The 72089-nt window shown below is 41.4% G+C and overlaps 1 protein-coding gene across 1 annotated transcript; it reads right to left on the minus strand.

Annotated features, from left to right (window-relative positions):
• Positions 1 to 13047: 13047 nt before the first annotated feature.
• MMP20 (matrix metallopeptidase 20) lies at positions 13048 to 54905 on the minus strand. Its single transcript, XM_062198324.1, has 10 exons — positions 54780 to 54905; positions 46313 to 46560; positions 42251 to 42399; positions 40441 to 40566; positions 39478 to 39639; positions 37229 to 37370; positions 28286 to 28422; positions 27129 to 27285; positions 14200 to 14303; positions 13048 to 13148 (listed from the first exon to the last, which is right to left on the minus strand). The coding sequence occupies exons 1-10, from the start codon at positions 54903 to 54905 to the stop codon at positions 13048 to 13050; spliced, it is 1452 nt and encodes a 483-aa protein (XP_062054308.1).
• Between the last annotated feature and the right edge of the window lie 17184 nt (positions 54906 to 72089).

Genomic DNA, 72089 nt, shown 5'->3' on the forward strand with positions numbered 1-72089 from the left:
GCAACCGGGATAGGATCGGTGCCCCGACCAGGACTAGAACCTGGTGTGCCGGCGCCGCAAGGCGGAGGATCAGCTTACTGAGCCACGGTGCCGGCCTATTGTGGTTTTGATTTGCATTTCCCTGATTGCTAGTGATCTTGAACATTTTTTCATGTGTCTGTTGGCCATTTGGATTTCCTCTCTTGCAAAATATCTATTGAGGTCCTTGGCCCATCTCTTAAGTGGGTTGTTTGTTTTGATGTTGTGGAGTTTCTTGTTTCTTTGTAGATTCTGGTTATCAACCCTTTATCTGTAGTATAGTTTGCAAATATTTTTTCCATTCTGTCAGTCGCCTCTTCACTTTTCTGACTATTTCTTTTGAAGTACAGAAACTTCTCAATTTGATGCAATCCCAATAGTTAATTTTTGCTTTTGACTTCCTGTGCTTCTGGGGTCTTTTCCAAGAAGTCTTTGCCAGTACCTATATCTTGCAGGGTTTCTCCAATACTCTCTAATAATTTGATGGTGTCGGGTCATAGATTTAAGTCTTTAATCCATGTTGAGTGGGTTTTTGTGTAAGGTGAAAGGTAGGGGTCTTGCTTCATGATTCTGCACATGGAAATCCAATTTTCCCAGCACCATTTATTGAATAAACTGTCCTTACTCCAGGGATTGGTTTTGGATCTTTGGTCAAATATAAGTTGGCTGTAGATGTTTGGATTGATTTCTGGTGTTTCTATTATGTTCCATTGGTCTATCCATCTGTCTCTGTACCAGTACCATGCTGTTTTGATAACAACTGCCCTGTAGTATGTCCTGAAATCTGGTATTGTGATGCCTTCGGCTTTGTTTTTGTTGTACAAGATTGCTTTGGCTATTCGAGGTCTCCTGTGTCTCCATAAGAATTTCAGCATCATTTTTTCCAGATCTGAGAAGAAGGTCTTTGGTATCTTGATTGGTATTGCATTGAATCTATAAATTGCTTTTGGGAGAATGGACATTTTGATGATATTGATTCTTCCAATCCATGAGCATGGAAGATTTCTCCATTTTTTGGTATCCTCTTCTATTTCTTTCTGTAAGGTTTTGTAGTTTTTGTCGTAGAGATCTTTAACATCTTTGGTTAAGTTTATTCCAAGGTATTTGATTGTTTCTGTAGCTATTGTGAATGGGATTGATCTTAGAAGTTCTTCCTCAGCTGTGGCATTGCCTGTGTATACAAAGGATGTTGAGTTTTGTGCATTGATTTTATATCCTGCTACTTTGCCAAACTCTTCGATGAGTTCCAATAGTCTCTTAGTAGAGTTCTTCAGATCTCCTAAATAAAGAATCATATCGTCTGCAAAGAGAGATAGTTTGACTTCTTCCTTCCCAATTTGTATCCCTTTAATTTCTTTTTCTTGCCTAATAGCTCTGGCTAATACTTCCAGTACTATATTGAAGAGCAGTGGTGAGAGTGGGCATCCCTGTTTGGTACCCGATCTCAGTGGAAATGCTTCTAACTTTTCCCCATTCAATAAGATATTGGTCGTGGGTTTTTCATAAATTGCTTTGATTGTATTGAGGAATGTTCATTCCATACCCAGTTTGCTTAGAGTTTTCATCATGAAAGGGTGTTGTATTTTATCAAATGCTTTCTCTGCGTCTATTGAGAGAATCATATGGTTTTTCTTCTGCAGTCTGTTAATGTGGTGTATCACATTGATTGTTTTGCAAACATTGAACCATCCCTGCATACCAGGGATAAATCCCACTTGGTCTGGGTGGATGATCTTTCTGATGTGTTGTTGCATTCTACTGGCCAGAATTTTATTGAGGATTTTTGCATCTATGTTCATCAAGGATATTGGTCTGTAATTCTCTTTCAATGCTGCATCTTTTTCCGGCTTAGGAATTAAGGTGATGCTGGCTTCATAAAAAGAATTTGGGCCCAGGCGGAGCCAAGATGGCGGATAGTGAGGACGTGCGCCGTAGTTTGGGAAAATAAAGTTTCATAAAAGTGGAATTACTGTAGCCTCAGGAAAAGATTCAAGAAAAAAACTGCAGAGGAAACGCTTCCGGATCTAGTGGATGTGACACAGAGGACCTACAGGGAGCCCACAGCATGGAAACCCAACCGCGGGAGACCAGCCTCAGAATCTCCCCAGCGCGGGAACCAACGGGAGCCTCAGGAAAAGATTCAAGAAAAAAACTGCAAAGGAAACCCTTCCGGATCTAGTGGATGTGACACAGAGAACCTACAAGGAGCCCACCGCGTGGAAATCCAACCGCGGGACCCGAGCCGCAGAATCTCCCCAGCGCGGAACGAATGGGAGGTAAGACAAAAGCCTCAGAAATGCGAGACATTAGTGGGGAAAGGCAGAGGCCCCTCCCTCCACTTGAGCAAAACAAAGAGCAGGCACCATTTTACATATGTAAAGCGGCAATGAGTACACAAACACAGTAACTTTGGGTCTAAGGTGAAACTTGAGAACACATTGAGGGCTGCATAAACTCTGTGTGTGGTCCCAGGGGTAGTTCAAACGAATACTCACAGAGGCCAGATTTCAACTACCCTCAATTCCATTCAGCCATTCGGAATTACTTCCCAACTGAGTAAAAAAAAAAAAAAAAAAAAAAAAGAGAGAGAGAGAGATCCAGCAAGGAGCAAGGTGAGTCACTTTTTGCACAGCCTTAAACCTGAAGAATCAAGCAGAGCTCTCTGGCCACACCCATCACAGCCTCTAAGGATCCATCAAAGCAGACAGCCCACTTAGAGGCATAGTATAACGAGAAAAAATCACCACAGCAAAACAAAAAACAAAAAACATAAATTATCTCCAACATGCCAAACAACAAACGTAGAAGCCGAGGTAACAAGAGCAAGGAAGACACTATGATGCCCCCAAATGAACAAGACACCCCAATCCAAGATTATGAAGATGAAGAGATAGAGGAAATGCAAGAAGCGGATCTCAAAAAACTGATAAGAACGTTAAGAAGTTCTCAAAAACAAATTCTTGAACTGCAGAAATCCTTAATGGACAAGATAGAAAATCTCTCTCGTGAAAATGAAATATTAAGGAGGAATCAAAATGAAATGAAACAACCAGTAGAACATGAAACTGTGATAGTGACAAGAAACCATAATGAAATGAAGAACTTAATAGATCAAACGACAAACACATTAGAAAGCCTTAAAAACAGAATGGGTGAAGCAGAAGAGAGAATATCGGAATTAGAAGACAGAGAACAGGAAAGGAAACAATCAAATCAAAGAAAAGAAGAAGAAATCAGAAATCTAAAAAATACTGTCAGTATTCTACAGGATACTATTAAAAAACCCAACATTCGGGTTCTAGGAGTTCCTGAAGGCATGGAGAGGGAGAAAGGATTAGAAGGCCTTTTTAGTGAGATACTAGCAGAAAATTTCCCAAGTTTGGAGAAGGACAGAGACATCCTAGTACAGGAAGCTCATAGAACCCCTAATAAACATGACCAAAAGAGATCCTCACCACGACACGTCGTAATCAAACTCACCACAGTGAAACATAAAGAAAAGATCCTAAAATGTGCAAGAGAGAAACGCCAGATTACTTTCAGAGGATCTCCAATTAGACTCACAGCTGACTTCTCTTCAGAAACCCTACAAGCTAGGAGAGAATGGCGAGATATAGCCCAGGTACTAAGAGAGAAAAACTGCCAGCCCAGAATATTATATCCTGCAAAGCTCTCATTTGTGAATGAAGGTGAAATAAAGACCTTTCACAGCAAACAGAAATTGAAAGACTTTGTCACCACTCGTCCAGCCCTGCAAAAGATGCTTAAAGATGTGTTACATACAGAAACGCAGAAACACGGTCACCAATATGAAAGAAGGTAAAGGAAGGAAACCTCACAGCAAAAGATCACAGGAATCTCAAACCATATATTAGAAAATATCATTGGCAAATGGCAAAGACTTCTTGGAAAATACTCCAGCAGCACAGGCAGTCAAAAACAAAATTAACATTTGGGATTGCATCAAATTGAGAAGTTTCTGTACTTCAAAAGAAACAGTCAGGAAAGTGAAGAGGCAACCGACAGAATGGGAAAAAATATTTGCAAACTATACTACAGATAAAGGGTTGATAACCAGAATCTACAAAGAAATCAAGAAAATCCACAACAACAAAACAAACAACCCACTTAAGAGATGGGCCAAGGACCTCAATAGACATTTTTCGAAAGAAGAAATCCAAATGGCCAACAGACACATGAAAAAATGTTCAAGATGACTAGCAATCAGAGAAATGCAAATCAAAACCACAATGAGGTTTCACCTCACCCCGGTGAGAATGGCTCACATTCAGAAATCTACCAACAATAGATGCTGGAGAGGATGTGGGGAAAAAGGGACACTAACCCACTGTTGGTGGGAATGCAAACTGGTTAAGCCACTATGGAAGTCTGTCTGGAGATTCCTCAGAAACCTGAACATAACCCTACCATACAACCCAGCCATCCCACTCCTTGGAATTTACCCAAAGGAAATTAATTTGGCTAATAAAAAAGCCATCTGCACCTTAATGTTTATTGCAGCTCAATTCACAATAGCTAAGACCTGGAACCAACCCAAATGCCCATCAACAATAAACTGGAAAAAGAAATTATGGGACATGTACTCCATAGAATACTATACAGCAGTAAGGAACAATGAAACCCAGTCATTTGCAACAAGATGGAGGAATCTGGAAAACATCATGCTAAGTGAATTAAGCCAGTCCCAAAGAGACAAATATCATTTGTTTTCCCTGATCGGCGACAACTGAGCACCAAAGGGAAAACCTGTTGAAGTGAAATGGACACTATAAGAAACAATGAACTGATCAGCTCTTGTTCTGACTCTAGATGTACAATGTAATACTTTATCCTTTTTAGTATTTGTTGTTGTTGTTGTTCTAGTACTATTCGTTGAATTCTGTAATTAACACACAATTACTGTTAGGTGTTTAAATTTTAACTGAAAGGTGATCCCTGTTAAATTTAAGAGTGGAAAAAGAGAGGGAAGAGATGTACAATTTGGGACATGCTCAATCAGACTTGCCGCAAATGGTGGAGTTAAAAATGTGCCAGGGGATTCCAATACAATCCCATCAAGGTGGCATGTACCAATGCCATCTCACTAGTCCAAGTGATCAATTTCAGTTCACATTCGATGACTCTGATAGGTCTAAGAGTCAAAGGGATCACACAAACAAGACAAGTGTCTGCTAATACTAACTGATAGAATCAAAAAGGGAGAGAACGATCCAACATGGGAAGTGGGATACACAGCAGACTCATAGAATGGCAGATGTCCTAAATAGCACTCTGGCCTCAGAATCAGCCCTTAAGGCATTTGGATCTGGCTGAAGAGCCCATGAGAGTATTGTAGGCATGGAAAGGCAAGACACTCTGGGGAAAAAAAAAAAAAAAAAAAAAGGAAGACCTAAATGAAAGATCTCTGCGAGTGAGATTCCAGTGGAAAGAACGGGGCCATCAAAGAAGGAGGTACCTTTCTCTGAAGGGAGGAGAGAACTTCCACTTTGACTGTGACCCTATCAGAATAAGATCAAAGTCAGTGAACTCTAAAGGCTTCCATAGCCCTGGCAACTCATGACTAGAGCCTAGGGAGATTACTGACGCCATGAACAGGAGTGTCAAATTGTTCAGTCAGCAACAGGAGTCACTGTGTACTTACATCCCATGTGGGATCTGTCCTTAATGTGTTGTCTAATGTGCAGTGATGCTATAACTAGTACTGAAACAGTATTTTTACACTTTGTGTTTCTGCGTGGGTACAAACTGATGAGATCTTTACTAATTATATACTGAATCAATCTTCTGTATATAAAGATAATTGGAAATGAAAAAAGGAAAAACCTGGTGTTAAATTGGAAATGGCATAGAAAATTAATTAATTTAAAAAATATATATTATGTAAGATCTCTGTCTTTAATGTACTGTACACTCTTATTTAATGCTATAACTAGTACTCCAACTGTATTTTTTTTCACTTTGTGTTACTATATGGGGGCAAACTGTTGAAATCGTTACCTAATATATACTAAACTGATCTTCTGTATATAAAGAGAATTGAAAATGAATCATGATGTGATTGGAAGGGGAGAGGGAGCGGGAAAGGGGAGGGTTGTGGGTGGGAAGGAAATTTTGGAAGGGGGAAGCCATTGTAACCCATAAGCTGTACTTTGGAAATTTATATTCATTAAATAAAAGTTTAATTAAAAAAAAAGAATTTGGGAGGATTCCCTCTTTTTCTATTGTTCTGAATCATTTGAGAAGAATTGGAGTTAGTTCTTCTTTAAATATCTGGTAGAATTCAGCAGTGAATCTATCTGGTCCTGGGTGAAAATAAATCTTGATGTGAATGGAAAGGGAGAGGGAGTGGGAGATGGGAGGGGTGTGGGTGGGAGGGAAGTTATGGGGGGGAAAAAGCCATTGTAATCCATAAGCGGTACTTTGGAAATTTATATTTACTAAATAAAAGTTTTAAAAAAATCATTTTTACCTAAATTTTATATATTCTGAGAGTGGAATCGAAGGGATGTAGATAATAGTATAAGGCCATTATAGATCCCAAATTTCTAAATCTAGTCCCAAACTTTTTCTTGAATCTAAGATATTTATATCTATCCACCTACTTAAACTTTTGGATGTAGGCATTCCCCTTGGGTACACAGTAGGCACCTCAAACTCAACAAATGACAAATTGCAGCTCCCTCAAATCTGCTTTCTCTATTTTTCTTCATTTCCCCATCATTCTTCCATTTGCTTAGGCCAGAAGCCCTGAAGTCATTCTTCTCCTTTTTCTTAAATTCTACGTACAAGTTAGGAACAAATCCTGTTTGTTTTCCTTGGAAAATGTTCCTCAATCTGAGACTCAGCATCTGTACCACTACAGGTTGAGTATCCCTTATCAGAAATGTCTGATCTAGAAGTAATTTTGATTTCAGATTTTTGAATATTTGTATACACATAATAGAATATATTGGGGATGATACCCAAGTCTAAACATGAAATTCATTTGTGTTTCACAATCACCTCATACACAAATTCTGAAGATAATTTTATACAATAGTTTTGGTGCACCAGAATTTTAAATGAGACCCATTACATGAATTCAGAGGTGGAATCTTCCACTTGTGGTATTATGTTAGTGCTCAAAATACTAAAATATTTCAGATTCCAGATCTCATATTAGGGATGCTTGACCTATGCTTCCAAGGCCAGTGCCACCACCATCTCTAGTGTCTGTAGTGTACTCAGGTACATTTTTTTTTTTAAAGAATTATTTTATTTATTTGAAAGAGTTACAGAGAGAAGTAAGTAGAACTGGAGAGAGGTCAGTCTTCCATCCACTGGTTCACTCCCTAAATGACTGCAATGGCCAGAGCTGAGTTGATCTGAAGCCAGGAGCCAGCAGCTTCCTCCGGGTCCCCCTCGTGGGCACAGGAGCCCAAGGACTTGGGCCATCCTCCACCTCTGCAGGTTGGGGCTTTAACCTACTATGCCACAACCCCAGCCCCTCACTCAGGTACTTTTATATCCTGTTTGCTACCTAGCAGTCAGAGACCCTCTCAAGTCAGATCATGTCACTGTACCTGCTCAAAACCCCTATCACATTAGAGTAAAACCTGATCTACTTATTGTCCTGTAGCCTCTGTGACTTCATTGCTTAGGCTTTGCTTTTCCTCCGCTGTCCCCAGCAGCACTGGCCTTCCTGCATGGTCTCAGACAGAGCCCACCTCCTCCAACCCCGAGGCCTTTTACTTACTGCTTCCTCTATCTGAAAGCCCTAAAAAACCCCCACAGCTCCCTCCCTCTCTCCCTTCACTTTGGCTTTTGCATAAATATGCCAAACATGCCTTATATAATGGCACTCTTTATCCTCTTCCCTGCTTTATTTAGGTGTTTTTTTTTTTTTTTTTGACAGGTAAAGTTAGACAGTGAGAGAGAGACAGAAAGGTCTTCTTTCCGTTGGTTCACCCCGCAAATGGCCGCTACGGCCAGTGCTGTGCTGATCAGAAGCCAGGAGCCAGGTGCTTCCTCCTGGTCTCCCATATGGGTGCAGGGGCCCAAGCACTTGGGCCATCCTCCACTGCCCTCCCGGGCCACAGCAGAGAGCTGGACTGGAAGAGGAACAACTGGGACAGAACCAGTGCCCCAACGGGGACTAGAACCCAGAGCGCCGGCGCCGCAGGTGGAGGATTAGCCTAGTGAGCTGCGGCGCCGGCCTCCAATGTGTTTTTACTCTTTCATTATATCTGGATCCCTTAGTAATTTGAGTATTTCACATCTCTCTCCTCAGAACTGTAAGCTCCTTGAGGGCAGAAGTTTGTGCTAGAAAGTGACTGAGCCTGGTTTGGTGCTAACACAAAGTGAATGCTTAGTAAGTATTTCTTTACTGAATTAGGAAAGATAACAAGGGCAGAGATGGTGAACAGCTGGATCCTTTAACAAGGTTGTATTACTATTGGTAAAGATGAACCTGCTTTAGAGAAGACATGAAGTCTTATGAAGAAACTGCTGCAAAGATGACTGAGTTCCTGGGGTGGGCATCTGGTGCAGGGGCTAAGATGATGTCGGAGAGCCTGAATTTATGTGCTGGGTGCACTTTTCATTCCAGCTTCCTGCTAGTGTGCATCCTAGGAGGCAGCAGGTAAGGGCTCAAGTAGCTGGGTCCTTGCCACCCACATGCATTCCTAGCACTTGGCTTTGCCCTGGCCCAGCCACAGCTCCTGCAGGCCTTTGGGGACTGAACCAGTAAATGGGAGATCTCTGATTTTGCCTCTCTGCCTCAAATAAATAAAAAAACGCACTGACTCCGAGATGGCTGATCCATACATGAAAATGTCTAATATTTAGTAGTGTCATTTCAATCATTGGTCTGTGATTCAAGAGGAATATATTCTAACAGAACTTTGACATCCCTTTCATAGAAGCAGCTGTAACACAATTACTACTAACAACAAAGCTCACATTATTCATCATTACATTATAGGGTTGGGATTTTCCTAGAATAAATAAATTGCTAATGATTTATGTAATTTTTTCTCACTGTAAATGATCTGAGATGTATTTGAATGTTATATTTCTTAATCGGTCTTTTGCAATTATTTTCTCATTGACTCCCTGCTATCCTTTACTCTTCTGCTCTGGCCAACTCTTGGAACCATGTGCTGCATTGTGTCTGTGTGTCCCTGCCCCCATGTTAAATTATACACTGAATTTAAGGAGAGCATGCTGGATTAAGAATCATGGAGAAGAGATGAAACTGAGAATACACACATTACAACAATACCCCTTTGGACCTGAAATCATTCACTAATTTTCCCACTACAATTTATTTACTACCAAACTTTCCAATTCTGCTCCTATTTCAATTCTGAGTGTAGGTATTGGGAGTATCTGAGCGTAACAGGATGCTTTTTTGTCTGTTCAGGTTGACAAGCCACTTGAAGGTGGAAAGGAGATCGAAGACTGGTTTGGCAGATGGGAAATAAGCGGAGGACTCTGTTTTTTCCTTTTATCCAGGTTTATTGGGAAGAAACACAGAAACCCTGTTTGCCTGGACTCCATTATGGAGTCTACAAGTCTAACCTGTTGACCAGCATTGTGCATTTCCTCTCAGATGGTACTTCAATGTTTAATTTTAACTAAGAATATTTGCAGAGAGTCTCTGATAACATTGTCTGTAGAAGGAAATGGATGAAAACAAGAATAAAGAGATGATACCTGAGTAATACTGGTATATAATGAGAGCTTCTGAAGACCTTGTGATCATTTACAAATATTACACACAGAATTCGGAAGACAAAACTGATAGCTTACATCTTAATTTGTGAAATGAAAGTCTAAGATGTTCCCAAATAAATGTTTGAAAAGAAATAGAAAAGCCACAAAGTTGAGTCTGCTAGTCCAGCCTCGGCTACATGGAAGGACGTGGTTCCACCCTCAGGAACATTCGGTGTGGGGCTGAGAGGGAAGCTGTGCAGCAGGTCGAATCCACTCATGCTTCAGGGGCCATTGTGGTGTTTCACTGTCATCAAGGGGCCAGCAGGGCCACACACAGAGCTCATCTGAAAGCAACGCTCTTTTCTCTTCATTTCCAAAGTAGTGCTTGAGCCACGCGTTGTTCAAAATTGTTGTTTACATAACACTTTGCATTCAATTACTCTGAAGTGAAGTGGGGAGTACAGTTATCCTAGGTATTCTGGGAAGATGGGTTCCAGGGCTCTCAGTGTCTACCAAAATCTGTGAATGCTCAAGTCCTTTTTTTTTTTTTTTCTATAAAATAGTGCTTTATTTGCATATAACTTATACAGTTCTCCCATATATTTTATTTATTTATATTTATTTATTGTATTTGTTTGACAGGCAGAGAACCAGAGGCAGACAGATAGATAGAAATCTTGCATCTGCTGGCTTACTCCCCAGATGTCCAGAACAGCCAGCTCTGGTCCCAGGTCAAATCAGGAGATGGGAACTCAGTCAGGGTCTCCCTTGTGGGTGACTACTGGAATTCATAGCCTTCATGGATCACACAACTTTGACTTCCTTACTTATGTTTCTAAAATGTAACAGTTTTATTGAGATATAATTCACATAACATACAATTCACCCATTAAAAGTGTACAGTTCAATGGCTTTTAACATATTCACAGAGTTGTACAACCATCGCCATCATTAGTTTTAGAACAATTTCATTATCTCCCAAAGAAACCCCATATCCATAATTAGATACCCCCTTTACTCCCTCCACCCAACTCCTGACAAACTCCAGCCTACTTTGTCTCTGTGGAGTGCCCTATGAGCATCGCATATAAATAAAATCACCCAATATGTGACATTTTGTGTCTGGCTTCTTTCACTTGGCATGATATTTTCAAGCTTCATCCATATTAGAGCATGTATTAATACTTCATTTCTTCTTATTGTCCAATAATATCCTACTGTCTGCATTTCTCATATTTTATTTATCCATTCATCATTTGTTAGATGTGTTTCCACTTTTTGGCTATTACAGACAATGTTGCTATGAATATTTGTGTGCAAGTTCTTATGTGGACTTCTTTTGATTTGTCATAGGTACACATGAGGGTACTTCAAAAAGTTTGTGGAAAATGGAATTCAAAGATAAGTATATTTTGGCACAAAAAATCTGAAATCCGTGTGCAGTTTTTTCATAATATGCATTTCTATGAGCTCTTTGTTTTGCACTAAAATCAATTCTTCTTTTTCAATATTCTTTCTAAAGTTAAGCATTTATTTATTTATTTGAAAGGCAGGGAAGAAGGGAGGAAGAGAGAGAGAGAGCTTTCCTATTTTCTGGATCACTCCCCAAATGTCTGCAGCAACTGGGATTGTGCCAGGCCAAGGCTGGGAGCTGGGAACCCAGAGATACAGGGACCCAGTACTTCAGCCATCATCGTTGCCTCTGCAGGTGTGCATTTGCAGGAATCTAGAGTCAGAAGCAGAGCTGGGTCTTGAAGCCAGGCACACAATAAAGGATGTGGTGTTCCAAGGAGGGTCTTAACTGCTATTCCAAATGCCTACCCCAAAAAACTAATCTTTTAATTGCAGTTTCCAAGAATTTTTTGAAATACCCTCCTTCTTAGGAATGGAGTTGCTGTGCCATGTGCTAAATCTATAATCTTTTTATGAACTGCCTGCTTTCTTCCTTGCTTATTGATAGTCTTCCTTGGCTGGGTGTTTTTTCAAAAGCAGCGTTTCTTCTCTATAGAAGCATCTTCACACTGGGATGCAAGGGCATCAGGCGATGTCTTCAACAAATATTCAATTTCTGGTTGGCTATAAACAGCCACTTCCAGTAACAGAAACCAAGTGGAAAGCATAGAATAACCTGGAACAACTGCCTATTCCTTCTTCATAGCAGGTCTTTTTAGCAAGTTATGTATGACAAATTTAATAAATGTGTGTAATTGCAGCTAACATCTGTTAAATACTGTAGATGGTCCTAGCAGTCTACAAAGTATATTACATGCTTTTTATCTTCAATTTTAGACCCATTAACATATTTTAGAATCCTTACATTCTAGAGGATAAGATTTTAAAAAATCATAAGAATGCTGGACAGTCATAATTCTGTCTGTAGTGATGACTAGGTAGGGACAAAAAGATTTAGCTTGAAGTAGGAAAAATTAATACAAAAAAGATGACCTCTCCTAAATGGAAACTACTCAGAAGAGTCTCACTCAGATGGGCCAAACATAGATATTAACAGGAAGCAAGAAATGGAGTGGGTTATTGTCATTTCTTCTGGGTCTATGTACTCATGATTCTATCTGATGATGAACATTTTCTGTAAACACAGTTTGTTGCCAAAGTCTATGGAAGCTAATAAATATTAACATAAAATGAGGAACTGTTCTAATGGAACATTTTAATTGGGATTTGTTAAAAGTTTTCCTTTTGCAAAGTGCCTATCTGTTGCATAGTATGAAAATTCTTTTGAATGTGTTTATCTACTGTATCCTACTTCAGAGAAAAAAATGAGTCAACCTAGAGTCAAACAAACAGACAAGAAGCAAAACTTATGTATTATTTTGTGGTATGTTTGAAGCAAAAATGGATACATTTATATTCATCATAATAAGTGATGGCCAAATTATGGCCACAAAAGTTATCATTTATAAAAAATTGATAATTTGTATGGTAATGACACTTCCTATGAAAATAATTATAATCTATGCCAAGGAATGTGAAACTAACCTTCTTCCTGGAAATAAAAACCAAATTGATGAATTTGCTTTAGTGTTTGTGTACGAAACAAATGAATGTCTAACTGAAGAGAGCACTGTGTTGATTCCAGTTTTGTTCAAAGTTTGTCATATAGGAAACTTCTCGTTTGAATCAAAATTGCTAAAAAATTTTAAAGCATTGTTATTTTCAATAAACTCTAAATTTTCTTTGAAATTGAAGGCCATGGGAAGAATCCCTATTCTATATCCTGCTTTAGTCCTTAAGATCCAGTTCCCAGCTGTTTGTAATCATCTTCATTCCTCGGGACAGACAAGATCTTTTTATTTAGCAACCGATCCAGGAATTCGATTTCATCACACTAACCACATCTTCCTTCTCTGTATCATACTTGTATGCTTTTGGTCCTGAAAAGAAGTAAATGTAGCCTAAAAGAGACAAAGTTGAAAGCACAGTTACTGAAAATTGCTTGCAAATAGAAAAACATGAGGATTGGTAATTGCAAATTTCTTGAGGTGGCATCAAAGGGGAACTGGGTGTTTTTCAGGTGATAGTTAACTTGTCTTCTGCATTTCTCCACCTGTTCTAGACTCCAGCACCTCCCTTCTTTTAGGCATTTCTCATCTTTTTGTTCCAGCCAGGGTAAGCTCCTCTCTTTGGGGTCATCTAACATGCTGTGCTCAGGTATGCTTGGTACTTCCGCCCAGGCTTTTCTCCTCCAGGAAGTCCCTCTCTTTTCTTTCCCTCTTTAGATCTCCAAGCAGTCTTCAAAACCCAGCTAACATTGCATGATGAAATTTCCAACTACTGCTTCCAAGTTTTCCTTCCAAGTCTCTTCTTTCTGAAATCACCCCTTACAATTATTGTAAAACCTATCATGCAATTCAGTAATAAGTAAGTAAATTGTCTTGTTTTCCACTAACCTCTCCAGAGTTGGTTGGACAGGCATTTCCCCAAAGGTGCTAATCATTCCATTTGACAGAGGCCATGTCTGGAACTGTCTTTGCATTTCTGAACAGTGTCCAGCTCTGTGCTCCATATGCAAAAGTAATGTGTTGGCTGACTGATTCAAAAGATTCAACTAAATTTATTCTGTCAATTTCAGTTAAGCCTTCCCAGCTATATGTTAAATTTCAATAATTGGGTGATGAGGTGGGAAAAGGCAGTTAGGTTAAAACTATGTATATTTTAAAGACAAATAAGGTAATCTTGAACTGAGTGAACTTTATGATCTAGGTGATGAATTGCTTGAGATTATATTTTTAAAAATTTTCATTAATAGAGAACTGCAATGAAAGAACTTTTATAATTCTTCTTTCTAGTGGATAATCTGGTTAGCTAAACTTATAAAAGGACCAAGGACCTAAAACAAAACCAATTGACTTCTGTTTGGAAACCTACTCGCTGTTGTGCAAACGCAGAGTCCAGAATTCTTGCTATAATTTCCACAAAGGAAGCTTTTCTGGTGGGAACACTCACCATTTAATTCCATAGCAGCATCTATTTGGCCATTTACTCCTGAAAATTCTTCTTCAATACTCTTTGGATAGTCCTTTTCCATTTTCCTTTTTCGTTCATCATAGCTGGAAGAAGTATTATTTCATAAATAATAGTAATAAGAGGCTTTATTGGTTGTAGATGACATAGGTATATTTAGCCAGAGCTGACTTATGCTATTCTCTCATTGTCTCTGGGTTTCTTGGCTAACCAAAGCATTGAAAGTCTTTCATAAGGACTTTCATTCACTGGCTTAGTGCTATATACCTATGGAGAAAGGACTGAGCTAATACTAATGAATGGATAAGTGAGTGCATGAATAATCAGTAAATAAAAACCAATAAAATCTTTAATAATTGAACTCCTGTCTTTTAGATCAATTTAATTGAATTCCATTGCTTTTGTTTCCTGGAAAAATTGTACAACTGACTGAATAGTCGATCGAGTTTCTTTTTCTGGATCAGCAACCACCAGTCGATGATTAGCCTGAGACTGCCTAACATCTCTTTGTGGTCTAAATTCTCCTTGTGCATGAGACTGTGACTTGTATAAGTCAGCATGCCTTTCTTGAGTCCAGCAGCAGGCCGTGATGACTCTCACCTCTTCAGTATGACTTCATTTCAAGTACTAGAAAGTCCCTTCTTCATGAGCACAGAACTCCAAACGGGTGCATTCCCAGGTGGACACCACATTCTTTTCCCACCAAAAGATCAGACAATTTCTCCTGGTGCTTGGGCTACAGGGTATTTTCCTGTGGCAGTAGACCATGCCTACCATTGCCTGAGACATGCTGCTTCTGTGGCTCTGAATAGACAGGCCAGGGAACCAATCTCTGATGAGCCTGAACAGGAGTCAAACACTGAGAAAGAGTGTTCAGGCAGAAAATGAGGGGAGGGTTGAATTGCTTTGTGGAGTGTGGGGGATAAGGGTGGAAGTTGGTTTTCCTAACATATGAACTATAATAGATTAATATTTCATTTAGACCTTTAATATGGATATTATTTAGATGGGGCCCACATAACTAACACAAGATTACCTCCTATTCATTTTACCAAGAACACTGCTATCAAATGGTCAAAAACTCACTTAAACTTATTTTCATTATCATTTCACAAAGAAAAGTAACTTTAGCACCAATAAGGGAGATAGAACATAAGCTAAAAATAAAAGACAGTTCTCATCAATAACCTGTTTTTATGCTGACACAGATTACACTTCCAGTATTGACAATACTGTACTATTGTTATTATTTTGCTGTGAACTGGCAAAAACTCTGTGATGATCTAGCTGTCTGTGGATCTGTACTGGGAAATTTATGTTATAGAGCAAAGAGCACAACCTATATAGTCAGATGGCTTTGGGTTTAAACTTTTGATTCTGTTATTTGCTGGCTCTGTGATGAGGAGAATGTACTCTGAGCCTTGTGCCCTGATTTTCATGTCTGGAAAATAGTGGTCATGAGGATAAGAGATAATTTACACACACACACACACACAGAGAGAGAGAGAGAGAGAGAGAGAGATGGAGGGAGAACCTGGCCCATGTAGTACTCAGGGCAGGCCCAAGACGTAATCCTTTGTAGTTTGTTTTGGCCCCAAGAAACATTAGCTCTGACCTCGTAGGAGGTAGAGTGAACTTTGTGATTTGATCTACTATCTCAAGCCATCAGAAGCTTAATCTTTTATCTTAAAAATATTGTCTCTGAATAACACTTTACAGGAACAAGCACGGTGGAGAAGAGGTGGGAAAAAGGAAGGCTAGAAAATGTTGGAAGTAGTCAGTAAAAGGTCTAATGACCCGTTGAAAATTTGGTCAAGAGGATAAAATGACAGGAAATGATACGATAGGATGGGAGCCGGGGGTATCCTGACTGACAAGAACAAAGGGTGAAGAGAACTGAGCAGTGACTCTAAGTGTAGATGGGAAGGCCCTTTGGATTTGGATTCAGAGGACGTGAAATAAATTAACCAAGTAAACTCTCTGCCACTGTTTTTAGCTGTTTAATGGAGATAACAAGTACCAACTTCTCAAGACTGCAAAGAAGGTAGATAGGAGAATGAGAGAATATGAGAAAATACCCATCAGGATTTCCGACACATAGTAAGCCATGAATAAATGTTAGTTGAATTTGAAGAAGAAAATTGTATTGAGAATCTACTAGGTAATAGCTCAAACTATTACATGTGTTTTCTCATCAATGTGAAACCTATGTATCAAATTAAAAATAATAATCTGTAACTTATTACATTTATGGGTGTTTGTCTCATCATTTAATATTGATTGAAGTGTACAGATATTAAACAAATCATTGCTGAGAGTTATACTTTGTGATACTGTATTAGCACAGATATCTGATGTAGTCTTTCAGATAGATCTTATCACATTTGTGAAGACATATTAAAGTGCTTGCATTTCTGTTGAACATAACATGTACACTTAGAGCTTAGATTTTCCAGGCATTCCTTGTGTTTTGACTGGGATGAGTTCTATCAGCTCTCATGGCATAACTGACGCCATTCTATGTCCTTTGAAGTGCTAAGTGAGGTGGTGAGTTGGCTAACAGACGCTTAACAGGAACATGAGGAATGTTGGCCAAAGGGGAACTTCCTGGTGAGGTATCTCAGATGTAAGTTTCCTGAAGCTGACCTTTCCAGTGTGGGTCAGGAGAGACAATGAAAGAGCAATCTAGAATTCCTTTGAAGGTGGTAGCTTTTAGCCAGGAATCACACAGCTTTCATGCAAGAAGGGGCTTTGTGATCTACACTAGAGAAGAGCAGTGGGGAATATGATCAAGAACAAAAAGAGGGCACAAAAGCAAGCAGTTGCCAAGTACCAATCCAGATGAGTCAGAAAACAGGGTTATACCAGAAACATGGCTGTGAGAAGATTCTGGGACTAAGAATTTGTTAACAATATGGAAAAGTATCTATGGTATACTATGAAGTAGAAAAATGTCAGGATACACACTGAACTATTTCAAAATGGACACTCTTCCAAGCGAGAAGGAGAAAGTGTTAAGATGCTGCAAATGATTCATCAGAAGATGCTGCAATTGCCAGTGACTGGAGAGATTTCTTTCCCTTTCATGTTTTCATATGCTGTTCTTGGTGCTTCCTGGACAGTCTCATGCTCTCACGTGGCCTCAGTTACCACTTTATCTCAGTTACCAAATTATCTCTCTAGCCTGAGTTTTCTTTCACTCAAGACCTGTATGTCAGCTCTCTTCTGAACATTTGCATCTTAGGTCTCACCAAGACATACGCCTTGTGGTTTGTTTTGGCCCAAAATAAACCTTAGCTTTGAACTTGTATTAGGTATGTCAAACTACACATGTACAGAATGGACTTCTCTTTTTCTCCTTAATTCTGCTTCACTTCTCAAGCTTACTATTTTGGTAAATGACAAAAAAAAAAAAAAAATGACTCCCAACTAGCCAAGCACCAAGGTCTCAATGTTCTAATGCTTGAAGAACAATCAGATCTTCACCTTTCCTCCAAAGTTATAATCTCTGGAAGGATCACTGCCATGGTTCTGTCTCAGACACACACTCAACACACTCTGTTTAACAATTCAATTATTTTTTAGTATACTCATGGAATTGAATACTATCAGCATAATCAATTTTAGAACATCACCATTGCCCTCAAAAGAAATTTCACATCTTTTAGCTATCAGACCTCAACTCCCCCTCCTCTACTCCACTCAGCGCTATACATTTACAAAGCTACTTTCTGTCTCTATAGAATTACTTTTTCTGGACATTTCATAAAAATGGAATCATATGTGTTAATTTTTGACTTATTTGTTTCATTTAGGAAATGCTTTTGAGATTCATCTATATTGTTGTATATATCAGAACTTCGTTCATCTTCATGGCTAAGTAACATTCCATTGTATGAATTTGTCACATTTTATATATCCACATAATACAATGTAAATTGGGTTGTTGCCACTTTGATATCTTAAATAATGCTTCTATGAATATTTTTGTACAATTTTTGTACAGCCACATATTTTCACTTCTCTTGGGTATCTCTCTAGGTGTAGCACTCTGGATCAAATGGTATTTTTAAGTTTAACTTTCTGAGAAATAAAATCCTGATTTCCAACATGGCTGTACTAATTTATGCTCTCACTGGTAGTGTATAAGAATTCCAACTACTTGATATTCTTGCCAATACTTGTTATTATTTGATTATTTTTTTTATTTTAGCATCCTAGTAAGTATGAAGTTGTATCTCAATGGGGTTTTGATTTGCATGTCCCTTATGACTACTGATGTTGATCATCTTTTCATGTACTTATTGGCCATTAGTATATCTTCCTTGGAGAAGTGTCTGTTCAGGTCCTTTGCCCATATTTTACTTGGGCTATTTGTCTTTTTATGAATGAAGTTGAAAATCTTTTATATATATACCAGATGTAAGTCTTCTGTTACCTGTATGACTTACAAATATTTTCCCTCATTCTTTGGGTTGTCTTCTTACTTTCTTGATAGAGTCCTTTGAAGATGAAAAATTTGTGGTTTGATGAAGTCCAGTTTATCTGATTTTTCTTTTTGGCTTATACTTTTGGTGTCATCTTGAAGCATCCAATGCTAAATCCATGCTTGGAGAGTTCTCTACATTTTCCTCTGAAAGTTTTGTGGCTTGAGCTCTTACACTTAAGATGTTTGATTGATTTTAAGTTTTGTATGTGGTGTGAGGTTCCAACTCCACGGTTTCACATGTGGCTATCTACTTGTTCTAGAACAATTTGTTGAAGAGCTTATTCTTTCTCCACTGAATAGTCCTAGCAACTTGTCAAAAATCAATTAGCCATAGATATATTGGTTTATTTCTGGAATCTACATCTTATTCCATTGATCTATGTGTCTACTCTTATAGCAGTATCACTCCATTTTGATTACTGTTTCTTTTTGAATTTAGGAACTATAAGTATTCCAATCTTGTTCTTTTGTATGAGTATCCATATAGATTTTAAGATCAGCTTGTCAGTTTCTACAAAGAAGGCAACAGTATTCTGATAGGGGCTAAGCTGAATCCATAGATCAATTTGGGGAATATTGCATTCTTAAAAACATTAAGATTTCCGATCCATGAACATGGATACTCTTTTCATTTAGATCTTACTTAATTTCTTACCACGATGTTTTGTAATTTTCAGGCTATAAGTTTCCCATTGTTTTGGTTAAATTTACTAATTTACTCCAAGTGTTTTATACTTTCAGAAACTATTTGAGAAAGGAGGGAGAGAGAGCGAGAGAAAGAGAGAGAGAGAGCGAGAGAGCATGCACGTGAGAGAGAAAGAGAGAGCGAGAGCACGAGAGAGCGCATTCCTATATGTAAATACACTTCTCAAATACCCATAGTGCCTGGGGCTGGGCCAGACTTAAGCTGGGAGCTGAAAAATCAATCCAGGTCTCCCACATGAGTGGCAGCGACCCAGACACTTGAGCCATCCCTGCTGCCTCCCAGGGTACCCATTAGCAAGGAACTGGAATCAAGAGTGCAGCTGGGACTTGAACACAAGCAGATTTTTTTTTTTCATTCCAAACTGCTTTATTTGTTTAAATAATTCCAAGCTTTTATGCTAATGTATTTTCATTTATTTTTTGTATTCTTATAAAATATTTCATTATTTTTGATAACATTTTAAATGTACATTATAGTAAAATGCCTTTTGGCTAAATATAGAGTTCAACAAATAAAAAGTAAAAAGGCCATAGTCCAGCAGGAAAGTAGGCAAGGACTATACATGATAAACAAAGAAAAGAGGTTCAGCTTCACCCACGAATTTTCAAATAGACACAAAATCATTAAAATTATAGTAATATACAATTCCTATCCAATTGTTTGACAAAGATTTAAAATAAAGCTTGACAAAACCCTGTATTTGCAGCAGCAACTATAAGGAAGAACATGTGGTATTTGTCTTTCTGTGTCTAGCTTTGCTGCAAATGATAGAACTTCATTCTTTTATATGGAGAAATAATATTCCATTGTGTCTACATACATATGTATCACATTTTCTTTATTCATCTGTTGATGGACAACTTGGTTGATTCTACATTTTGGCTATTGTGAACAAAAGTGCTATAAACCTGGTGGAGTAAGTACCTCTTTGGTATATAATGAGTTTATATAGGTTTAATCATGAAATGATATTGAATTTTGCCAAATGCTTTCTCTGCATCTACTGAGATGATCATATAGTTTTCATTTTTATTCTATAGGTATGGTACATTACATTGATTTTAGATGTTAAACTGGCCTTACATTCCTTGATAAAAATCCCATTTGGTCCTCTGGATCAAACGGTATTTTAAGTTTAACTTTCTGAGGAATAGAATCCTGGTATCCAATGTGGCTGTAGTAATTTATGTTCTCACGAGTGGTGTATAAGAATTCCAACTACTTGATATTCTTGCCAACACTGTTATTATTTGATTTTTTAAAAAAATTTTAGCATCCTAGTAAGTATGAAGTTGTATCTCATTGGAGTTTTGATTTGCATTTCCCTGATGACTACTGAAGTTGATCATCTTTTCATGTACTTATTGGCCATTAGTTTATCTTCCTTGGAGAAGTGGTCCTGGTGTATTCCTCTTTTTTATATGATGCTAAATTTGGATTGCTGGTAGTTTGGAACATTTTGGTGTGCATATTCCCAAATAGATATTAATCTGAAGTTTTATTTTCTTGTGATGTTTCTCTGCTATCAGATTGATGCTGGCCTCAATCAATGAGTTAGGTAGTGTGCTCTTCTATTTTATGTTTTAGAGGAATTTGTGAAAAATTGGTGTGAATTCTCTTTTAAAAGTATTGGTAGAACTCACCAGTGAAGCCATCTTGGCTTGAGCTTTCCTTTGTGGATTGTTTTTCATTTCTAATTCAATGTTATCGCTTGTCAGACATATTTTCAGACTAGATACAGTTTTACTAGTTTGTATCTTTTCACAAATTTTTCATTGACATTGCCTAATTTATTGAATACAATTGCTCAGGAGTTCCAGTGGCATAATCAGCACGCAGTACTTGTATGATATACAATTGCTCATGGTTTTTCCTTGTAATCCTTTTCTATTTCTGTAAGATCAGTGAGATCAATTACCCTCTTCCATTTCTGAATTCAGTAATTTGAATCCTCTAATTTTCACTTGATCAGTTGAGTAAAAAGTTTGTCATCTTTTTTTTTTTTTTTATCTTTTCAAGAACCAACCTTTGGTATTGTTGATTTTCCAAGTTGCTTATTTATTCTGTTTCACTTTTAGTTCCATTGTAATCTTTATTCTTTCTGCTTGCCTTTGGTTTAATTTCCTCTTGATTTTTCAATGTGTTAAAACATATGATGAAATTTTTGACTTGAGACCTTTTCACTTTTTGAATAAACACATTTACAGCTACAGATTTCCCACCTGAGCAATGCTTTCACTGGATCCCATATGTTTAGGTATATTGTATCTTAATTTTCATTTACTTCTTAGTATTTTCTTTCTTTTTCTTTCTAACTATTTTCTAATTTTTCTTGTGATTTCTTCTTTGCCATATTGGTTGTTTAATGCTCACATTTTGTAAATTTTCCAGTTTTCCTTCTGGTGTTAATTTCTATGTTCATTCATTGTGATCAGAGAAAATAATTAAATTAAATTGTTTTAAGTTAATTTAGACTTTCGTTGCAGCCTATCATAGATCTATTCTGGGGAATGTTTTATATACACTTGAGAAAAATGCATATTCTCTCATTGGGTTGAACATTCTATAGATATCTGCTGGTCTAGTGCTATTCAAGTCTTCTTTTCTTTGTTGACCTGCTTATATATTGTATCTCTTATTGGAAACGAGGTATTGAACTTTCCAACTATTATTCCTCCATTGTTAATTTATCCCTTTATTTCTATCATTTCTTGTTTCATATTTTGAGCTCATACTCCTATAATTGTTATGTTACCATGTACATTGACCCTTTTATAATAAAATGTCATTTTAAAATAACATATTTTACTTGAATGTCTGTTTTGCCTATATTAATAGAGCCACTCAACCATTCTTTTGGCTGCTGTTTGAATGCTATATTTTTCCTTTTATTCAATCTATTTATAACTACTATTTTATTTACAACTTGGAATTTAAAATATGTCTACTACAGCATAGGATATAGTTAGAAGTTGTTTTGTTTTTAAATCCAGTCTGAGAATTTGATGTTCGATTGATTGATCTATTTATTTATTTATTTATTTATTTATTTATTTTTGACAGGCAGAGTGGACAGTGAGAGAGAGAGACAGAGAGAAAGGTCTTCCTTTACCATTGGTTCACCCTCCAATGGCTGCTGCCCTGTGGCCAGCGCACCGCGCTGATCCGAAGGCAGGATCCAGGCGCTTCTCCTGGTCTCCTATGCGGGTGCAGGGCCCAAGCACTTGGGCCATCCTCCACTGCACTCCTGGGCCAGAGCAGAGAGCTGGCCTGGAAGAGGGCAACCGGGACAGAATCCGGCACCCCGACCGGGACTAGAACCCGGTGTGCCGGGGCCGCAAGGCGGAGGATTAGCCTGTTGAGCCACCGTGCTGGCCTGACCTATTTATTTTTAATGTCACTGATTAAGTTGAATTTATGCCAGCCAATTTACTTTTTGCTTTCTGTGTGTCTCACATCTTTTGGTTCCTCTATTCTTCCCTACTGTTTTCTTTTGCACTAGTGAAAATCATCTAATGTAACATTTTAATTTCTTTTATCATTTTTTACCATATTTTCTTAAATTATTTCCTTAGTGGTTTCTATAGGGCTCACCATACACATACTAACAAACAAAAATCTGCTTCAATTTGTAATAACAATTCTAGTAAGATAAATAAACATCATTCCTAAATAGCTCTATTTCCTTTCCCTCCATTTTTGTGGTACTTCTGTTGTATGCATTGCATCTCTTTATTTTACAGGCCTCCAAATAATTATATAATAATTTTATGTAATTCAATGTCTTCTAAATGTCTGAGAAAAGAAAGGAGAACAAGTACATATTTGTACTTTTGTTATATTAAACTTCTTAATGCCAATTTCTGCTCCTTTTCTTTTGTTCTTGGGAGTTACCATTTGGTGTTACTACCTTAACGTAACACAGTTTTTTTTTTTTTTTTTTCCCAGCCACACCCTTTGTGCTGTTGGCAAATATATTTCTACAAGTTATAGGCTCAACAACAGCATTATTTACAAATTGTTTTAATCAGCTTGGTTTTCAACCAGTTAAGAGAAAAAAGGAGAAGAAACATGTACTTACACTGTCTTTTATAATTAAGAAATTACATATACTAATACTCTGTTGTTTCGTATGGGTCTAGGTTTCTATCTGCTTTCAGCCTGAAGAATTTCCTTTAGTATTTCTTGTACAGAAAATCTGCAAGCTACAGTTCTTCACGGTTTTTATTTACTGGAGAATGTCTTTATTTCTCCTTCCTTTTTGAAAGGTATCTTTGCTGGGTATAGGAGTCTTCGTTGAGAGTTTTTTCTTTGAGCACTTTATACTTATGCTGCCTCTGGCCCAACGTGCTGCGCGGGCTTCCATTCTTGGCCCCTTCTAATCCAGTCACCTTGCTGCCAGGGTGATGCTTTATAACACAAAGCCTACTGGGTGAGTCCCTCTCTTCTGCCTAGTAGACACTGGTCTAGTTAGAAAGGCCCCCACCTTCCACGGGCTGTGCCCTCTTTCTCTTAGCCGCATTTCTCATTTTAGCCCCAGTTCTAGTCATACTGACCTGCTTGAGGTTTTCCCCACACTCACAGGCTATTTCATGCATCAGTGCCTTTGCTGTAACTGCTCTCTGTGCCTGGAAGCCACCCACCTCGCCCCACCCCTGGCCGGGAAATTGTCTATGCAGTCTTCAAAGTGCAGCTCAGTCATGACTTCCCTTAAGAACTCTTTCCTGGTACCTCTGCTAGAGTTGGCCATTTTCTCTGGTTTGGTTCACTGATTCCAGTGCAGTCTTCTATCAGAGCATGTTTGGCACTTGAGTTTTTGCTTATTGTTTATCTACAAAACCCACTGAAGGCATACACAGCACCCAACATAAACTGAATGATTAAGTGAGAAGCATTTCACATTTTTCCCATCCAATACCACAAGAGTATAAAGTAGGTTGTATTTCTATCTTTAGTTTGCTTATAATGAATATCTAGAGACTTTTCTTCCCCTGGCGCTTAATTTGTGTGTGAGCCAGTGTAAGGACCCAAAACCTGAGAACTGACACAGGGAGAGCCAGTGTTCTGATGGTGGAGAGCAATCCAATGCAATTACTGAGGCTTGTGGCTTCTGCATTTCTGTGTGGCTGCGCACTTACCTATAAAGCCTCACTTGTCTCCTTTGCCTTTTCCTCCCAGCTTCTCCCTTCTCAACTAGGGCTATAACGACTGAAGCTCCCCTGGCCATCTCAGATTGTGAGATGGGCGCCACGTGTTAAGTATAGCTGGGGTAAAATTCTAGAAGGAAGGTGGGTTGTCACTGACCACAGTCCCACCATACTGGCTCTCAGTCTGCTGAACTTCAGATTCTTCACATACATGAAAAGGGCAAACCCGTATGTGTTTAAGCCACAGTTATTTGGGGATCCCTGTCATTTGCAGCTGAATGTGACATTTAACACAGGGCTTCACATGACACCAGGATGTCATACATGTGAGGCCCTGCAAAGCTGAATGTGCTTATTAATAAGGACGGCATAGTAGCTAAATCTGAGTTTTTAAGCTGTGGGTCAGGGTCATGTTTCTGACTCCTGAGTGCGTAGCCCAGGGAGTGTTACCATGTGTGAAGATGAGATGCCCACTACTGAAAGGATTCTCTATGCTTTGTCCCACACAGTGCTTTCAGTCCCATATTAGGGGCCTCCAGTATTTAAAAAGGAAATTCCCTTTAGCCGGATCTCTGACTGGATTAGTGCGAGGAATATTGAAGAGTAAAAAAACTGTTAATCACCACAATTTTTTAAACATGTCTTTTTAACTATCATATAAATTCCCACTATTACTGAAGAATTCCTTTTTTTTAAGCACCTGCTACATGCCAGGCACAATGCAGGTGCCTGGGTGCTTTCTGTCACTTCACATACGAGTAACCTGGGAAGGCTCAAAGTGCCTCTCATGGTTTCCTTTCCCAACCAGCAAAATGAGCTCATTAGCATTTGATTTAAAGGCCTAGACCAACTTTTTAATAAATCTACTTCATTTGTATTACTAAAAACTTTCCTCAGCACACATGGAGGTCCAGATGGAAGGTAGGGTATTATTCCCTATGCTATCAGGAGTCATTAAAGCTAGAGAACCTCTACTTCCTCAGCCTCAGATTTATGGGGAATTTTAAACCTCTGCTCCCATCAAACCTCTTGTCTTAACTGGTAAGCCTTGGTCCAACCTGGCTGGAGGTGTACACTTTGCTATGGATGGGTTGTAGATTAGTCCAAAGATCAGGTGATAAAAGGTGATGAGAGATAATGGGAGAGTAGACACCCTACCCCATCCCCCAGTGAGAATCAGGCTGTGAATACGCTTCAAAAACTAAAGTGAATAATCTTAACATACATGCTCTCATACTCTACACACTCACACTGATACGTGTGTTTTTCAACCCCATTCCCTGAACAATCCACAACGGGAGGCAGCTTCCTTAGTTCCTATCTTCCTGTACATTTTGTTGATAGCTTCCTTACCCTAAAGAAAGTCATGCTCTGCCCGGCAGATATTAGTAGCCCAATGGATGAATTTCAACACGAAGTTTCAGACAGGAAGGGTTGAGATAAAAACAACCGGCTTAATTGTTTAAGGGCTGGAGTGGAAGCGACACCTTGTGACACCACATGATACTTTGGGCAATGTTTCCAAACTCTTAGTGGCCCCAGAGTCAGCAGGGATCACAAGTGTTTGAAATTATTTTTTTATAAATAAAAAAAAATACTTGTCTTTCTCATTAATCATGTCTGTGTTCCAGTTAAATCACTTTCTCAACTGCAAATTGAGAAAGATGACATCAGTCAGGAGAAAGCAGGTGCCAAATATTTATTTATATATTTCTTTTATGTCATATACATGGTTATTAAAAATAGGTGATATTGGGGTGAGTGCTTAACCTTGCAGAAAAGATGCTGGTTAAGATGCCCATGTCCTGTATCAGAGTACCTGGGTTTAACACCTGGCTCAGCTAATAGAGACTGTGATGCTCAAGGAATTGGATTGCTTCCACTCCTGTGGGAGACCCAGATTGTTTCCAGCTCGCAGCTTCACCCTGGCCCGGGCCTGGCCATTGAGGGCATTTGGGGAATGAATCAGTTGACAGGAGCATGCATTCTCTCCCTCCCTCCCTGTTTCTCTCAGATAAATAATTTATAAAAATAGGTGCAACCCCCTACAGGATAGCATGGGAAGTGTTCTAGTTTCCTTTGGATAAGAAGAATCTGCATGTTCTAAAGTAGACAACAGGACTTAGCAATCTGACCATCTCTTTTTGGCAAAAATTTCCTTCCAAGAGTCCCATAGTCATGACTATCTTCTTTCACCCCAAATCACAGTGTACTCTGGAATGCATTTTATGTTCACATACCAGTGGTGTCAACACCCTCCTCCCCCGCCTTGCCTGCATTCCCAGTATTTGAGGATGCTGCATCCATACTTTTAGTGCTCTGGGGATCCACTCACTGAATGTATTGAGAGATCAGGATGTTTGATATCCTAGAGATACAGCAATTATTGAATGCATATTTCACTTATCATTTGAATGGTTCCGTATCTTGAAGACAGCTAAGCATCTGTATATGGCCACAATGAGTCAATGGGCTTTCTGCAATCTCACCATGATTTCTGTTCTGTAAAAGAATATTTTTCCCCTTCCCAATGAATACATGTAGACAACCAGATGGAGAAAAGCCATACCTGTAGTATTCGTCTCCCACAAAGAAAAGGGTCTTCTTTGGCTCCTTGAGATAGACAGCAGCATCTATTCGCTGTACATACCTTGGGAAGCCAAAGTCATAAATCGTTCGAGGAGAACCTAGCATTTGGAATCCTCTTGTTATCCAGTAGTGGGGGCCTGAAAACAGAAATTAAAGTTTACCAAAAGTCCGTGCTGCCTGGTGATGTACTTCACTGTAGAAGATTGCTATGCAGAATCATTGGCCATGATATAATGCAGTAGAAGATAGGGGTCTGTAACTGTTCAATTCAGTAAGGACTTCAAACTTTCTTGGAGGCAAAAATCCTTAGTTATGCCACAAGAAAGCCAAAATATCGGTACAAAGTGTCATACATTTAACAAAATTTTCAATGTATTTTTTATTTGTAATCTTGCTTATTTGTGAGCTTGTCTTCATATAACTGTGAGTAAGAAGGGGCAAATGACATGCAAATGCTATGATTCTTATTTAAGTTGGCACCTGTCTTCTACCCTTATGTCTTGGCATCCAAAAAATATAAGCACATAGTGGAAGTTATCACTTAACGGGTAACTTCTATCTTCTAGCCATTGCTGCAATACAGCTTCAAACTTGATATAACTATGATCATATTGCAAGGAGGAAACAAAGACTCCCAGCAGTTAGATAACTTCCCAAAGTCACTCAAATAGCGAAGGGCTGGAGCGAGGGATTTGTGTTGTCTGTGTCCCTTCCCTGATGTCCCTGGCATCCCTCATTCTTTGACTGCTTCTGAACGTGGCATAGTGGTGAGGGCTCTGTCTCCCCTACATGAGGTTCCATGTTGGCTTTTGTCATTTAAAGGTCCTCATTGGAGTGTGTGTGTTCCTCTGGGCAGAGATCCTACAGGGCAGGGAACAGGTTTCTCACTCTGTGGTCACTGTCACCTGGCACAGTGCCTCACTGGGCTAACAGGCTTGCTTCTGAGAACAGTCCGACTGCTACTGTCATTGCCAAGACATGGTAGAGTGCAGTAGCCTTTCATACCCAACTTGAGGACAGGCGGCTACTAAAACATGCCCCGCAATTAGCAAACAAATGCTGCCCATGCGAAATTTTTCCAAACAGGTGGGGCATGGTGCCCCTGCCATTTATTTCTTTGAGGGATCTGTGGGGTACCTTTGAAGAAGTAAGCGGTGCCCCTGTCAGCCACTTCGTAAGCTGCATCCACATTGGACATGAGCTGGGGGAAGGAGCTGGTGATAGTGCTGGGCTGAACACCTGTTGGCAAGTGAACCTGCCGCCGCCAGACAATCCTATTGGGTGTTTCAAAAGAAACCAAGAACAAAGGTTGATTTAGATCTTACATTGTGCTTGGATGGAAATGAACAGCAGGTCACACTTCAGGGGTCATTGCCCAGTTCTCTTTGCCCTTGCTTTGTTTTTAAGGAAAGCACAATTGATTTCAATCTTAGCAAACAATTTCTTCTTCCTATTCATTGCTTTGGCATCTTTGTGATCCCTTTTATTTAATTTATTTAAGGAGGTTCAAAATGTGGAGAGAAATGGGATCAACATTTATACTGTGAAACCTCCTATTACAAATACCATTTGACACAAATTTCTTCTTCCTATTCTGATCTTTTAAAATTTAAAATTTCAAAAAGATAAATGTGATACAGAAGGGGAACATTATGAATATTATATAAATTAACCAAAAGTTTGTGGTTGGAAGATGCTAATTATCCCCTGTAGAAATAGTGAAAACATTAATATTCATTAACTATGGTGTTGCTTACATCATTGTATCTTTTAGTCTACATCTAATTACCAGGAAATGTAGCACAGCCATATTAATTTCATCTTTAGCAACTCATCCATCCACTTATCTAATATAATTTTCATAAAATTGTGGCAGTATATATCAAGTTGAAACTCCCAATGTAAATGTGGTCCACTTTGCATTTTGGAGATGAAAATAATTTTTCTAAAACACAAATAGTTTATTTCACTCCTTAGAATTCCAGAAGCAAGGCATAACATCATTTGTGGACAGGTAAACTAAGAAAATTCTGACATTTAACTTTCTACGTGGTTTAGAAACTCCCCAAACCTCATGTTGAATTTCACTATTCAGTTAATATAGCGTATATTTATAAAGCACCTATCACCAACTCGTTGTGGTAGAGTCAAGTATAAAACACTGTACAAGCCCCACACCCTGCCCTCAAAATGGTTACAATCTAATAGAGACTGGTATGCAATTAGAAACCAGATCACAAAATGATCAGTGCTACCAAGTTAATTCAGGAAGCCCTGAGAAAATGCAAAGGGATATCCCATTGCATTTAGGGGTTTAATGACGGTGTCTTAGATGAAGTAATTTCAGTTGATGATAAAATCTTAAAGGAGATTATATAAAGAAGAGAGAAATATTTGTTCATGCTTCCTAAGAAGCATCATGGTGTAGAAGCAAAAGCATATTCTGTTGTTTCACAAGCTGTAGGCTGGAGTTTCAACTTTGCTACTGCTTTAGTTTTATCATCTCTTAAATGGGAATAAAGCTCCTTGGCCAATATTAGGAGATCATTACGAGAATAAAGTGAGATAAGGCATATTAAAGTGCTTATAAGATATAAAATGCCATATGAATAGATGCTATCTAGTTTTAAAAAATATTATTTGCCTAGGCCTCAATTACCCACTAATTGCACACGCACTGTAGACAATGCATTTGGTGGTGGGACTCCATTTAGGGTACACTACTTCAACCCTGGCTCAGCACATCACAGTTTTACGTGCAACTTGTGTACTAACAGATGAAACACTGAGATCCAAACGGCAGAAGAGGCCAAAGGTCAGCTGGTGATCAGCTCTCTGGGTTGTCGCCATACACCCTACCTCATCTACTTGCCCATTCTCAGTCCTGTGATCCTGTTGTTTCTTTGTTTATAACTTGACCCGCTATCCAGTTAGACTGGCCCTTTACTGAAGGCACGAAGGACTGTTTCCCCTTTCTCTTTCCTCTTCTTCACCTCACCACAATTACAGTTTTGAGTGTTCTAGGAAAGTCGAGCAACTAGTTCTTGGACTTACTGGGATCTGGTAGGGAACCTGAAATGCTAATATTCTCCAGTTACTTCAATGCCACACACAGCTTTCCAATGCTGACTCTGGTCAGGTTGCTGAGCTAAGACTCAGAGTGTGTGCTTTGGAGAATAGCAATGCCTGGGCTGAAGATGTGGGGAAGGTGGAAGGTGGAGGAGCAGCCACATCCTCCCAGAAGCAGACCATCCAAATCATACCTCTGATGAGGTGCTGTTAACTACCAGCTGCTTTCTTCTTGGGACCCTTAAAGCTGAGATATATTTTCTCTCATGTCTCATTTAAGAATCAACACGTGATTCTAGGCAAAATTAAACTCTGCCTTTTGCCAAGATGTAGGACATGGACATCCCCCAGTGACTCACCAGAAGAAATAGTAAATTACAGAGGTTAAGAGGGGATTCAAACTAAAACCATACCTGGGACATTTTCCCAGGCGGTAGAATCTTACATTCCTTACCAAATAAACCTCGATTTAGGATATTGTGGGTATTGTGAGGGCTAAATTGAAGTTGAGTGGTGATTCTAAATCAAACGTGATTTTTGTGTCCCTGGTGACATTAGACAATATCTGGTGATAATTTTGTTTGCCACAACTTGGGGTGGGCAGTGCTATCAGACCCTAAATGGGTCAGGGCTTCCACTAAACACCCTGCAGTGCAAAGGCCTGCTCCACACATCAAAGACCGACCCGGCTCATACAGTAATCTGATCTGGTTCATAGCATCAGCTGTGCCGAAGTTAAGACAGCTTGGTTTTAACACTGCTATGACATAGTATGACATATACAATGTACACACAAGCTAGAAATACATGCTATCTATTACTTATGTAAATTATCATAACCTGCAAAAGGCATCTGTACTCATGAGTAATTTCCGTAAACTAATGAAGAAACATTATATCTGGTAGGTAATAAAGCAATACCTGCTCAGAGGATCTGAAACCTCTGAGCTATAGAGTAATAAATGAATTTAAATTGACCAGAAGAAATAAAACCTTCCTGACACAGTTGTAAATGGATTTAAAATACAAATTCCGCCCCCTCTGAAATCTATGTCCCTGTTGGAAAAGTACAGCTGTGGGACATACTAGAACTGGTAATGAAAATAGACAAACACCACATTAATAGTCTGTACTCAGATCCTTGATAAGGAAGACAAAACAATGGAGCTTACTGATTTACAGAGCTGCTGCTTATATATTTAGCTGCAATATTTATCTTGGTGTTCTCAGTAAGGCTGTGTCTGGCACATGATCAGGGTTCAGTAAATGTTTGCTGGCTAAGTAAACAGGTACCAGAAGGGTTCAGGGGAACACACTTGTATTGGATGAGCACATTTCATATTCCCTGAAATTACTCATTTCCTCTCACTGGAGAAGAGTAACTAATCTAGCACATCGAGACTCGGCCACTGCTAACACACACACACACACACACACCCTGTCGCTGCAGGGGTAGGCTCGTGTGTTACTCATCTTTCGAGATGCGGGCTCAGCATCCAACCCGGCACATCCAGGGACCTGATCCACACTGCTGGGCCTTTGTTCTTTCTTGTTAGACTCAGTCGTCTTAGCTCACTGCCCACCTATGCTGATTGCATTAGCCTTTCATTGGCAGGAGCAGCCTTCATCTGCTTGCTAGAAGTGGAAGGCGATTCACATGAACGGCCAGGCAGTTCCACCTTCTGTTCTCTCAACCTCACACGTCATTCACTCCGATCTGTTCTGTCATCTTGTTTCCTAATTTTGGGGAAAGGTGTCCTTCTTGCTACCTATTTTTTCTCAAATTTTATTATTTTGTTCATTTGAGTGACACACAGATGGACAGCCCCTGTCACTGGTTTACTCCCCAAATGCATGGAGGCTGAGAACTCAATGCAGGTCTCTCATGCAGATGGCAGGGGCTGAACCACATGAGATGTCACTGCTGCCGCCCAGGCACGTTAGCAGTGGAGTGGGACCTGGATCCAGACACTCTGGTATGGGATGTGGTTGTCCCAAGAGGTTTCTTAACTGCTGTGCCAAACAACCTGCCCTTGTTTCTATTTTTCTGATGTTCTCAATCTAATTGCTGTGTCCGCTCCTGCAGTTAGACAATGTGGTACAGGGAAAGAGAAAAGAGACATTTGAAACCTTGTTTTATTACTAGATATATGACCCCACGAATCCCTTAATTTTTCAGAGACTCAATTTCCTTTTGTCAAGTAAGAGTGAGAATAATATCTGCATACATACTTCCAAGGATCAGTTGAGGTAATGCATATGGAAATGTTTATCAACTCTGATCCACTCTGATAATTCTTTGTAGATACTTCCAAAAGACATGATTTCATGGTACAAATTTATTAATGGATGATATGTAAAATTTAAACATAGATTTTTATCAATATGGTTGAATTTCCTTCTATATTCATTTCCCTGGGAACTTGGAAGAATGAGCTATTGCACCATTGGCTGGGAAACCCTTTGTTTTGTGGGGTTCATCAACCAGGGCCGGTTCAAAGGCCAAGAAATCCTGCATGCTTCACTTGCCCCACTGAACCCAAGACCAATGCAGTGTCTCAAATTAAGAACCCATTGTGTGCACAGTGCTGTGTCCTTCAGTCCAGAATGTTTGTGCGCCTCTCAATAGCCATCAGGGTGCATATTCCTAAGCCCTGAGCTGATTGTGAGAGCGAGTGGCAAGGGGCCCATTCACTCCTAGGAGGAGGAGCTCAGAAGGAATGACAGGGAGCCAGTGGTCATAGTCCGCCTCCTGCCTCCTTCAGACAGCATGGAGAAATCGGTCTAAGTTAATACAATGCCATGTGTTGACTTTCAGTGCCGCAGTCTAATAGGCAGAAGAGACAAGGCCCCAGGGAGAGGAGGAAGATGACTTCAGTTCAGTGTGCAGGTTTTCCTCCAGCCCATGGGATCCTGGGAAGTGCTGATGGCAAATGTGCCAGATGATGGTGGTAGTTCCTGATTTTACTGACCCTCCTTGCTATAGCATCTTGCCATTTTTGTTTTTTTCCTCTACTGGCTTCTTTTCATGTCTTGAAAGATGAACATTTCCCATCTTTGAAATACTTTTTTGACCCTGCTGCCTTTTCCAGTTATTATCGAACTCCCTTCGTTATAACTTATCAGAAATTGACTTCCCTTCAAATACAACATTTGAATATACATTCATTCACTGTGGAGAATATCTCACGATCTCTCTGTAAAGGGCTATAAGAGGCACCGTCTCCCAGCTTGCTCTGGAAGCAGATTATAGTGCTGTTATGTCAGAGGCCAGGAATATTCCACCAGCAGATTATTGTTGGTGAGGGGGAATTCCAACAGATCACTGTTGGTGAGTGGGAGAGAGTGGACTGGGAGCTCTTTAGTCATCAGTGGCGCCCTGGTTGGCATGATAATTGTGACTTGAAAGAATTCTTTGTTCTTTCACTAAGCTCAGCAAGGCAAACACATTGGGACTTTTGGTGGCAGGGGGTCAGAACTGCAGAGTCATGGAATTCTAGCTCTGATGGCGCCTTAGGAAGTAGGAGAGCAGGACAGACAGGAGCATGGGCTCTGGAGTATGATAGTGTTGGACTGGATTCCAGCTCCACCCCTTACTAGCTCAGTGCTTTTGAACAAGGTGCTTATCCTTTTCATGTCTTGTCAAAAGGGATTAAATAATAGGGTGCAGTAGCAGCTGTGTGCAGCACTGGCATCCCATATGGGCACCGGTTAGTGTCCTAGCTGTTCCATTTCTTCCTCTTCTTCTTTTTAAAAGGTTTATTTTATTTATTTGAAAGCCAGAGTTACAGATAGAGATAGAGAGAGAGAGAGAGAGAGAGAGAGAGAGAGAGAGAGAGCGCTTACATCTGCTGGTTCACTCCCCAAATGGCCACAACAGCCAGGGCTGGGCCAGATGGCAGCCAGGAGCTTCCTCTAGATCTCCCATGTGGGCAGGGATCCAAGGACTTGGGTCATCTTCCACTGCCTTCCAAGGCACATTAACAGAGAGCTGGATCAGGATAGAGCAGCCAGGACTTGAAACGGAACCCATATGGGATGCTGGCATCACAGGCAGTAGCCTTACCTCTATCTATCCTCATGAGTAGAGGGAGACATGGATAGAGCTCCTGGCTCCTGGGTTTGGCCTGGCCCAGCCCTGGCTGTTGTGGCCATCTAGGGAGTGGACAAGCAGATGGAAGATCTCTCTCCCTCCTCTGCCTCTGTCTCTCTCTCTGTTGCTGTGACTCTGACTTTCAAATAAATAATTAATCTTAAAAGGAGGAATAATAATTCATAGCCCACAGGGGTATTATAAGGGTTTGATAAGGAAGGGTTTATCGCAGTCCGTATAGAACACCTTCCATTCACTGTTATTTTCAGACAGCCTCATTTCACAGGGTAGAAGAGAGGTCCGAGTTCCTGTGGGGGGTTAGCAGCAGGTCCAGGGCTAGGAAGGACAGCTTCTGATGCCCTGTCCTCCTTACAAAACACTTCTTTGGAATTACCTGGCCTACCATATGATATATTAAAAAGCTCATGGAAAAGACATATTATGGAAAAACTATGCACAGACTGAAATTTTTGGTACCAAGAAAAAGCTCATCTCATTCCAGTTTTCAGTGATGTTTTTGAGGCACTGATGACTAAGCAGATATGTGGTCACTGGCCACTTCTCTGTCTCTGCTCCCTCTCCTGATTCATTTGTGGATGTCTTTTGCATCTGTGCCTCCCTTTCTATTCTGTTACCACTCTCAGTATTCATAGCCAAGACTAAGTCAAAAGATGGGTCATCCTCAAACATTAGTGATTGCTAAATGCTCATAGCTTGATAAACACAAGACTTCTTAAAAATTGTTTTTTAACAAAGGTAATTATTATTAAATGAAATGCTGTTATATATTTGATTTACTGTCTTCTTTGCTCCTCACATTTACCAAAAGAATAAGGAACACCTTACATAATGGCTAGCATTTTAATCCCTCAAGGGGAGTTAGATGGTACTTCAGTGTCTGCGCACTAGGCTCCCTGACAGCATTATCACTCAGTGGAAGCTGCTGTCACTTAGTGCTATGTTCTGGGCTCCTCCTGCCCTGCACCTTGTCTGCCATTCTTGGGTCATTGCCTACCAATTCTGTTTTGGTGTTGGTAATGCGAAAGCTGCTGATGCAAAGATAGAGTTGCTTAGGTCAGATCAAAACCCAAGTGGTGCTGGAAGGGCATGAGGGAGGCGATCCCATGCTTGCATACCTGAACAAGAATGAATTCAGGTTTCTCTGAAGGCCCATCGTGCATACACCTGCTCTAGGAGCCTGTACAGGAACTCTGTCGCATCAAGTTGCTTCCAGGAAGACACCTCTGAGGCAATTGGTGTTAGCGATGCGTAGGGGCCAGTTCCTGCTGTGCACTTCTGTGATTAGCACTGTTTCAGGACAGCTCATGTGAACTTTTCCTTTTTGCCTTGGCCTTTTTCCTTGGCCTAAGCTCCTTAGTTGCATCTCTGATTGGTCACTGCATATATAACCCAGGCTGTAGTCCCTTGTTCATTCCTCAGGAAACTCATTGTCTCTTTAGGGAGCCCTTGTCTCTGTTGTTATTTTAACTTGACAATAATGGTCAATGGAAGCAACATCAATTATTGGTAAGTCTTAAAAAATTAAAAAAATCATGAAGAACTGATATAAAAAAGAGTCATGTGGATTCTCCAAATTCCTCAAGTTGTTTCTTATATGTCATGCCATTTGTACTATTTTTTTGATTCCCACTTCTAAAAATAGTGTCATTTATCCAGACATTTACTGTGTATGGCAAGACAGAATCCCTGGATCTGGCGAGATACTTGCTTCATCAGTAGGAAGTAGGACCAGAATTTAAGCTGACTTAGGCTGATGCAAAAGCCTGGGCCACAGCTGGGAGCCAGGAGTGTAATCCAGGTCTGTCACGTAGGTGGCAGCAACCTAAGCACTTGAGCCACCACCACTGCCTCCCAGGGTCTGCACTGGCAGGGAAGCTGGAGTCAGCAGCCAGAACCAGGAATCGAATCCGGGCACTCCAATGTGGGACACAAGTGACTCAACCACCAGGCTAACGGCTCACTTCTCTCAATGCTTTTTGACTATTCTCCCTCATGCAACTGTGAGGTTTGCCAAAGGGAAGTGGGAGCCAGGACCCATCTCTACATCCCCAGCTACCACAACCATGCTTGGCACCCAGTGTGGGCTCCATGAGTACTTTTCCAGTGCAGAACATGAATAACTTCACACGTGCATAATGCTGAGTTACCTCTGCCTCTTCCGACGTGATTGAATTCTCTCTCTAGGAAAGGGAGGAATACAAGGCGGGGCTGCTGTATTTCTCTTTGCCTCCATGGAAAGAAGTAATGGCAGCAACCACCGTCATGCTCCCTAAGAAACTGGAGTGTAGGAAGAAAAGGCATCTGAGCTCTCTGTGCTGACAGCTGAGCGACAGGTGGAAAGACAGTAGGCCTTGAAAAAGAGGAGTTTAGGAAGAGTGCTGACCTTGGAATCAACCGCCTACCTGCCTACCCATCTGTTCGCTCATTTGCCCTTCCATCCATGCATCCATCATGTGCTCAACCTGCTATCTGTCCATCTGTCCAGCTCTCATTCACCAAATATTCACGAAGCAATTACTCTGTGCTTTCACTAGAGATACAGCAGTAAGCAAACAGACATGAGATAAACATGGGCTGCTGTCCTGGTGCAGGCACTTAGCTGTTGCCTTGGGACAAGGTTTGTTGCTTTGAAAGTTGAGGATTCTAATCTCCAGTGCAAAGATCTAGAAGAAACTGCACACGTACGCAAAACACAACACCAAAGCCATAGCAGTTGCTCCACAACAGTAGTTCTAGGGTTCTTTATCTCCCCAAAGACTCTGCCTGCCACCATCCTGCCACTCAGGACCGCGTTTCCGCTCACTGCTCACACAGGCAGGGATAGGACCGCTAGAGTACTGCCCGGCTGGAGGTGGACCCAAGGCCATGTGAGAGCAGGTGTCTTATCTTAGGCTTACCGGTCCCTGAAGAACAAGAGCTCCTTTCCCAGCATCGTCACAGCATCAAAAGATGAGCTGGAGTCACAGAGGTCGGGGATGGATGGCTTATAAGGAGGGATGTGGGGCATAGTAGGTTTGCCCAGGAATGGTTTCCGAGGTCCTAGGATGGAAAGGGACTTGGTTAAAATGGCACCGGGAACTTGAAGGTTGTACATTTCTGCTTTACAGATCTAGGGCAGTTGACCCGCTTTCACTCTGTATGTGGCCATGTGATAAAGAGAAGGCTGCTGATGGCGGGGAGACCAGGGTCTGAATCCTGGCTTCCCTAGTTGCTGAGTTGTGTGATTTGGGGCAAATAATTTAATCTTTTGAGCCTCAGTTTTCTCAGCTGTAAAGTGGGAAGGGCAATAATAGTTCCTACCTTAGAAAGTTCTGAGAAATAATCACATAGAGCTCTTAGTAGGACATGTGGCATGTTGTAAACGTACCAAAGAAAAAAGGGGGGAGTTGCTATTATTTTGTTGTTATACTTAACTTCTCTCATAGCTATATGTGTTGCAAATTAGAAACACAATTTAAGTATTGCCCTTGGTTAATGCTTTGTAATGAAACTTTTATCTTAGTGGGCTTATAACTTTCCTGGGTACCTTTCGATGGTTTTTATATGCTGCTTGGCTTCCTGAACTCTGGTTAAACCTTTTGCTAGGCATCCAGGATTCAATTCTCGTGGAGCTGAAGTTCACTCAAGGTGTTTACTTTTAAAGGTCTCATGTGGTGGATCCTTTGATAAACGGGGGTCCTGCTCCATGGGAGAGCGATCGGTGAGCGTTCATCTCCCACTCGGGCTCTCTGAGGACTGCCTGCCAGCTGCAGGAGAGCGAGCCTGCTCTGTCTGACTCAGTGCACTGGCAGGGCCCTGTTCTATGGGGAAGCCTGTGGCAGCCAGGGGTAAGGGTCGGAGACAGTTTGAGGTCAACGATGCAACAGGAAACTAACAGTGGGATATGGGTCAGAGGTGTGGTGTAGCTTCTGGAGAAGATCAGAAAGGAGAAATTGGTCAGAAGTGTGGTGAGGTTCCCCATGGCAATGTGGTCATGGATGGGTGATGTGCCTGCTCCCCCTTTTTACATTTTGTTCACCTGCGTAAAAATGGCCATGTCCAAATACATGCTTTGGCTCCTGGCCGAGTGACAGTGGCCATCATGGTGGCTGTGACTTTGCAGTGCACAAGGACCCATAAAGGCAAGTGTTTGGGCTTGGTCCTTTGGGGAGGCCTATGGGAATTGCTTGCCACTGGAGATTTGCCACCAGGGTCTTGGCAACAGTGTCTGTGGAGTGGAGCCATCGCCAGCATCTGCCTGTCCCTCAGGGCAGACAGAATTGGCACGTCCCCTCTGCAGACATGGGTGAGATGGCTGAGGGCTTCTGTGGACATGATTCATCTGGGTGCCTCCAGTGAAAGCTGACTGCAGATGTGTGTGCCCATTTCCACCCAGCCAATGGGCGGGGCAACGTGCAGCAAGGCACTGGAGGTCCTGGCCACCCAGCTCCTTCGGGCTGACAGGATGAGGACTGGCTCTGACGGGCAGAGGCTGCACGACCAGGTCACCACGGCTCGACGGAAAATCAGCTCCCTAGGTTTTTCTGCCTTTGATCCATCAAAGGGAAAACTGTTAAGGCCTGAGAATGTTTCACGATTCCTACTTACAGATTAATTGATTTGTTTTTCTTCTAAGGAAAATTGGACATCAAGTTTCTAACAACATTTATTACCTTTTGAGAGAACGTTAACATGAGCGATTTTGAATATCTTAGGACGCTCACTGTGTTTGAGCCTCTCATCTGTCCAGTGAAAAGAATGCCTCATTCCCGCCAGGCTTATCATGAGGATGGAGATGTTTTGTAAACTGTGAACACTTGTATGGCTGAGAGGTGGAGTTATTATCCTCATCATTGCTATTGCTAGGAGGATAACATCTCCTATCTGCAAATGGGCAAGCACCTTATATGCGAGCTATCAAACCCACTAAGCTTCTCTACTCAAAGATCAGACACATGACCAGTGTGCTCTGTAGTGAGACACAATTTCACTGCAGATCTTAGAGAAGGAAGCAGTCATGGTAGCTGGCAGACAAGCTTTTCACTGAGAGGCATTAATCTAGCTTAATCTTTGCCCATGTAGCTCCTGGTAACACGCTTTCTCTAAGTTGGAGACTGAATGCCCATCACTGTCAGGGTTAGTGGGCAAAGAAATGTAGTCATCCTACCGTACAACGCCTGGATCCCTTTCACGTCATCCTTGGGGAGGCGGAATCCAAAGGGATTCTGGTACTTATAAGTTGGGTACATCAGTGCTGATGGGTCTGTGGAATGGGCCAGGCCCAGAGCATGACCAAATTCATGAGCAGCGACTGTAAATAAATTGAAACCTAAACAGCACAAGAGAGAAAAAGACAGCATCAACATGGGTTTTTGTTTTCTCTACCTTCTGTCTTTACAGGGGCATTTATGCCCCAGTTACAATTAATTCACATTGCTTTCATGACTGGCTTATTCCAAGATTGGTAGATTATTCAGGAACTTGGCTCTGCTGACAAACCCACTTCTTTCACCCTTGCCTAGAAGGGGGTTGGGGGCTGGGAGGATGGACATGTAAATCAATCTCCTTGCTCATCATCTGAAATGCTTGGTGGATGCATAAAAGAGGGCCTTGGAGCTCACAGCGGCAGTGCTGCTGGGTGTCAAACACAGATTTAGATCACAAATGCTCCAATAGTGCCCTGCCACTATGACCGACTCCTTTGGATCCACACAAGTTTCACACTGAGGGCTCCCAGGTAACCTGCGTTATATTCTATACCCATTCTCATCACTCTCCGCAGGAGCGCACTGATTCCTTCAGGTCACTTCCCAACGGAGTCTATCTCCAAGTACAAGCAAGAAACAACAAATGCTACGGGACAGAACAGAAAGCGAGCTGTGTGTGGAGGAGGGGCTTGCTGGATCTTGAGATGATATGCACGAAACACAAATCAGACAAGTCTACAGCACAACTGAGGGTGCAGCTTTTCCCTTATGGTGTTCCCTTTTAGATTTTTGGCTTACTTGTTTTTCCTAGCCAGCCCCCCTAGTTAAAGGGTGGCTTGGGACGTTGAACCTCAAGGTTTCATGATGGAGGCCCAGAAGAAGGTACAATATTTTCCAGGTTATGGTGAATTGTGCATATATACCATTCGTTCCCATAGTCCACTTCTCAGCATTGTCGAAATGAGTATCTCCTCCCAGGCCTTCTCCAGGAGCAAATGCATGGGCTAGAGTCCCCCGAGGCCCATCAAATGGGTAGGAATCCCCGTGATCTAAACAAGTACAGAGAAACGCCAACAGCCGTGAGTCCTAGCCGCTGTGAGGAGCACATTACAGAGAAGGAAGAGCACTCATTCGTAAGCTTACATTTCAATATTCATTTTTTAAGTCCTCATGTCAAAGAGCAATCTTCCTGTTGAAAACTAAAGAGTTATTTTGTATTTCAAAGACAGTAAGCATGAAAAAATTTTAAAAAGCCATTTTTGTTATCGTTTTTATTGTGACATCTCTTAACTGACAGGTGACCCACTATGGACAATGCTAGACCCTGGCTCACAGGGAAAGAATAGAGGGGCATTGACAAGATCGCTGTCGGCTGGGTGGATTGTGAATCTGCTGGCTGAATGAGCTTTCAAAACACGATTCAGCTGAGACCCCGTTAGCAGAAATGAGTAGGTGCGTGCTTCACTTCCAAAGGAAGCACCAAAAAAAGAGAAATTTCCCTTGTAATTTTTATATATTTTCATTCAGGGAAATAATAAAGGTATTTATAAAATCCTAATTTTGATAGCCTCTTGTGTTTTTCATTATTTATATTCTAATTAACAGTTCAATGCAAATATGTAGAAAAGGAGGAAGAACAAAATGACTGGTATGGTAGAAGCCACATCCCATGCCTTTTCAGAATCTCAGTGAGGATATATTATTTAAAAAAGAAAACAACAATGCGAGCTCAGGTGTGCCACTTCTCAGGGTTCAGCACAGTGCACCTTAATCAGGCTGCAAGCTGGGGACTTAATGTAGCGGCAGCCGAGTCCCCAGTCAGCAGTGTAGGCGGGGACAGGATGACAGTTCAGAAGATCAAGGCAGATCTTTAACTCCACGGCCCCCAGAGCTGTCCTGGCCCTGCTGCCTGCCACTTCCCCAGGGTGGCATCGGTCCTCTGGAGGACACCAGCGCTGCTTCTACAGGCTCTGTGCTCAGGGTTTGCTTGATCAGCTCCCTCCTAGCTCCTATGCAAGCCCCCCACCCTCACCCCTCCCACCCAGGGACACCAGATTAACATTAAGATCAAGACTTGAAATGACAAGCATTTTCAGGTTTGCTGTCCATGGAGGGGAAGAGGCCGTGGCTCTCACCTCACTGTTGGGAAGCTGAGAGGGGAAAGACATTTCATGGGTCTTTTGGCTGTCGCTTTCCTTCCTAGGTTTGTTTCTGCGAAAAGGGTGGGTGCTCCACCAAGCCCTGTGCAGGCTCAAGCCTGGAGAAGCGGGGAGCTGGGGGCAGGCCTCACGTGCACGGCCTAAGGGAGCCTGCGCGTGAGAACCATGGCGGCAGGGGCCAGGGCTAGGGCTGCCCCCAGGTCATGAAGGGTTCTTCTCTTTCGGGGAGGATTCAAGTTGGGAGATTCTCGGCTAACATGGAAAGGGGTACAGGGGAACATACGTTGTCCCAGGATCGGATGAGGGAAGCTGGCCTTCTACCCGCAGGGAGAGCTAAGGCTGACAGAGTCGGGCCCCTGGTGGTGCAGGGAGAGCTTGCTGCGGCAGCCCGCCCCACAGCTGAGTGTACTGCAGGCAAGAGAGGCTGCACCGGCCTGGGCGCCCACCTGAGGGCCAGGTGAAGCTCCTGATTGACCACCCTGTGCTGAGACCTCGGGGCAAACGTGGGGGGAGACCAGCATTGAGACACTGCTCCTTTGGATTGGAAGGTGAAATCCAAGAAGCGGCACAGTACCTCCTGTTTCAAAAGATATCATGATATCCGCTTCTCCCGCGTTGACCCTGACAAAGCTCAGAGGCACAGCGCTGCTCCAGGCCCGCAGGGCCATCTCTATGGCTTTGTCCACCTCAAAAGGAGTCATGGAAGATGTGTATTTGGCTACTCTGTGAAAACAAAGGGCACATGGTTTCCTTTCAGTCGGTGCTCCTAAGGGAAGAAGGCAAACAAATGCTATGGGTCGTATTAATAATAAAAGTGGCATTTGTACATCTGCAATGTAGGCTTTGCCTCTGAAATAATATTTCTTATTTTGCTTTTGTACACATTAAACTACTGCATGTTAAACAACAAGACAAGTGAAGGGAAGGGATGAGGGACAGTTGAGTTAACCCAGCACTGAACTAGTGTAGCTTTCAATGTTACTGCACAGTAATTTTAAGGAATACAACTTGGATAGCATCACAAGTAGTAGGGGTTCATTTTCCTGAAAGTGGTTTTAATGGAAGAGAATCTCTTTTCCCCAAAGGGACTGAAAGTTTTCAATTGTAAAAATGCAAATGTATAGTTTTGAGGCTTTGCCAATTTCTATTCAAAGGCCATCAGGATTTCCCCAGGGCTCTTGGGGAGTGTTCTCTTCTTCCTTCTTTTTTCTTCTTTTCTTTTCTTTTTGCAAAAGATTTATTTAGTTGAAAGACAGAGTTACAGAGAGAGAGAGAGAGAGAGAGAGAGAGAATCTTCCATCTACTGATTCACTCCTCAAATGGCTGCCATGGCTGGAGCTGGGGCTATCTGAAGCCAAGAGCCAGGAGCTTCTTCCACGTGTCCCATGTAGGTGCAGGGGCCCAAGGACTTGGGCCATCTTCCACTGCTTTCCCAGGCCATAGCAGGGAGCTGCTAGCACAGCAGGCAGCAGCTTAACCCTCTACAACAGTGCTGCTCCCCCCGCCCCCCACCTGGGAATGTTTTTCTTAACACAATGCATTCTAAAGGAGAAATGCTAGCTTTAAGAAAATGGTACTTACTGGGACTGAACAAAGTCCTAGTGTGACAATGACATCTAAAGGCAACAAAACACCCAAAAACCAAAAACAGTGCTTTTTGGACAAACTGGGTAGAGACAGAGTTAGTGGTTCTCTAGGATTTTCTGCTCTGGAGCCTAGGGCTGGGATTTCTGGCAGCAAGCAAAGGGCAGGCAGGAGTCAGGAACTCCCACGTGGGACCAAGAGCTGGACTGGAATCATGGTTCAAAGGGAGAAGTGGGGTCTACGTGAGCCAAGCTTGGTGGTAGGGACTGCGCTGACTTTGCCTCTTTCTACAGTGCTTTGTCCAGTACCTTCATGTAGTGGGTGCTCGGCGAATGCTTGCTAAGCCGATGCAGTAAAGAAGACAAGCTACCTGCTAGGGGACTGACTCAGTGGCTCTCAAATTTTAAGATCTATAATAACCACTTAAGAAGTTTGTAGAATACATATGTGTGGTCCAGAAGCCTGAATTTTAACAAGTATCCTAGGTTATTCTAAGGCAAGTGGTCCAATTTCAGAAACCAACAGCAGTAATCCTGGGGTTCTATGCATGTCCTATACAGAAAATGTTATAGCTCAATTCAGGACTTGAAATGGAAGAAACAGGATCTGGGACCAAGAGGAGGGGACAACAGAATTCAAGTGAGAAAGCAAAGAAGGACCCTGAAAGAGACTACTTAATGCTTTCAGAATATGCTGAGCCCATTGCATAATTCATCTGTGATTTGTCATGAATCCGCAGAGTTAGTATCTTGAAACTCTCTCTCTCAATAGACACGAGAGTCACGTCTCTATGAGCTGACTCTGTGTGTTGGTCTGGAGAATGCAAGGGTGGAGAACAGGATAGCAGCCAAAAGAAGAGAGCACGAGACAACTCCTAACACTGGGTCTAGGGACTGGTAAAGCATCAGCAATAGCAGCTAAGAGTCTTTGGAGACATACTGTGTGCTAGACATTGTTCAAAGCACTTGTCAGTGTGCCATGTTATCTAAGCCTCCTAATAACCAATAAGAAGTGGAAGGTAATAATAACAAATATTTAGTTTACAATTGATCAGGATTTGAGTTCAGTTCTGTCTTTGAAGTTCGTGCAATAAGAACCGAATCACATTATGTGTTTATGTTTTAGTCCTCTGGGTTATAAGAAGTTGTCTGAGATCCAGCAGCTATAGAGACAGAGCACTAAGATAGCCTCTGCTGTCCTCTTGAGGGAGCGGACGGGGGAGTTATTTGGGTGCAAGGGTGGATGGGCACCGTGAGTGAGCCGAGTGCTTTTGTGGTTGTCCACTTTGGCCCAGAATGTTACAGTTCCCCAAGTCGTGCATTATCTTGATCAATGCCTTGGTGTTTGCTGTGCATAGTCACAGACTTACATTCTCAGACACAGTTTATCTTAAGAAAACTATGAAAAAAGGTCATAGACTTATATACAATTTCCTTGTCTTATTCTTACCCTGTAATAACTTGTGCTTTCAGTTCTTAAGGGATCCCCCCCCCCCCCCCCCACCAATCATTTTGATTCCTATGCTCAGGGTGCCACCGTATGGAATTATAGGCTCATAGCAGGTAGCAGGTGGCCCAGGTAAATCCATGGACCCCTGGGCTCTCCTTGTTTGCAATTTCATTTGACCCCAGGGACTCACTGGTTCTACAGGGAGGCAGGGGCAGGGGCGGGGAACCCTTTCTGATTTGTATGGTTTGCTGCTTTCTGTGTTGTAAGCACGCTCGTTGTGGCTAATTTCAAGCTGCCAACTTGTGACATTGGAAAGAGATGGACAGGAATGCACTGCTGCGTGGTTTATCCAGCATCCAGATAAAGTTGATGTAAATACCCTCATGAACACAGATAACAGTGAAACGTAGGGAAGCAGAAAGCAATGTGTTTTGATTACCTTTGTTTTTAAGCATATTTTATTTAATTGAAAATTGACATAATTTAATAATCTCTGTGTTTAGCACCAGCTCCTAAAGTTCTTGGAGACTTAGCAATTGGCTGCTAAAATCCTGACTTAAAAAAGATTTCTTTGAAAGGCAGAGTTACAGAGAGAGAGAAGGAGAGAGACAGGGTTGGGGGAAGGGAGAGAGAGAGAGAGAGAAAGAGAGACAGCTTCCATCTTTCCATCCACTGGTTCACTCCCTAAATGGCCTGAGGCTGGGCCAGGCCAATGCCAGGAGCTGGGAGCTTCTTCTGGGTCTCCCACATGGGTGCAGAAGCCCAAGAATTTGGGCCATCTTCTGCTGTTTTCCCAGGCACATTAGCAGGGAGCTGGATTGGAAGTGGAGCAGCTGAGATTTAGTGTTGCAGGTAGTGGCTTAACCTGTTGCACCACAACGCTGGCTCCTAAATTCCCGAACATTTTAAAGATCGGCTCCAGTGAGCTGTTAGGAGCCAGCATCCCTGCTTGGACCGTGGCAACATCTAACCTTTCCTGTTTCCAAGATGTCGTACAGATGTGCGCATCCTAAAAACGCAGTCTGATCCTGACCCTGGTCTGCCTCTCCACTGTCCTGGGGAAAAAGTGCAAACTCCTGAAATTACATTCTGATTGCCCTCCGGTTGCCTCTCCAGGCTCAGTTTCTGCTGCTCCCCTCCTGGCACGGCCACACACAGCAGGCCCCGGCCGTGGGAACGCTGCCCCCCACACAAGCACATTCCTCTCTGCTGCTGCCTGCTGGGTCTGCTTTCCTATTTGGAAGCCCACTTGTGTTTGCAAGGCCTGGAACACGATGATCTGTGGCAGCCAGTCTTTTCCAGTGCCCATCCATCTGCATGCATGAGGTCCCCATCAAGCAGGTGCTACCCATTCCCTTTCTGGGTTCTGGTGAATTGCTCAATGTCACCCCCTAATGGTGGGACTTAAAAAAGATTTTTTTTTTTTTTTTTTTTTTTGACAGGCAGAGTGGACAGTGAGAGAGAGACAGAGAGAAAGGTCTTCTTTCTGTTAATAGTCATGGGGGACTCAGGATTTTTATACAGACCAGAAGGAAGATATTTTTAAGAGAGGAAATAGAGAGGGTATTTCTCTCTGAATTTTGGAAAGACTCGATCTCATTACCTGTATGTCAAAGTATTTTTTTTCCATTTGGGTTCACCTGGGAAGAGACGATAATTCGCCACATCAGGAACTCCGCAGCGCGGCTTCTTGATCACGTCCATGGTGTTCTGGTCTAACTTCCCTGTGACTCGGAGGCCAAAGAACGCTTGTAGCTCCTTAATCTTCTTTACCATGGAATTGCCTCCTCTTGCAACCATCTCACCAATCTGGGATCCTCCTTTCCTTGTGTAATACTTGTCAAGATAAGCCTGCAATGGAGAGGTGGATTGACACGGCTAAAGTGTAGTCTGGGAAATTTCCTGGTCAGATAAGACAGAAGACGGTATCCTTGAGGTGTTAAATACAGTGCGTAGGGTGAGTGTTTGGCCTAGCAGTTAAGCCACTGCTCGGGACACCTGTCTCCCATATCAGAGTGCCTGGGTTTGAGTTCCTGCTTTGCTTCTAATTCCAGCTTCCTCTTAATTTACAGCCTGGGAGGCAGCAGATGATGGCTTAAGTGGCTGGGTCCTTGATACCCACTGTGGGAGACCTGAAATGAGTTCCCAGCTCCTGGCTTCAGCCTGGCCCAGTCCTGGCCATCGTGGGCATTTTTGTCTGTCTGCTTCTCTCTGCCTCTCAAATAAATAAATAAAATAAAAACCACAAAGAGCATATTCCCACTTCTGAAAAACATTAGACATATTTGCATAGGTGAAGCTAAGCTATATCTCAAATGATTGATGGTTATCTTTGATGGTGCGAGGTGGTGGGGGTTTTAGACTCTTTTTCTCTTGTGCACCAGCAGTTTTCAATTTTTCTACAGTAAGTATGCATTACTGCTTTCATTTTTCTTAAAGAAAATGGAAGGAAAAGGTTGTGGACACCATTCTCCCAAGTTGATTATTTGTGAGGTTCTTACCCAGTTTGAAGACAAAGGTATCTGGTTCCTTGGGTAACCAGTGATAGGCATCATATTTTCACTATGCATAATGGAAGACCAGTATGTTTTTGACTCTTAGAGGCATGAAATTCTAGCCCCTTGTCCTCTGCAAAGGCAGGCAGGGGTCAACCTGTTTTTCAGCTGCGCCTTCAATCAGCTCAGGTGTGTTCAGCAAGTGGGGCAGAGTCTGTTGCCATGGGGCAGCTTTCCCTGGGCAGGCTCTTTGCAATTTGAGGCAAACAAAATGAACCATAAATTATACGGCTTTCATGTGCACACAGAGACTCGAAATCCCTTGGTGTATTTGTTCAAAACACTACGAGGCTGGGATGGGATTAGGGTGAAGTGAGTGAGGCAGGGGCATGCAAGTGCAAGGTGAATACTTGCCTTTGGCCCAGCAATTTCACTGCACAACTGATTTTAGGAACATCGTCAAAGGGAAATCAATGATTTACATATGTTTTATTATCTAAATATGCTTGTATTTATATAGCATAGTAATTTATTCAATATAAATTATATGTTCTCATCTATATACTGACAATATATTGTATATATCATACATGTATTATGCATATTATTTGCTTATAATTACACACATAAATAATAAATATAAGTAAACTTATTGTTTAACAAGGGATTTGTTAGATTGTATTGTAATATTTGAAAAGTCTTCAAAAAGTTTATGAAAATTGTTATGAGAGAATTATGCATTGATTTTACAAGCTTTGCACCAAAATAAAATGATCTTTGAATTATATTTTCTGTGAACTTTTAAATATACCTTTGCATATTCATATGCTATAATACTAAGTCATAAATAAGACCACATTTTTGAAAAATAAATATGTAATGGCCTGGAAGAATGCTGTTAATATAATGGCAATTTACTGAGAAAAACAAAGGAAAAATCTTTATACAGGTAATAATTAAAATTCCATAAATAAACCAAACACAGAAGTATGTCTGGATGTTAATATTGGTCATCTCTGAGTGGTGAAATTATGGTGTTTCTTTTTTTTTTTTTTTTAATTTGACAGATAGAGTCAGTGAGAGAGAGAGAGAGAGACAGAGAGAAAGGTCTTCCTTCCGTTGGTTCACCCTCAAGTGGCCACTACGGATGGAGCTGCACCGATGTGAAGCCAGGAGCCAGGTGCCTCTTCCTGATCTCCCATGCAGGCGCAGGGCCCAAGCACTTGGGCCATCCTCCACTGCCTTCCCGGGCCACAGCAGAGAGCTGGCCTGGAAGAGGAGCAGCTGGGACTAGAACCTGGGGGCCGGCACCGCAGGTGGAGGATTAACCAAGTGAGCCACAGCACCGGCCCCTGAGTGTTTCTTCTTTATTCTTTCCATGTCCTGCAGGTTTTCAGAGTGAACACATACTGTTATTGTTAAGGGAAAAACCAACGGAGTGAGTTTTACTCACTTGTTTGGAGAGGGTGCTCCATTTCCTCACTGCAGGACCAACCGAGCCTTCACCCCCTGCCCTGTGGGTGACAGGAGCTCAGACTCCTGGTGGTTGTACTTTAAATGCTTAGGTGAGATGAGAACCCAAGGGGAGGAAAAAGGAGAAGGTCTGACACTTAGATGAGGCACCCTGAAAAAATGTGCGACTCTGATTGCATTTCCAGCTCTGATAAGGCCACCTGAAGGAAGCATTTTATATCCTTTTGCAAGAAATTGGATGGATCACTCCTGTTTGTGCAAGCTGATGCTGTGACAACACGGTGCTCATGGCAATGTGTGCATTATGCCTCTCAGAGATCACCTCTGCACATAAGATTAGCTGCTTCAGCTCTGAGACAGTTGTGATCGCAAATATTTGTTCCCTTGTGAGTTTGTTATAGTTCTACTTTCTGCTTCACAAAATATGGTCATGCAACGGAAGATGGGCATGCAAACTAGCTGGCAAATATACTCAATTACAGCATGAGCAGAAGGGATACGTAGTCATCAATGAGGATTACGGTGAAGTGAGCGTGGGTCGCCAGCGTCTCACCAACCAGTAATATACTGGTGCAAAATGTTAAAGAAAAACTAATGCAAAAACCCATGATAAATAAAATATCAACATTTTAAATAAAGATAGGATTCTAACCTGTCTCATCTGCTTCACCCAAGTCCTGACCCTGAATCATAGGAAAGCATGTAAGACTAAGGGATTAGCAATGTTTGTTTATAGCTTAATGATGGAATTAAGAGATTTTTTTTTTTTAGAAAAAGAACTCTTCCCCTGTTTTTCAGGTTTCTTTTATTTATTTTTACTTATTTGAATAGCAGAGTGACACACACACACACACACACACACGCAGAGAGAGAGAGAGAGAGAGATCTTCCATTCCACTTATTCAGCTCCCAAATGCCAGCAATAGCCAGGGCTGCAGTAAGCCAAAGCTAGGAGCCCAAAACTCCAACAAGGTTTCCCCCTTGTGCATGGCAGAGTCTCAAGCATTTTGAGATAAGCATCAATGGGAAGCTGGATTGGAAGCAGAACCGAAGCTTGAAACTGGGCACTCTGATAAGGGATGGGGCTGTCCCCAGCAACACCTAACCGCTGTGGCACAACACCTGCCCCAGATTTAGTTAATTCTCTCTCTCCCTTCCTCCCTCCCTCCCTCCCTCCCTTCCTTCCTCCCTTCCCTTTTCTTTCTTTCTTCTTCTTCCTCTTTTTCTTCTTCCTCTTATTCTTTTTTAAGAAATGATTTGTTTATTTGACAGGCAGAGTGACAAAGAGAAGGAGACACAGAGATACTGTCCATCCATCGGTTCATTCCCCAGCTAGCCCAGCTAGGACTGGGTCAGGCTGAAGCCAGGAGCCAGAAACTTCATCTGGGCCTCCCCTGTGTATCTGGGCCATTGTCCTCTGCCTCTCAGACACATTAGCCAGAAGTGGGATCAGAAGTGTTGAGCAGAGGATGGTGTTATGGTGCAGCAGATTAAGCCACAGCCTGCAATGCCAGCATCCCATATTGGATTTGAGTCCCAGCTGCTCTGCTTCCAATCCAGCTCCCTGCTAATTTGCCTAGGAAAGCAGCAGAAGATGTCATCTGTGTGAGAGATCCAGATAGAGTTCCTGGCTCCTGGCTTTGGACTGGCCCAGCTCTGGCTGTTGCAGCCATTTGGAAAGTGATCCAGCAGGTGGACCATCTGTCTCTCCATTTGTGTCACGCTGCCTCTCAAATAAATAAATAAATTTTTTAGAAAGGGCAGAGTAGCCTGGATTTGAACAATGTACTCCAATATGTTTTGTGAGTGTTCCAGCAGCAGCTTCTCCACCTGTGCCACACCACGAGCCCCCACGGATTTCTTCTTTAAGTGATAGTTTTTACAATTTTTCTGCTATGAATCCATGCATTGTTTTTAAAATAAAAATGCTTTATTTCTTTACTATATGCATAAGAAATTAGACCAATGGCTCAAAAGGTTTAAGGCTGGTCATAGTAGATAGGATTAAAACAATATTTTTAATGAAGTAAAGATAAAATCAGAAACGATTCCTGCTTAACAAAAGAACATAATACATTCAGTGCACTTCTGTAGTGTCCTTATTGAGGACTACGAGTTTAAAATTAACATATACATGTTTTGAGATAAGGAGACGTTTGGGGTATGTGTCTTTGATGTTTCTGCTTTGGCTAAATCACAGCAATGGATTTGTGACAATTTTGATACTATCTGAAAAATTCTGAGTTCTAATCTGGGCTGTGTCACTAAGAAGCATGGATATTTCTTTCGTGTCAGCTTTCTAATCTATCAAATGGGATTTATTTCTGCCCTACTGACCTCACCATGAGGTCCTCAGCATGAAAATGTTTTTAAATGTATCAGAAGATTTTAAGATGCCCTCTTACTCTTTAATCCCATTTCTAGGAAAACTAGTCTGGAAAAACAATCTTTTAGATTAGGCTAATGTTCACCGATGCTCATGGAAACATTACTCATAAGGAAATAATGTATCCATCTAACAAAGAGAATGGTTAAGTAAATTATAGCTCACTTATGTTCTGGAGTATTTTGACACTTAAATGATGTTTATGAAAATACATAAAAATGAACGCTTTCTTAGGACAGAATAGTCAGTGAGAAAAGTAGGACCCACAGTCTGAAGACAATATCAGCTGAAAAAATTGTTAGAAAAGAAAGTGGTAATAAGAACACCTGAAGTTAATGGTTGGTAATTGGAAGATTTTATTTTTACTTTCCATTTCTTTAATTATGAATCAATAACAATGCAGTAGTAAAAATGTATGTTATTTTTAAAGGCAAAAAAGCACTTTTAAATACTATATTGATACTACCAGATGGCTCCTGACTTATGATTTAGCTTAATGATTGATGCAAAAGCAAAATGCATTCAGTAGAAGCCGTACTTCAAGTTTTGGATTGTGACCTTTGCCCATGGCAGTGGTCTCTGCCTCTATTCTCTCTCCTGGTGCCCGGTGGCAGCATCACAGCTGACTGCCAGCCCAGCTGACCTCGAGGGGCAACAACCTGCAGCCCCACAGTGTGCCGACCTGCTGGACGGTGATGTTTGGTGGGTGAGGGACAGTCAGTACACTTTGAAGATATTTTCAATTTATGATGGGTTTACTGGGACATGGCCCCATCCTAAGCCAAGGAGCACTTGCACAGATATTTAAAAAAAAAACAAAACAGACAAACAAGCCCTGAATCAAGGCCTGGATTATGAGACGAGGTAAGTGTTATATCATTCCATCATTTTCAAAGACTTTATACAAATTATCAAAAAAGAATGTAAGGTTGCAAGAGGACATGAAGCCAATCAACTAAGGACCCGTTTCTCTGCAGGTGTAGGTGGTGCTGTCTGCGGGCTTTGGAGGCAGAGGTGGCGGCTGTTCGGACACATGGCCTGTGTTGATGTCTCCAGGCACTAGTGTCCTCAGGAAGTGAGCTAGAAAGAAGAGAGCAGTGCGGAATGTCCTTAACCTGACCCAGACTACCAAGGCCCAGACGAGTGCCTGACCTGGCCTGTCCCCGAGACTCACCAGGGGGCTCGAAGGGGACTGACGGCACTCTAGGCTCCTGGACCCCAAGCCTCCTGCACTTGCTGTTCCCTCTGCCTGGACAGCCTAGGTTCCAGGTCTTCATACAACTCAGGTTCCTCTCGAATGTCACCTTCTCTGAGAGGCTCTTGGGGACTACTCCCCACTGTGCCAGTCATTCTGTACCATCATGGCTAACCTTTTCACAATATTATTTATCACATTCTGAAATAATCTTGTGCAGTTATTGACTTCTGTATCTCCGCTCCCCCCCTCCATGGCCACCCACCCGGTCAGCCCCACGTCAGTACTGTGAGAACAGAGGCTTCGCTTATTTGGCTTACTCGTGTTCGTCCAGCACACGCTACCCAGTAAACCTTCACTAAGTGAACTTACTGCCTATTTTCATGTTTTAGTTTGTGATTTTATAAAGTTGATGAGGTCATTGTGTATTTCTAGAAACCTATATTTCTAGAAGTTTGACCAGCTTATTCCAGCCCCCTGAGGAGTGATTAGTCTTCCTACCCAGAGCTGATGACCAGGAACGTTACAAGTAGCAGGTGCTCCTGCCAGCTGCAAGGTGCAGACAAGGTCATTCTGAGACTCTGTCAGAACAGAGGCTGAGCAGGACTGACTAATTATTTGGAGCAGAAGAAGTAAGGAATCACTAAGACTCCCAACATCCCAAGGCCACTAACATGTTTCCCAAGCACTCCTAGCCAATCTATGACTGGTGAGGCTAGCAAGGATAGCTTCAGCCCAAGGCTTTCTGGCCTTATTGCTACACAGACTGGGGTGATTTGTTTTACCTAGAAAGAGCTGATAGTATTTTTGCCATTGAAGGCTATATGCTGCCACTGTGGCAGCAAAGCCACCGTAGGCAACGTAGAAGTGGATGGCACAGCCAAGTTTGGCCACGGATTGTAGGTTACTTGCAGCATGGACTGAAGTCTGTGTCTCAGCCATCTCGGATCTATTCTGTCCTCTCTTTCTTGAGGTCATAAAATCTCCATAGTTTCTGAATCAGAGTGGCATGAGGCTGGGTGGGGAAGAATGACATTTGGAGAGAATGGAACTAAAGCTAAGTGGCACCAATAAAATACACTTTTTTTTTTTATGGATTCTAAGTTATTTTGGAGTTGATCTAAGAGTAAGCTCAAGTCCAAGCAAGTCCAATTCGACAGGCCTGTTGTGGGTTTCTGCTGTATGTCTATAGGCTGACTGATGTCAAAGTGTTGCAGGACGGGTGTGGCAGGGGAACTGACTAATTAGAAAAGACAAGAAGTGTGGCCAATCAGTGGGAACATGACGGTGTGCACAGGCGAAAATCAGCTCTGCAATGCAATGGCGCTGGCTGCACACAGGTGCAGCCTGGCAGGCAGAGAGCAACCCCGAGGCAGAGCTGGTAATCACGGACACGCTGTAATTTTACAGACAGGGACCTGCATGCAAAACTGTCTCCTCCACAGCTCTTTCACTGATGTTTGAAATTCCATCATTAGCAAGTCACTTCATTAGGCTCAGGATTGCAACCTTCCTTCATAAAATACAAAACACTTGGAATAATTTTGAGTCATGTGGTCTTTGAAAAATTTAGATGTGAATTATTTGTACCAGGTCCTTTTTCATCAGATGAGAGAGCTCTTAAAAGAAGAAATTCGATGGAGTGGGTGTTTGGCCTCACGGTTAACAGGCCTGCATCCCGTGTTGGAGTGCCTAGGGTCAATTCCTGGCTCCAGTGCCTGATTGTAGATTCCTGCTAATACAGACTCTGAGACATAACAAGTGATGGCTCAAGTGCTGGGGCCCCTTCCATCCATACAGCAGACTTGGGCACTATTCCCAACTGCCAGCTCCAGACCCAGCTCAGCTCTGCTTGGTGCAGGCATTTGGGCAGGCAATCAGCAGAGGGGAACTTTCTGTTTCTGTTTCTATGACTCTCAAATCAGTAACAGAACAAGTATTTTTAAAATAGGAAAGCATAAGTAAATAAGGATAGTTGGGAAATGTGTTCCAGAGAAGAGGAAAGCCCTCTAAATGATAAGGGCTTTGGCTCCCAGGACAAACATGATCAGCTTTAAATTTGATCAAGACGGTCCTGAATATGAGTGCCATCTCTACCAATGGGACCACAGGAGAACTTTTAACTGTGACTACTAACATGCATGCTTAGCACCACATTCACAACTCGCTTCTGGCTCAGTTTTTGTTTTTCTGCCCTATTTCCCCCCCTACATTATTTCTCCAATACTTGTTCTTTTTTTTTTTTTTTTGTATTGTGTGTTTTTTGCAAGCCACCACAAATTCTGCATGAAGCAAGATAGCTAGCTAGAGATTTATTCATTTATTAATTGTTCACGCAGCATTTGAACCTGATATGCCCTAGACACCACGCATAGATGGACAGGAGAGAGCACCAGTTAGACCTCAATGGACTTAGAAAGTGATGTACAAAGAATAACGGATTTTTACTTGTCTCTCAATTTTCCCTTTTAGGTTTTCTGGGGCAGGGGAGGAAGAGGGAATTGGGCAAAGATTCACAAACCTGTGCAAGGTGGAAGTTGTTCCTCCAGGTCCTGGGGGTGGCTGCGAATAGGGAGGGGGCTGCAGTGGAAAACTTCAAAGCCGTGATGAGGAGGACAGCGAGGCCAGATGCAGGGAGCACCTTCATCTCCTTGGGGTAGCTTGGTAATTATATCAGCCTGGGGATAGCAGACAGTGCACATTTGCACTTCGACCTTGGGCTCCTTTTATAGAGTCAAACAGGTGTGGGCCCTCCGAGCAAGGATGATTCATGTCTCAAACGGTAATTACACAGCTCCTTCCTCCCCCTGATGACGGGGTAACACAAGCCTGCAGCAGGAGTCAGGGAAAGCTTCATCCTTTGCGATTTACCAGATAACAAAAAGAGATCAATAGTTGGTTTTCATGAAGTTTATCAGCTATGTACATGCTTTGCAGTAAACTTGATTGATCTGAACCCAACTCAACCAAAGCATTGGATGTGTCCTGGTGAGGGGCCCTTTTACCACGCTGATCACAAGAAAAGGTAAAAGGTTAGCTTTGAATTGAATCTGTCCTTGCAGTCAGGCTGGGCTCCACACACATTCAACCCAATCTCCTGTATCCTCTGCATCCACTTCAACATTTCCCAGTAGGAGATGCTGTTCATAATGATGGTTCTAAGACACTGAGATCCTGAATCATCAAGGCGATGCCACATTACACTGTGCTGACTTAGGATGCAAACTGAATGGCTAACAGAGTGCCTTGGAATGGGTTAACACAGAATTCTTCAGGGAATGGAGACTTTAGACAGGACTCTCCATTCTCAGCACCCTCTGATGAATTTGGTCTTGTTCTTTTTCCTGACTCTGCTTCAGATAGATTTAGATCTGGAGATGGCTTGGAGAAAAGGTGTTATATGGTGGGAAAAGCACTTTGAAGTCAGACAAACTGAAATTAGGTTTTAGTTGAGATATCTCTTAGCTGTGTGACCTCGGACAAGGTATTTTCTGTGAACATTATTGTTTTTAGCCGTGAAAGACCGACAATAATACTAGTCTGTGTAAACTCCTCCATGTGGAGTAGCACAGCATTTTAGTGTGGTATCTGCTCGTACCACCTAGCATCCTTGAGAACTGGGTTCCAATCCCCATCCTGACAGTTGTGTGTATGACTTTTGAGCGACCATGTTCATCTCTTTCAGCTGTGATATGATAGAGGAAGAGATACCCACTTGGTAGACTTATACAGGAGTAAATCATGTCATAACAAAGCTCTTAGCAAAGTGCTTAGTAAACATTAGCTCTTACAAAATAATGTTCTGCTTATCTTTTTATTTTGGTGCCAGGGACCTGGTAGGCTTTTAATAAGTATTTTTACGTGGATGTGTGGATGACTGAATCAATGATTCTCGAACTGTGGGTCCTAGGCTGACCAGATGCGTCACCGTCACCTGGAAACGCAAACCCTCAGGACCCACCCAGACTTACTCTGCAAATAGGGCCCATTGATTTGTGTTTTAGCAAGTCTCCAGGAAATTCTGATGCACGTGAAAGCTGGAAAACCACTGAGCAAATAGAATTATGTGGTTGGAGATATGCTGAAAAAAAAATGTATAAAGCGGCCAGCTCTGTGGTATAGCAGGGATGCTGCAGCACCTGCATCCCGTGTGGATGCTGCTTCAAGTTCTGCCTGCTCCACTTCAGATCCAGCTCACTGCTAATGTGCCTGGGAAAGCAGCAGAGGATGGTCCAAGTGCTTGGGCCCCTGCACCCACGTGGTAGACCCGGAAGAAGCTCCTGGCTTCAGATAGGCCCAGCTCCAACTATTGCAGCCATTTGTTTAGTGAATTAGCAGATGGAAGATCTCTCTGCCTCTGCCTCTCTATAACTCTTTCAAATGAATAAATAAATCTTTTAAAAAAGGCATAAAAACTGCCAAGAACACCATAATCACGGGAAGTATGCAATACTGCTCTTATTATCCAGGGCCTTGCTTTTTAGAGGTGATACATCTAGTATTTGAAAGTCATTTTTCTTGCAAATAATTTTCTCTTATTACTTGGTAACCATTTGAAAGTATACAATGACTTACCTTCACATTAACTTATTTTAAAAAGTTTTTATTTGCAATGCAGAATGACAGGGAGAAGGGGGGGTGGAGAGAGTGAGAGAGAGAGAGAGAGAGAGAGATAAAGAGATCTTCCATCTGCTGGTTCACTCCTAGATGGTTGCAGGAACCAGATGTGGGCCAGGCTGAAGCCAGGAACCAGGAATTCCATCCTGGTCTCCAAGTGCTTGGGCCATCACCTGCTGCCTTCCCGGGCATGTTGGCAGAAAGCTGGATCACAAGCTGAGTAACTGGGGCTAAAACTGGCACTCCTATATGGGATTATTCCTTAGTGGTATCTGTGTTAGTCTTTTGCTTTTTTTTTTTTTTTAATTTGACAGGTAGAGTTATAGACAGAGAGAGGAGTTATAGACAGGTAGAGTTATAGACAGAGAGACAGAGAGAAAGGTCTTTCTTCTGTTGGTTCACTCCACAAATGGCCTCTATGGCTGGGTGCTACGCTGATCCGAAGCCAGGAGCCAGGAGCTTCTTCCTGGTCTCCCATGCGGGTGCAGGAGCCCAAGCGCTTGGGCCATCCTCCACTGCCCTCCCGGGCCACAGAGAGAGCTAGCCTGGAAGAGGAGCAACCAGGACTAGAACCCGGGGCCCATTTGGGATGCTGGCACTACAGGAGGAGGATTAATCAAGTGAGCCATGGTGCCGGCCCAGTCTTTTGCTTTTTAATATACTTCCCTCTGTGGAAGAGACAATGTTGGAGTACAGCTGGAGAGTAGGGTGTAGTGAGTGACCTCAAGCACTCAACAAGTTTGTCACACTCACAAACATCATCTCAGGCAACTATGGTGAGGTGCACAAACCATGTGTGTTACAAGCAAAAAGAAAACCACAGATCTATTAGACTCATTCAGTGAACTGAATTGTAAGCTCCTTGAAGATTCTATGGTACAGATAAGTAACTTAATTAAGCTTGTTTAATGAACTAATGAATGAACAGGAATACTGTTCTAAGGAATGAACAGGATTGTCGCTTTTTGGTCTTAGGAAAGAAGAAAGATTTTACAATAATAATCCAGAATTTGCATTTGTGTGTTCACTCTCCTCTGTAGCCTCACAATGTAATACACCTTCCCAGCCCCAGCAGCTGCCAAACTTGAAGAATAGGACTGTGCACTTAAGATATCCCTCCAACTGATCATTTGGTTCCCTTGTTTTCTCTCCAAAACACTGTTCAAATTCAAAGTGATGGCCCTAGTGCAAAGGCAGGCAGGGAGGCAAGTGTTGGGGCATGATGTTTAGAAATTCTAGGAACAATAGAGAGGAAATATTCTCACCTAGAGGACTCTAAAGAGTGTGCATTTGGGAGCATACTGAAGTGAATAATGGCCTGCAAGTTATGTTCTAGATACTTCTAGATGGCTCTAGTATTCATCTTCTAATGCATGAATGCATTGCATCCCAGTGTTCCCAAGTGTAACTTCCCATTTTTAAGTGCAAAAATCCTGAAGATTTTCAGACATTTATAGTTTTGTAAGTCACCTACATGTTAGCATGAACACATCTCACTCTAGAGTTAGTGCTCTTCAACACCTTTGACTCTTCCAGAGAGAATGAATGTTATTATGGCTGATACTTTTTCACCAGGATCTCCTTTCTGATTTTTCTCTCTTCATTCTATCATTTTTGTATCAAATATAAGTTTAAGTCAAAATCATTCAAACCTAAAAAATATATCAAAGCATGTCAACATAGTGGAAAACATAGTGGAAAATTTGGAGGTAAAAATAGGATATGTGAGATAGGAAGTTGGTAGCCTCCAGGCAGGTTCGATACTTTAGGGATCCTGCAGATTTCTCAGGAACTTTAAGGAGAACCTATGGTTCCATGAATCATCATACAAGGGGATATGCATTTAAAGCTATAGAATAAAGTTTACTGCAGAGAACTGTTCCTTGCTAAATGTAGCTAAATTGAAATCCATAATAGTTTTTAGTAAGTCCTCAACATTTAGGTTTCTGATATTGTGCCTGCCATGCACGGGACGGATTGATAAATCAATGTTAAATAAAGGCCTGATTTTGCCTTCTATTTAAGCACACCTGGAATCCAACACTGACTTGGCCACTCAAGGTACAGAAATTAGCTCTGGATAACATAAAATAATCTAAATTTTATTCTTTAGGTTCTCAGGAAGGCAATGTCCAGGAAGACTGGAGCCCCAAGCTGGGAGAGTCAATAGGACCAAGGACTGATGAAACCAAAACCAGGGCTGGAAGCCATCAGTAACATATGTCGGGGAACATTCTGCAGAGAACCAAACTCAGAAACTGCTCACCACAGTCTGTGAGATTCCTTAATTTCTCTCTCCTGCTTTGTGAAATACAGTCATTATATTTATGTTATAAGGATACTGGGAAGACTAAAAAGGCGAGTGGATGTTTAGTGCTAAATCGCTTGTAAACGGGAGATTTCAGAATTGCATTTCACCATGATTTGGAATAGTTTTCCAGAAATATTGTGATGGCTTATTAAAAAAAAGCTAATGTGTGCTATTTTCTTATTTCTAAGGCACCATTGGTAATTGAGTCAACCATTGATTAAATGACCATTAATGGGGGAAAAGTGAAGCATTATATCATTCATTTCATACATTGACCTGCTAGATATTGTTTGTGTGTTCATTGTTTCTCTTTCATCACTAGAATGTGAGCTCCCAAAGAATAAGGACTCTATCTATTCTGTTCACAGCAGCACCCCTAGGGCATAGAATAGCACCTGAAACACAATACATGGTCCATCAGTATTTACTGAATAAATAGATGCATGAATAACTGATTAATTGATGATTAACTGGCAATTACAGGAACGAGAAAAACAAGATTGTCCCCTAGGGATAGATTTAAACCCCCCATATAATGGATTGAATGAAGGCACAAAGCATCACTCTCAGGACCAGAACCCACATGAAACCCTTATTACTGACAAGGCGATGAGCCAAGCATCTCATGGACAGTGTTCACACAACTTATGATACCCCATTTTTCACATGAAGGAACTTGGGCTCAGGGAGGATAAATCCTTTGTTAAAGTATACATAGATGCGAAATGGTATTTCCAAGATTTTCACCCTGATCTTTCAGTCCTTAAAGCCTGTTATCATACTCTTTTTTCTGCTATAGTATAATACAATAGATTGTTAATTGATAAAGAAAAGAAATCCATTTCTCACAGTTCTGGAGGCTGGAAGTCCAAGACTGGAGAGCTGAGTCTGTGAAGTTCCTTTCACTGGGTCCTAATGTGGGCATCACATGGTGAGGAAGTGTGTGTGCTGGCCAAATCAACCCTTAACCAGGATTCCACTCCTGTAATAACAATATTAATCCATTAGCAATGGTGGAGCTCCTATGACCTGATCACCTCTTATCAGCTCCTCTCTCTAGTCCTGGGCAATGGGATTAAGTTTGCAACGCAGGAACTCTGGGGGACATATTCGAATCACAGCACCTGTGCTCTAAACAGTTACAGAAGCATTCATTGATATCTACGCCAAGCAGTGTTTGAGAAATACAGACAAAGCAGTATCTTTCATCTACTAGTTCATTCTCCACATGTGTGCAAAGGCTGGGCTATGCCAGGCTGAAGCCAGGAGCCAGGAATAAATCCAGATCTCCCATTTGGGTTGTAGGGACCTAAGTACTTGAGCGATAACCTGTGGTCTCCCAGAGTATGCATTAGCAAGAAGCTAGATTTGGAAGCAGAGCTGAGACTTGAACCCTGGCACTCCAATATGTGAGGTGGGCATCCTAAGTGGTATCTTAACCACTGCAACAAATGCCCACCTTGAACGCATGGCTGTTGAAAAATATTTATTCATTTAAACTGTAAGTTATATCATACAATGTCTTGTAATGGTATCATTCTTTTTTTAAGTTTACAAATTTTTGGTAAGAATACACTATAACATTAACTGATATCCTGCATTTCTAGGTAAGCATATATTTTAAATACGATGGAACAAAAGTAGAAGAAAGAAAACTTTATTTGAAACCAAAGACTACCCTCAGGAACTCATCCAGGAAATGAGCACGTAGTCTTATCTCACTTGTGAGAATGAGCTCCCAAGCTTGTATCCAGAAGTCAACTTGTTTATTGTCACCAAGAACAGGAAAAGGAAGAGAGAAATAAGGAAAGAAGAAAGGGAAAAGAACACACTCTGTATCACTGGTGATTCTGGTTAGAGAGAAGGAAGCAGACAACCTCCTTATCAAGCAGTTCACATTAAAATGAGCTAGTGAAGAAATTTGTGGAGTAGCTTCAGAAGTCTGTGAGAATTAGAGAGAGACCCATATTATCAGAAAAGATTGGGCTAAGTGGGGTTCTTCCTGTGTGCTCAGATTCTAAGTATGTGTGCAGAACATAGGCTAGATGACTCTTATTTTATTGATATATACAATCTACAAATATTTATCTACATAATCCATGATAATAATGAAATACCATTCCTTATTTACATATTCTGTGTGTGTGTGTGTGTGTATAGAGAGAGAACATCAATTTTATGTTAGGCACTGGGAATACAGAGGTCTGAGAGGCACTGCTTTAAATGTCTGGCAGCTCAAAATGCGCTATTATAACTAAAGTGAGATCTTAGATAAAAACTGACTGAATCCTTGTGACAAAGAATGTACTTCTACATTGCAAGTAGGCAGAATCCTTCCTAAAAGCAATAATGTAGCAAATCCTAAGAGTTACAAAGGTGTTCATATTTTGAGGGCCATGTTCTACTGGTAAGCATTTTCACTGAGAAAATAACTTAAAAAGCAAAAGCAAAAAAGTGTTTCCTTTATGCTTAGTTATAAGAGCAAATGCTTGGAAACAACCTATAGGGAAGTGGTTACATTAGTTATGGCAACTTAATGACATATAATTTACTTATTAAAATTTTATATTAATAATAAAATATTAAAAGAATGACTTTAATCCAAAAATCTAATACATAGGTACACAACATTTTATTGTATATTGGCCAAAGAAAAAGTGTATAAGCAAGAAAGTTGGGAGAAAACTTGATAAAAGAAAACAGCAGTGTGAAGGAGGCAGGGTTTTATGCCTGATACTTCTTATAAATTTTCTAGCAGTTTATTTCAGAATGGATTTAAATTTCTAAAAGAAATATTGTGAGGTAGTAATACAAAGAGTTCCTATATATCCCTCACCTCCATTTCCCCTATTAATGCCTCATATTAGTATCTTTTTCACAATTAATATCATCATATATTTTTTAAGAATAAGTGACGTTTTGAAAGGCTGTATCAATGTATACATTAAATTTGCCACTGGAAAAAACCAGAAGATGTGTATGATGCATTAATGCAATGACCTGTTTTACTCATTCATTTGTTCAGCCAAGCTTCAGCTGCATTTAACCTACACATTGGCACTGGGCTCCGTGCTAGAGGTGCACATGGTAAAGTCCTGTCCTTGTCTACCTAGCTCTTAATTCTCCAGGGAGAGATCAGCTGTAAACTCAAATTATCCTATCGTATAATTAGCGGGATAATAGAGGGATTTAAAGGTTCAAAAGAGGGCAGAAGGGGGAAAGCCCATCTCTAACTGGGCAGCTGAGGCTGGGAATGAGATGGAGAAAGGAGTCAGGATGGGCTTTTTATAGGAGTGGGCTGTAGTTGAGCACTCCTGGCCACGAGTTGGAGTTCACCAGCAAGATGGCAGAGGTGAGGAGGAGGGATGGCAGCAGGAACTGGGGAGGGAAGCATTCCCAGCCGAAGGGATACATAGGAGACGTCAAAGAGCATATGTTCTTAAAAAATTGAAGGTATTTTTATCTCAAGGTAATTTGGGGGCAGTGACATGAGATGGGGCAGAAAAGGAAGGCAGAGACCTATCTGTCGGAGTGTCCCTCTAACCCATAGTTCCAGTGCCTGAATTAGGAGGGTAGAAGCCAGGAGTCACCTGCTGGATGAGCTGTGGCCAAAGGTAGAGGTCAGGAGATCAAGTTCTGACCCAAGCTGCAGATCCAAAGGCAGGACTGAAATGAGGCTCCAGGGCACACAGCTGGAGTATGGTCAGCAGAACAAAGATGACGGCTGAGTAGAATGACCTGGAACCTGTCTGGGGCAGCCGCAGTAGCGGCACGGGCTTTTGAGGGCTCGCTGGGGTTATTTAAAGGCCCCTGAGAGGGGTGGACTGGGCAACGTCATGGGAGCCTTGAGTGCTAGAGGGAGGCATGTAGGCATTAACGGTCTGTGATGGAAACCACGGGAAGGTTCTTAGGAATAACATGGTTGGCTTTTCATTTCCAGAAGACTGCTCTGCAGGGGCATAGGTTGGACTGGAGTAGGTAGAGGCAAGGGGTCACTGAGGGGTGGGCTGTAGGAGGCCTGATCAGAGGACAAACAGCTATGTTTATCTTAAACCATGAGCCCTGAGAGACAAGTATGTCAGTATATGCAGTTAGCATTTTGTTTATTCTTATGTCAGCTTTTGAGGCTGAGTAGTGAGTGTGTTTACAGACGCCTGTGCAGCGAGCAGGATGTCAAAAGTCCCATTAGAGCACATTCCGCTTGCCCAGTCCTTTTGATGAGTCAATTTGCTAAATTATAGACCTATTTCAGTGTAAGAATCAGCAATTTCTGGAAGTTGGATAGTTTGCCCAGCAGTTTGAAAGTCTCCATTTTTTTTTCCCTTCTAGAAATTTGTCTGTATGTAAAGTCAGTTTAACTGTTTGAAGGGTCTACCATACAAACAGTGCAATGTGGTTCCCCCTCTACCCAATCATAGGCTAAAATTCTAAGCCTGCAGGTGATAGTGTTAGGAGGAGGGGCTTCTGGGAGTTAACTACGTCATCACGGTGAAGCACTTGTGAAAGACGCTCCCGAGAGCTTCTTTGCCTCGTCTACCACACAAGAGCCCAGTAAAACGCTGCCCTCTGTCAACCAGGAAGCAGCCACTTTATCTTGGACTTCCCAGGCTACAGAACCATGAGATGTAAAGTTCTGTTTTTTATGAGCTACCTTGCCTATGGCATTTTGTTACAGTAGTTCACATCGAAAGACAAACTTGAGGTGTCAGGTCATAGGAAGCACTCCAAGACTGAGGGAGGCATTTCTAAAGGATAGAAGGCAGACTGTCAGGGTCCCTTTGGTTAATCTGGGACACTCTGAGCATCAAAGTACATGAGAGTGATGGTTGCTGTCATTGAATATAGAGGAACGCATGTTTGAATGAACAAGCCAACAATGGGGGAGAAGAGATAGCACTTACTTTCTGTAGAAAGTCAACTAAAATACATGGAGAAAGAATGATGGGTTCAGAAAATAAGCATTTTGAGGTGGATGTTTGGGTCAGCGGGCAAGATGTTGCTTGGTAAAACTGCATCCTGTATCTGAGTCCCAGCTTTCACACTTTTTTTCCCAGCATCTTTCTAATGTGCACTCTGGATGTCGCAGGTGACAACCCAAGTACGTAAGTCCCTGTCACCCATGTTGGAAACCCGGATGGAGTTCTGGGCTCCTGATATAGCCTGATCCAGTCCTGGCTGTTTTGTGCATCTGGGAAGTGACCCAGTGGATGGAAGATCTCTCTGTTTCTTTCTGTCTCTCTGCCTTTCAAATAAAATGAAAATAAATAAAAAGGAATAAAAAAGAAAGTCAACACATCCAACATAAACTCAAAAACAGAAAAAGAAGCATTTGGAAGTCTTCTTGGAAATTCATGCAATAAAGATAAAAGATGCTAAAACTAGTGGGTGAAGAAAAGGATTTTCACATAGTTATAAAGTATCAGCTCACAAAATATGTATTAATCACCAAAGAAAAAAGCTATCACCTTAGGCATTGTGGAAGGAACCAGTATGTCCGGAAAGAAAGAATCAAGTTTCTGGAATACTCTGGACAAAATTACATAACCTGTGACTGATGGTGATGATACACCAGACTGATCCAAATTGAGGGACATTCTACAAAATAACTAGCCTCTGACTTTAAGATACTAACATCCTGAAAGCCATGGAAAGGCAGAGGAGCTGTTCCAGATGGAAGGAAGCAGAGGGAGAAGATAATTAGGGGCCACCTGGGCCCTTTGCTCTACTGTGAAGGCCATGGCTGGCATAACTGGCAAATTCGAATAGGATTCCTGGGTGAAAGTTCTTTGTGCTATTCTCACAATTTTTCTGTAATTTTGAAGCTGTGTCAATATAAAATACATATTAAATAAATGCTTAAAATTATTAAATCAGGCTCAATTTTTGCTAGAAAAATAAGACTATGTAAAATTTAGATTATGTATTTAATAGGCTAGTAAAAGAATGTGAAAGTTGTCAATTTAAATGGTTGTGTCAAAGCAATAGAACAATAAACACTCAGAAAGAGCAGAAACTATTCTGAAAATATAAAATTCATAAAAATTTTTAAAGATACTATGCAGTCTATAAAATCATACTCATGCAAATTAACTCTAGCTCTATTTAATTATATAAAGGAAATACTGGAATAAAATGTAAGTCCAAATAAGTTAAAATATTGAGCTTTGTTAAGTGCCTATAACAAATTTCTTTTACCCATAAAAAGTAACAGAAGAAAAGATATTTTTCTGATCTCCTCAAAAAAAGCATTGAAGGGTATGGATTTGAAAGGGTGCAAATTTTCAGAGTAAATATCAGTTTACCCATTATCTTTCCCTGATTATGTAAGAATTATATGATCTGTCAAACTCACTGACAAATTACAATGATCACAAATATATCATTTCAAATGCACGTGAAACAAGTCATTCTATATTGAACAAATTAAATAATTTATTTGTTCTCTGAATTCATAAATATCTAAAAATGAAGTCAGATAATTACAAGCAAATTATGAGTGTTTTATAAAGATCTACAATTACTACACCAAGTTAATATGTCCTCACCCCAACATATGATCTATATTATACCATACTACACATCTTCCTATACTTCCTTCTTAATCTCCTTAATTTATATACTTTTCTTAGTCCTTTAAGTGTTGGCTCTCTCCAGGGTCCATCCATGATCTCTTTCTCTCTTTTTTTAAGAGACTGATTTATTTATTGGGGAGGTAGAGCAACAGGGGGTGAGGAGGTAGGGGGTGGGTGAGATTAGAGAGAAAGAGATAAATTTTCCATTCTCCAAATGGCTACAACAGCCAGGTCTGGGCAAGGTCAGAGCTAGGAGCCAGGAAATCCATCCTCATTTCCCACATGGGTGGCAGGGCCCCAAGCACTTGGGCCATCTCCCACTGTCTTCCCAGGTGCATTAGCAGGAAGCTAGATCAGAAGTGGAGCAGCTGAGACTCAAACCTGCATTCCTTTATGGGATACTGGTTATCACAAGCAGCAGCTTAGCCTGCTGTGCCACAAAGCCAGCCCCCTCATCACTTTCTTTGAGTATTCTCTATTGTGTATTTTCATCTTCTAAGTGTTCTCTTTGTGTAACCCCTCAATTACTGTCGCTCAAGAAGATACAGGAGTGTATGCTCTGGAGGCCATCATGCTATGGGAAATAAATCCATCATAGAAGAGAAAATATGCGGCGGCCTGAGCGCCTCTCTCCACGGTCCCAGCCCCGGGGAGCGTGCGCGGGCACTGTGGCGGCGGCGGCGGCGGCGGCGGCGGCCTGAGCGCCTCTCTCCACGGTCCCAGCCCCGGGGAGCGTGCGCGGGCACTGCAGCGGCGGCGGCGGCGGCAGGGGCGTACCGAGCGCCTCTCTCCACCGTCCCAGCCCCGGGGAGCGCGCACAGGTACTACAGCGGCGGTGGCGACAGCGGTGGCGGCAGCGATCCTGTGGCCCGGCTGGCCCTAGGCGACAGCGCCTAGGGAGGAAGATCACGGGAGAAGCCCCAGGTGGTGCCTTGGATCACCAGCTGAGACAAGGCTTCAGGAAAAGATTCAAGGAAAAAACTGCAGAAGAAACGCTTCCAGATAACCAACTGCGGGAGACGACCCGCAAAATCTACCCAGCGCGCTTTTACACAGCCTTAAACCTCAAGAAACAAGCATAGCTCTCTGGCCACACCCATCACAGCCCCGAAGGCTCCAACAAAGCAGACAGCTCACTTAGAGGCATAGCATAACGAGAAAAAAAAAAAAAAAAAAAAAAAACAAAAACAAAAACACCTCAAATTATCTCTAACATGCCAAGCAAGAAACATAGAAGCGGAGGTACCAAGAACAAGGAAGGCACTATGACGCCCCCAAGTGAACAGGACACGCCAATGCAAGATTATGAAGACGAAGACATAGAGGAACTGCAAGAAGCAGATTTCAAAAAATTGATAAGAACATTAAGAAGTTCTCAAAAACAAATTCTTGAACTACAGAAATCCTTAATGGACAAGATAGAAAATCTCTCCCGTGAAAATGAAACATTAAGGAGGAATCAAAATGAAATGAAAAAACTAATGGAACAGGAATTCTCGATAGTGACAAAAAACCACAATGAAATGAAGAACACAATGGATCAAATGGCAAACACATTAGAGAGCCTTAAAAACAGAATGGGTGAAGCAGAAGAGAGAATATCGGAATTAGAAGACAGAGAGCAGGAAAGGAAACAGTCAAATCAAAGAAAAGAAGAAGAAATCAGAAATCTAAAAAATACTGTCAGGAATCTACAGGATACTATTAAAAAAACCAACATTCGGGTTCTAGGAGTTCCTGAAGGCATGGAAAGGGAGAAAGGACTAGAAGGCCTTTTTAGTGAGATACTAGCAGAAAATTTCCCAGATTTGGAGAAGGACAGAGACATCCTAGTACAGGAAGCTCAGAGAACCCCTAATAAACATGATCAAAAGAGATCATCACCACGACACGTCGTAATCAAACTCACCACAGTGAAACATAAAGAAAAGATCCTAAAACGTGCAAGAGAGAAACGCCAGATTACTCTCAGAGGATCTCCAATTAGACTTACAGCTGATTTCTCATCAGAAACCCTACAAGCCAGGAGAGAATGGCGAGATATAGCCCAGGTACTAAGAGAGAAAAACTGCCAGCCCAGAATATTATATCCTGCAAAGCTCTCATTTGTGAATGAAGGTGAAATTAAGACCTTTCACAGCAAACAGAAATTGAAAGAATTTGTCGCCACTCGTCCAGCTCTGCAAAAGATGCTTAAAGATGTGTTACATACAGAAACACAGAAACACGGTCACCAATATGAAAGAAGGTAAAGGAAGGAAACCTCACAGCAAAAGATCACAGGAATCTGAAACCAGATATTAGAAAATATCTTTGGCAAATGGCAGGGCAAAGTTACTCCTTCTCAATAGTCACATTGAATGTTAATGGCTTGAACTGTCCAGTTAAAAGACACCGATTGGCTGATTGGGTCAAGGAACAAAACCCATCCTTTTGCTGCCTACAAGAAACCCATCTATCCAACAATGATCCATACAACCTGAGAGTGAAGGGCTGGAAAAAGATATACCATGCCAATAGAAATGAAAAGAGAGCGGGCGTAGCCATCTTAATATCAGACAACATAAACTTTACCACAAAAACTGTTAGGAGAGACAAAGAGGGGCACTATATAATGATTAAGGGATCCATTCAACAGGAAGATATAACGATTATCAACGTATATGCACCTAATTACAGGGCACCAGCTTATTTAAAAGACTTGTTAAGGGACTTAAAGGGAGACTTAGACCCCAATACAGTAATACTGGGGGACTTCAATACTCCACTCTCAGAGATAGACAGATCAACAGGACAGAGGATCAACAAGGAGACAGTAGATTTAAATGACACTATAGCCCAAATGGATCTAACAGATATCTACAGAACATTTCACCCTACATCTAAGGACTTTACATTCTTCTCAGCAGTACATGGAACCCTCTCTAGGATTGACCACATACTAGGCCATAAAGCAAGTCTCAGCAAATTCAAAAGAATAAGAATCATACCATGCAGCTTCTCAGACCACAAAGGAATGAAATTGGAAATTGGCAACTCAGGAATCCCTAGAGCATGTGCAAACACATGGAGATTGAACAACATGCTCCTGAATGAACAATGGGTCATAGAAGAAATTAAAAGAGAAATCAAAAATTTTCTGGAAGTAAATGAGAATAACAACACAACATACCAAAACCTATGGGATACAACAAAAGCAGTGTTAAGAGGAAAGTTTATATCAATAGGTGCCTACATCAAGAAATTGGAAAGACACCAAATAGATGAGCTTTCAAGTCATCTCAAGGATCTAGAAAATCTGCAGCAAACCAAACCCAAACCCAGTAGGAGAAGAGAAATAATTAAAATCAGAGAAGAAATCAACAGGATTGAATCCAAAAAAACATTACAAAAAATCAGCCAAACGAGGAGCTGGTTTTTTGAAAAAATAAACAAAATTGACACTCCATTGGCCCAACTAACTAAAAAAAGAAGAGAAAAGACCCAAATCAATAGGATCAGAGATGAAATGGGAAACATAACAACAGACGCCACAGAAATAAAAAGAATCATCAGAAATTACTACAAGGACCTGTATGCCAGCAAACAGGGAAATCTATCAGAAATGGAAAGATTCTTGGACACATACAACCTCCCTAAATTGAGCCAGGAAGACATAGAAAACCTAAACAGACCAATAACTGACACAGAAATTGAAGCAGTAATAAAGGCCCTCCCAACAAAGAAAAGCCCAGGACCAGATGGATTCACTGCTGAGTTCTACCAGACATTTAGAGAAGAACTAACTCCAATTCTCCTCAAACTATTCAGAGCAATCGAAAAAGAGGGAATCCTCCCAAATTCTTTCTACAAAGCCACCATCACCTTAATTCCTAAGCCAGAAAGAGACGCAACATTGAAAGAGAATTACAGACCAATATCCCTGATGAACATAGATGCAAAAATCCTCAATAAAATTCTGGCCAATAGAATGCAACAACACATCAGAAAGATCATCCACCCAGACCAAGTGGGATTCATCCCCGGTATGCAGGGATGGTTCAACATTCGCAAAACAATCAACGTAATACACTACATTAACAGACTGCAGAAGAAAAACCATATGATTCTCTCAATAGACGCAGAGAAAGCATTTGATAAAATACAACACCCTTTCATGATGAAAACTCTAAGCAAACTGGGTATGGAAGGAACATTCCTTAATACAATCAAAGCAATATATGAAAAACCCACGGCCAACATCCTATTGAATGGGGAAAAGTTGGAAGCATTTCCACTGAGATCTGGTACCAGACAGGGATGCCCTCTCTCACCACTGCTATTCAATATAGTTCTGGAAGTTTTGGCCAGAGCTATTAGGCAAGAAAAAGAAATTAAAGGGATACAAATCGGGAAGGAAGAACTCAAACTATCCCTCTTTGCAGATGATATGATTCTTTATTTAGGGGACCCAAAGAACTCTACTAAGAGATTGCTGGAACTCATCGAAGAGTTTGGCAAAGTAGCAGGATATAAAATCAATGCACAAAAATCAACAGCTTTTGTATACACAGGCAATGCCACGGCTGAGGAAGAACTTCTAAAATCAATCCCATTCACAATAGCTACAAAAACAATCAAATACCTTGGAATAAACTTAACCAAAGACGTTAAAGATCTCTACGATGAAAACTACAAAACCTTACAGAAAGAAATAGAAGAGGATACCAAAAAATGGAGAAATCTTCCATGCTCATGGATCGGAAGAATCAATATCATCAAAATGTCTATTCTCCCAAAAGCAATTTATACATTCAATGCAATACCCATCAAGATCCCAAAGACCTTCTTCTCAGATCTGGAAAAAATGATGCTGAAATTCATATGGAGACACAGAAGACCTCGAATAGCCAAAGCAATCCTGTACAACAAAAACAAAGCCGGAGGCATCACAATACCTGATTTTAGGACATACTACAGGGCAGTTGTTATCAAAACAGCATGGTACTGGTACAGAAACAGATGGATAGACCAATGGAACAGAATAGAAACACCAGAAATCAATCCAAACATCTACAGCCAACTTATATTTGACCAAAGATCCAAATCTAATCCCTGGAATAAGGACAGCCTATTCAATAAATGGTGCTGGGAAAATTGGATTTCCACATGCAGAAGCTTGAAGCAAGACCCATACCTATCACCTTACACAAAAATTCACTCAACATGGATTAAAGACTTAAATCTACGACCCGAAACCATCAAATTATTAGAGAGCATTGGAGAAACCCTGCAAGATATAGGCACAGGCAAAGACTTCCTGGAAAATACTCCAACAGCACAGGCAGTGAAAACCAAAATTAACTTTTGGGATTGCATCAAATTGAGAAGTTTCTGTACTTCAAAAGAAACAGTCAGGAAAGTGAAGAGGCAACCAACAGAATGGGAAAAAATATTCGCAAACTATACTACAGATAAAGGATTGATAACCAGAATCTACAAAGAAATCAAGAAAATCCACAAAAACAAAAGAAACAACCCTCTTAAGAGATGGGCCAAGGACCTCAATAGACATTTTTCGAAAGAGGAAATCCAAATGGCCAACAGACACATGAAAAAATGTTCAAGATCACTAGCAATCAGAGAAATGCAAATCAAAACCACAATGAGGTTCCATCTCACCCCAGTGAGAATGGCTCACATTCAGAAATCTACCAACAACAGCTGCTGGAGAGGATGTGGGGAAAAAGGGACACTAACCCACTGTTGGTGGGAATGCAAACTGGTTAAGCCACTATGGAAGTCTGTCTGGAGATTCCTCAGAAACCTGAACATAACCCTACCATACAACCCAGCCATCCCACTCCTAGGAATTTACCCAAAGGAAATTAATTTGGCTAATAAAAAAGCCATCTGCACATTAATGTTTATTGCAGCTCAATTCACAATAGCTAAGACCTGGAACCAACCCAAATGCCCATCAACAGTAGATTGGATAAAGAAATTATGGGACATGTACTCCATAGAATACTATGCAGCAGTAAGAAACAACGAAACCCAGTCATTTGCAACAAGATGGAGCAATCTGGAAAACATCATGCTGAGTGAATTAAGCCAGTCCCAAAGAGAAAAATATCATTTGTTTTCCCTGATCGGTGACAACTGAGCGCCAAAGGGGAAACCTGTTAAATGAAATGGACACAATAAGCAACAATGAACTGATCAGCTCCTGTCCTGACTTTAGATGTACAGTGCAGTATTTTATCCTTTTTAGTATTTGTTGTTATTGTTGTTGTTCTAGTACTATTGGTTGAACTCAGTAATTGGCACACAATTATTCTTAGGTGTTTAA

The sequence above is a fragment of the Lepus europaeus genome, chromosome 7, assembly GCF_033115175.1.
Source record: "Lepus europaeus isolate LE1 chromosome 7, mLepTim1.pri, whole genome shotgun sequence".
Taxonomy (NCBI): domain Eukaryota; kingdom Metazoa; phylum Chordata; class Mammalia; order Lagomorpha; family Leporidae; genus Lepus; species Lepus europaeus.

Bases quoted from the DNA above. Each gene is read 5' to 3' on its own strand.
- MMP20 (XM_062198324.1), bottom strand. From the start codon at position 54,905: ATGAAGGTGCTCCCTGCATCTGGCCTCGCTGTCCTCCTCATCACGGCT. The intron at 42,400-46,312 runs GTAATGAGATCG...TTGTTTTCACAG, and splicing joins AAAAATACTTTGACATACAG to AGTAGCCAAATACACATCTT. The intron at 13,149-14,199 runs GTGAGTGTTCCC...TGTCTCTTTTAG, and splicing joins TGCTGCTATGGAATTAAATG to GCTACATTTACTTCTTTTCA.